The 72,089-nt window shown below is 42.3% G+C and overlaps 4 protein-coding genes across 11 annotated transcripts in view; 2 read left to right on the top strand and 2 right to left on the bottom strand.

Annotated features, from left to right (window-relative positions):
* The window catches only part of pax7a (paired box 7a), a 71,258-nt gene extending 52,836 nt beyond the window's left edge, over window positions 1-18,422 (bottom strand). For 2 of the 8 annotated variants that reach the window (XM_031567679.2, XM_031567683.2), the window contains exons 1-4: window positions 17,826-18,422; window positions 16,301-16,560; window positions 14,443-14,572; window positions 13,956-14,084 (exon numbers count right to left, since the gene is read on the bottom strand). In XM_031567679.2, coding sequence (XP_031423539.1) covers window positions 13,956-14,084; window positions 14,443-14,572; window positions 16,301-16,560; window positions 17,826-17,910 — 604 coding nt within the window. In that variant the 5' untranslated portion in view covers window positions 17,911-18,422. Of the gene's footprint in view, window positions 1-13,955; window positions 14,085-14,427; window positions 14,573-16,300; window positions 16,561-17,825 lie in introns of all 8 variants that reach the window. The other 6 variants (XM_031567680.2, XM_012835859.3, XM_031567682.2 and 3 more) reach the window with 3 other exon arrangements.
* An 11,829-nt stretch (window positions 18,423-30,251) lies between these two features.
* mrps16 (mitochondrial ribosomal protein S16) lies at window positions 30,252-33,440 on the top strand. The gene is made up of 4 exons (XM_012836054.3): window positions 30,252-30,406; window positions 30,723-30,776; window positions 31,567-31,827; window positions 32,945-33,440. Exons 2-4 carry the CDS (start codon window positions 30,764-30,766, stop codon window positions 33,085-33,087), a joined length of 417 nt encoding a protein of 138 aa, XP_012691508.1. The 5' UTR covers window positions 30,252-30,406; window positions 30,723-30,763; the 3' UTR covers window positions 33,088-33,440.
* Window positions 33,441-47,128: 13,688 nt separating this feature from the next.
* On the top strand, window positions 47,129-55,181 carry LOC105909854 (mucin-19). The gene is made up of 10 exons (XM_031567158.2): window positions 47,129-51,118; window positions 51,569-52,481; window positions 52,600-52,709; window positions 52,837-52,901; window positions 53,024-53,226; window positions 53,339-53,504; window positions 53,824-53,991; window positions 54,160-54,227; window positions 54,382-54,518; window positions 54,801-55,181. Exons 1-10 carry the CDS (start codon window positions 47,129-47,131, stop codon window positions 54,840-54,842), a joined length of 5,862 nt encoding a protein of 1,953 aa, XP_031423018.2. The 3' UTR covers window positions 54,843-55,181.
* Window positions 55,182-57,919: 2,738 nt separating this feature from the next.
* Window positions 57,920-66,783, bottom strand: errfi1a (ERBB receptor feedback inhibitor 1a). Its single transcript, XM_012838574.3, has 4 exons — window positions 66,581-66,783; window positions 62,493-62,693; window positions 62,060-62,130; window positions 57,920-61,479 (listed from the first exon to the last, which is right to left on the bottom strand). The coding sequence occupies exons 2-4, from the start codon at window positions 62,642-62,644 to the stop codon at window positions 60,242-60,244; spliced, it is 1,461 nt and encodes a 486-aa protein (XP_012694028.2). The 5' UTR covers window positions 62,645-62,693; window positions 66,581-66,783; the 3' UTR covers window positions 57,920-60,241.
* Window positions 66,784-72,089: the final 5,306 nt, after the last annotated feature.

Below are 72,089 nucleotides of genomic sequence, written 5' to 3'. Positions count from 1 at the left end.
AGTGTGCGTGTGAGTGTGAGTGTGTGTGTGAGTGTGAGTGTGAGTGTGTGTGTGAGTGTGTGAGTGTGAGTGTGAGTGTGAGTGTGTGAGTGTGTGAGTGTGAGTGTGTGTGAAGATGGGGGAAGAGTTGGCAGTAAAAGGGAGGGGGTGGGGGAGGTGGAGGGCAGGTTTCCTTTTTCTTTTTTTACACCAGCTCTCCCTTCCTTTTTCCGTCAAATGGGATTTCATTTCCTGGGGTTGGGTTCCTGCTAATTAAGGTCGCAGCTTAAGTAATGAAATTAAGAAAGGGGCAGCAAACTCAGGGTGAAGCCCGAAGGGGTCCATGCCAGCTCGGGCCACGGTGGAGAAAAGCAGCCCCCCCCACCCCCCCCCCCGACTGACTGGGCTGTCCTGGGGCTCCCTGCACAGAGCCTATGCAGGAAATCAAACACTAATGCTAGGCTTTACCTGAATGTCTACAAAACGGCAAAATCTGTTTGTTTTCTCTCTCTCTCTGTCTCTCAAGGTCTGTAGAGATTGTGGAAAAAGCACGGAAGCACTGTCTGACTGCTTGGTGCTGCATGTACATTAATTACTCACTCTAGATATGGCTGCCTTTTAAATTATATTAGCTGTAAGTTGCCATTTTCAACATGATACCATTCTGTAATGTCTTCAGATACATTGAGAAGGGTCCAAGCAAGAGAGAAGTTGTCCAGTTGTTCACCCTGTGAGGATGTTGTGAAAAGTTCCATAAAGTTTTCCTGGCAATGCTTGTTCCTTGTCATGAGAAGAAAACAGACGTTGATATAAACAAGACAGGAAAAAAAGTTGAGAGTTTTACTCTGTTTTTTCAGCCAGTGTCTGACTTCTGAGAAGATCACAACAATGTCAGAAGCATTAAGATACAGACATTAATTTAATGTGACTTCAAACCGATGGGAAAACATTCAGAGGAAGTCATTCTTGTCATGCTCCGTCCCTGCCCATCAGTGAATACAGCACTTGTGCATTACCGCAAAAAAGATCATAAAAACTTCGGTTACAACTATTCTTGAGCTGTGCGTGGCAGCGGAGGGCCCCAGGTTTTATTTTTAAAAGAACTCCCAGAGCCATGTGGCTCCATCTCTGTCTTCTTATTCCAGCTCTCCCTCCCTGTCTCCCTGTCTGCCTGCCCGACTGAGATTTGGTGAAAATTCAAATAAAAATGTTTCAAGCGAGCAAGCGCTTCTCCCCGGGATATGGAAGGGGCTCTTTAATATTTCCTGTTTGCCGAGTTACATCAGCCACTCGTCACAGTGCTCCATGTTAATGTCAGAAAATCTGCGCTCTATATTGTGGGTTTAGAATGTACTGGGGGAGAAGAAAAGCGTCTTGAAATGAGAGAGAGCACATTCCCCCTGAGGAGAGAGTGACAGGGGATGCATAAATAAGCCCATTAGTTAAAAATGGGAGTCAAGCCTCTGTTTGAAGTCGGCCGAGTGGCAAGGCTTGCGTGGCGAGCTGCTGTTGCGGCTGCTGCTGCTGCTTGGTCCTGCTGTTGCTTAAGCCTGCGCCGACCACCGCCCATGCATTTCAATTCCGAGTTTAACACAAAAAAGGACACATTTCTGATTCGCAACACTCGCCAAAACATGTTCATCGTCTTGCTATGTGTCGATTATGAAAAAAAAAGGACGACGACAACAACAACAACGACGAAAAACGGACACGTACAGACGAAACAAATGAAGATTCCATTTGCTAGGCTGATCAAAAGCATAAAATGGGCGATGTTATGGCCCTAAGTAGCATGGGCTAATGGTGATTTTTAAACCAGCCGACCATGATGTGAATGTGTCTAATTCATCTCCGAGGGGGGGACTGGGCATCCAGCACTAAACTTAATTAGTGTTGCACATTATGTGGGGCATCCCCTCCATTGTAACAAAATTAGCAAGAAATGCTTGTTGTCCTTTTCAATGCGCCCACCACAGTAACCGGCAGATTGTAATAATCCGCCACGCACAATCCCCCATGCGAGCCAACTGTCAAAGTTTTGACAACTCAGGCAGAGACACTGGGAATCAGAGGAGTCAAAGACGGAGGAGTCTTCTGTTCAACATGTAGGGAAATTACTGAGCTATTTAAACAAAGAGAACAACTGCTTACGGCTGCTCACTCTGACTTTTGACTGTGCTTGTGTGATCTTTTTGTTGAAGAAATAAAGTCTCGCACCCTAAGAGTGTGGGGCTCATTGTTTTTTGCAGCAAAGACATCAACTCTGCACTGAAGCTAAACACAATTGTACAAATACATACAGGCCACACAGATCTTGCAGAAGGTTAAAGCACAAGACGCATTGGCCTAATAAGACAAATGCACTGATATATCTTTCACATATACTCTTTCGTGTAGAAGTGAAGTGAACACAAGGACATGTGGGGGAATGGATAGCTGGAGGGAAGCACCACCAGTGATGCAAGAATATCCTGATCTCTTCAAGACTATAGCCTGAACATCGTATTACAACTCTGGCGTGGCTACACATGTCACCCAATAAATATTACACTTCACTGCTGTCTGTGACCAAAAGCCTGTCTTGGCACGGGGTTTGGGAAAGCATGCTGCGGCTTCATCTAAGGCTATAATAAATTATTGATAGGTTGCCATCACCCGACACCTGGCGACCTACACAGGCTTGTGGTTACATGGAGCAGAGGCTGGCGTTACAGGGACAGGTGCTTTGGCTCTTTCCACATTAAGAAGTGGCACAGCTTGTTATCGGGTGGAAAGGAGGAATCCAACACAGTGTTTTTCGTGCGAAACTCCTGCCAAGCCTCTTTTAGAAGTTTAAAAGCGGGCCGTTAAATCGCTGTTCAGAAACGGCAAACGCGAACAGATTCTCAGGCGGCCCTTTTTAAACGACACAGTGGGCAAGCCTCTTTGTGGGAACATCACCTGTTACCAGCGAGCGGAGCTGGTGCCAAGACTCAGCGGTAATGCCTTCCCATACCGACATCCATCTAACTGAGTGGCTCCTCCGATTTCCACTACACACATTAAACGAAACACAACAGTGTCTCCAATGCTTTCAACTACCTAACCACCCTCTATTGACTTTACAGGTCTCCTCCACATTGTCTGAATGGTCAGGATTATTTTGCTGCAGATCAACGAGCAGGTATCATTGTCTCTCTGGGTCACCAACAAAGCTACAGTGTGCTTGTTTATTGGTGCCATTAAAGTGGGTACGTACGAGTAAAAAAGCTGGCACACTTGCAGGGATTCACAAAGAGCCTTCCTCAGTGGTGCTGAAGTGAATACTAGGTTTCACTGCTCATTTGGGTGATAGAGACAAAGGAGAAGACTGATGAGACCGAACAACTGCCTCTTTAAACCTCTTAGGGATCAAGCTTACTGAAAGTATGCGCTAAGAGTCAGCAGCAACTCGTGACGAATAGGAAAGAGGGTTAAGCAGCTATAGCCACACATTGTTTGGAATACTAGAAAGTGGAGAGCACACTAAAAGCTCAAAGTAAAGAGGCTCCCTCGATCTGATCTGATTTTCAGACATCTCCTTAAGAAAATGGCACAAATCAAGTAATTAAAACAGAGCTTTTTTTGCATTGGTGCGAGTGTGTTTTCATTTTTTTTTTTTTAAACCAACCTCCTGGATATAATGCAAACTCCCAAAACATGAGACTACACATATTGATGTGTGGCTTGGTACAAAAAAAAAAACAGTTCAGGATTTACCACAACAGTCTTTGGAAGATAGTCTTTTTTTCTCATTACTGAATACACCTAGACAAGGGTATCAACCATCAATGTGTTCTGTTCTGTCATTCTATTTTCCAATCTCTTTCCCTCTGTTCTTGATAATATCTGTGTGCAATGAAAGTAAATAGTCTGTACTCCCCAAGGGGCACACCAGGCACCCTCAACTCTATTGTTGTGTTCTTCTCACCAGAATCCCAAATTTGCTAAGCACTGACACTGACTAAAGGCCTGCTACTGTGAGTCAACCCAAGCCATGCCTCATTAATAAACCATTGGCTGAATAAAGAAATGTACCTGCTATGACTGCAATCTAAATTGGATTGCCAATACGAAGCACAAACATCTTAACAAGGACTCACATAAAATAGGCAAGAAATAGAGAAGAAAAAAAATCCTCCAGAGCCATCATCATGCTGCCTCGTAAACCTGACACATTATTGATTTTTCTCAGTCGTCTCTCTCCTTTTCTCATTTTTTCAGTTGTTTGTTTAGAAAAGCTTCATCCCTGCTAATAGCTGTCTCAGAGTGTAATCCCTCTCCTGTCCCATTTATGACCCACCCCCCCCCTCGACACACAAACACCCACACACACCAGCTCTCAGCCACAACCCCCCCCCCCCTCAAAACACACACCCTAACTACCACCGTCACCCCCCTCCCTGATTCAACTTGCCTCACATAGTTTAAGTTAACCACCTCTCAGGGGCTGGAAGAGAAGGAGGAGGAGGAGGAGGAGGAGGTGATTGTGTTGCTAATGGTGACACCTGCCAGAGCCGGGTCCAGGGCAGTGGGTGCCCCTGTGGCAGTGTGTGGGGAGCTGAGATCGCCTCTCGGACGGTCCCCCTCTTTAGGAAGATTAAGTGCGGGTTACCAGGGTCACAAATCACAGAACTCCTGTGATGTGCTGTGGCAGAAAGCCAGAGCAAAAGAAAAAAAGAGGGGGGGATAGCGAGAGAGAGAGAGAAAGATGGGGAGAGGAAGAAAGAGGGAAAGTGAGGGGCCAGAAAAAGAGAAAAGAGAGACAGAAAGAAAGAAAGAAATGAAGAAAGGATAAAGGAAAGAAGGGAACTATGGTATTCTAGGTTTAGTCAAAATGAGAACACAGGAGACAAAAGGAGTAGGGTAAATGTGCAGATATTTCTTCAGTTTTTTAGATAGTGGGAATGATCATTGTTCTGTGCCCAATTATCATTTTTTGATGGGGAAAAAATCAACTAGTGTGAAAGCCATATTTCAGATACTATACCATGTTCAACAGCCAACATGAATGCATATCTCATCGAAACGTAGATTATATAATGATCAAAATCACATGAGTCAAAGCCAGAACAATATACCCACACATCTAATTCAAACACAATAAACAACAACAAAATACTCCCAAAACTTTTTACAAAGTGCAGCATCCAGCATCTAAAAAAACAGGTTGCCGATTGTAGTTACTTAGGAGGAGACATTTCTGTTCCCATGGCCATGACCATCCACTGGGCTTGGCTTGTGCCTCTGCTCCTGCAAGATGAACATTAATGCAGAGGGAGACAGATCCTCTCTCCGCGCCTCGCCACAAGAAGTCCCCTTAGCATGCTGCTGTCCAGCCCCATCGTGTCAGTTTGAAGGTCCCTTTCAGGGCCACTCAAGCATCTGCCTCGGGGACACAATACCCGCTAGTTTATAAACTGTCTGCCCGCTCGCCCACAGGCTTTAGTTCCCATTGTTTTGCTCCCCTTAATAAACTTTTCCGAGGAGTTCATCAACTTGCCTTGAATGGACTAGTGCGGCGAGCCTCGAGACCCAAAATAACAGAAGGTTCTTTCTCTCTCCTCCCTCCCCTATTCTTTCTGTCTTCCCTTTTAAGACGCAGTTCATCTGACAATGGAGAGAGCAGCCTGTCACACATCTGAAGGGTCTTAGGCCCAACACACACCAGAGAAAAAAAGCTGCATTCAATTAAAGGAACAAAATGCCTCCAAATAAAGGGAAGGGAGACAATTGAATTTTATTCTATGCTGAAAGAGAGAAGATGATTCAAGGTCTAAGATATCTTATTCAATAGAAAGTATAAATACACACACACACACACACACAGTCTTGTACAAAGACATGTTTTCAATGCTGGGTAAACAAATGAGGTTAAAAATGAACTCTCAATGTGACAATTGCATTTAGTCTTTCCATTTGAAGAGGATGCACAAAAGATAGGGCTTTATTTCTGAAAGTTTCATCAAAATGTTGCATTACTGTTTATAATGAAAAAACATAAGCTGCATTGGTGATTCTCTAGTTATTAATTTCAAGATTTTTCTTCTGACATCCGTTTGGCAGGCAGCACAAATTATTAGGATGCAATCAATTTTAATATTGGCTATAAGCCATTAATCCACTGTTATACCTTTAAAGTCTGTGAAAAAATTAGCCAAACTTTAAAGACCTTAATGAATGTCTATTCTAATTAATTTCATACCCAATTAGAACGAGCCGCCAGAGTCCACGCTTGGTCTGTCCTAGTTTGCCCACAGGGCAAGGCAGACAGAATTGACAAACTAGCAAACAGCGCAAACGCCCCTCCAGTGCTAGTCCAAACCCCACTGTGCGTAACATTGCGCTACCTTCCCTCGTCTGGACCATAACAAAACAAGTTCGTGTGGACTGCCCTATCCCACCGCCTACTGTTTCTGGCCAAAACGCGTTTCCAGCACCCTAATTAGATCTGACAAGTTCAGCGCCTCGTTTTCATGAGAGGAAAGACCAGTCAAATTATGATTTCCGAGTCAGGGTCTGGGGAGATCCCTGGATAGCGTCCCCCTGTCAACTCCAGTTTACCGAGTTCAACACCAAGATGTCACAACAGTGTGTGTGTGTGGGGGCGGGGGGGCTGCAGTGGATGTCTTCGATCCATTTGCGATTGAATTAAAGTAGTTTAATCTCTCCTCAATAACAATTATTAATAGACAATCGTTTTCATTACAAAAAAAAAATGTTTTTACAGCCCTTTTCAAACCCATCCTTGATTTAGCAGTACCGACACAAAAAAAACGTATTCGTCCACTTATTCATAACTGGCTGTAAAATATGGATGGTTATTAGAAAATTCAGTTCGCTGCCCAATTTCGCCCCGACAAGGGACTCCATATTGTTCCTTGGAATAATATGCCCTAGTGTTAATCTTTCAAATATTGGCTGGATGGAACGGGACAATTACATCCACTTACAGTTTAAAGCGAGGCAGGCCTATTATCAAATCAGCAGGAGAAAAGTGGCGTGAGAATTGAGAACTAACAAGACAACTGGCAGGGTACACAAAATCAGGATAACTAATATGGTAATAGGTGTTGCGAAGAAGTTTTCCCTACTTTTTAGCATTAACCATTGAGCAATCAATTTCATGGAACAATTTCAAAATGAAACTGACGTCATAATTATTTTAGAAATGTAAACCATTATGTTCTCAACATGCTAGGACCTGGTGGTCTTTAAGGAAGAGCAACGTGCACTCTACGCCAAGATCGTCCAAATATGCGTTGGGTTTTGATTAAGGCCAAGTGATCTTCCTCGACCAGGGTGCATATCCTCAACTAGCCTGTTCATAAGGTTCAGGCGTCAATGTGTGCCTGAACAAACCCCCATCCCAACCTACTTCACCCTCTAATATGCGCGTCCATTAAACCTTCGCTTCATGATGGATGGTTTTATTGTGGAAAATAGTTGCTATGCCTGAAAGCAATACAATTTATGTTTCACTTTATCCCATTTATATATTACACAAAACACTTAACTAGGCCTATGCAAAAGCCTACCATAAGATTATAATGGCCTCAAATCAACCACGATCAAACAAAATTACATTTTGTTTATATTTATGTGGGCTCGTAATATACCTAACCAAACCCTGATTGTTAAAGAAAACAATTCCCAAGACAGCATAACTGTTTAGGTGTCTGTCTACATTGCGCTGCTGCAGAACTAAAAAAAATTGGCACAAGGGGTTTAAAAGCCTTCTCTCGCTACCTGCTGTCGTCTCTCCGGGCTGGACCCGGATGAATTATGCCCATACACGCAACGAAATCAGTTGGCTTTAAATGGCGGCTTCAGTTCTCCAATCCCAGACATAGTAAAATAGGTGAGTGAACCGTCGAAATTAAAAGATTTCTCAACACACCACATAAGGGCGCTGTGTGGCTTATCCTCCATTCTTTTTCAATTATGTCTGCTTCATTGTGAATTGTGGACAACGCTATAAGTCTCTCAAAATTATCCAGCACAATTACTTTTATTCAGTTTGGATCATTTTACACCCCTTTATTCTTAATATTTTTGTTTGAAGGCCAATTTGATTACATTCATCTAGCACACACAAATGGGCTACGCAGCGGGTTATGGCACAAATTATCATCCCTGCATTTATCTGCCTTTATTTTTGCGCTTTCATTCAAAGAAACGTGGAAAGTGAATTGTTAGATTATTTTACAACTCAGTGAGATTTTAGCATGTTGTATTCATCTAAATAATGTGGGCAACTACAGTTAAAAATGTAATGCAGCATGCAGACGGTTAACTCCCAATATATTGAATGCTGTTAAATACGGTCAAATGCTGCCCCGTGTCAAATCTTGACTATTCACATTTTTACCAGGGGAGGCTTTCATGAAAAACCAAACTGTAACACGAACATGCGCTACATTGTGGGGTCATGAAAAGTTCCTCCGATGGAGCTGAAAACCAAATTAAACCACAGAGAGCGATACTGGCGCACTCCGCCATCAAAAACACTTATGTTACACGATAGGAAGCCCTCGGGGCAATACTTCTCCCTTAATTTGTGTCAGCAGGAATTCCCTCGTCGTGTGTTCGCTTTGTTCCAAGAATCTACCAAAGCGCCTCTTCCACCGCCTCTCTCTGACAGATACAGCCTACCGCCGGTCAGTGCTTCACAGAATTACCAGAGCGTGTTCAATAGCCTATGGGTCGGGAGTCCAGAATAGACGGAAAAATATAAAATAAATCCCGGTGAACGTAGTCGATGGATCAGTTTTTTAAATGTACATAGCAAAAGGGATTTTCTGTCATGTAATTCATGCCAGAGAGGGGATAAGTTGTTCATTAAAAAAAAAACTACAAAATGAATGCGCAAACAATATGGTATGATACTTTCGGTGTAGTTACAGGTTCACCTTGAGTTTTATAGCTGACACCCAATGCCAGAAACGTTCAGTCCTTCAAACGAGAGGAGAAATTGAATCCTTTAAAGTTATTAAGAGGGGTGGGGATTATGAAGCCGCCATTATATATGAAGTAGAAATCCCCATGTCTTCTTCTGTACACTTTAGAATTTCCCCTAAGCAGTCGGAAAAGAGAAGATTGTGTCTTTTTAAGAACCCCCACAAGAGATCCCAGTGCCACTTTCCTAAGTACCCTACTGGGCTGAGTGTGTATAGATAGCGATAGCATGTCCCACATGGCAAGTCTCGTTTTAATTAACAGGCAGGGAGAGTCGGAAACGACACTGTCAGTCTGTAATATGATGAACTCCCATTGTGTTTGTGTCACTGAAAATGTTTCTGATAGGCTATGCAAAAAAAGCAACACAGGATCAAAGTGGGTAGGCCTCTCATTTTCCTCCAGCCGCCTCTCTCGTCGCACCTACTCAATACAGGCCACTCGGGTATTTAGCCTACACATTTTTTTAAACTCTGAAACATACACCCAAATCCCCTTCGTGACAAATTCAGGGCCCGCCTTAAGTTCATAGGTCAGCAGAACCGCTGTCTATAATTACACTTTAATATTCCTCGGGACTTATAAAGACCTCTTCTGCAATTTCAAAGGCTGTGCCTGTAAATTGGTATCAGTTGACGTGTCATTACGTTAACGACTTAACACGTTATGTTACAGGTCCACCGGTTGTCACGCGCAGTTATCGCAGTGGATAACGGTGTGGCTACAATTGCGAAAATGTTATCAAAATAGACCATATCAATTCCAGCACCTTTAGACTATTTTGTGGGGCATATATTTCTTGTAATAATACATTATATAATAAAAATATATATATAATAAATAAGTAGCCTACTACAACACTAAGGTCCACAGGTTTCATTAAAACAAATCGGAACCATTCATTTCGTCAATTAAAAGCAATTCCACTCAATTCCACAAGTGTTCCCCCCCACAACATGTTACCACTTTTTTAATGAATTGGGGATATGCTACAAACATGCCGTTTACATACATATGTTCATAGTACATACTATTATATTTACTATATTATTATTATTAGTAGTATTGGATTATTATTATTATTATTATTATTATTATTATTATCAGCATTATTATTATTATATAAGGGACGAGGATTCACGCTTACTCTGTGTATTCTTTCTATTCTTTAAGAAAAGCCTCGGATGTGGGTGCCACAGAAACGTGGTGAGAGAGAGTGGCAGGAAAGGGGAGGTTAATCCTAGTTTAATGCAGTGATGCGCAGCGCATGGTCCGCGCTGTGATGCCAGTGTTATCTCTGCCCAACATTGGGTCTCCCTCAATTTCAACCCAGCCAAATAGCTGCGAGAAAGTGCAGATGGAGTGAGTCTCGATGCCTGAGGAAAAATGTTATTAATAGCTAAATAACTTCCCCATACTTTCACTAAATCTCTCTCCTGCGCGCACACTATTCCAGATGGATTTGTTTGAAGTGGTCTCGCGCTTCATTCCCCTGTCCCTCTCATTCAGCCTGGCTTTAGACGGCAAAATATTCGTTTTATTTCGAAATAAATATAGGCCATGGTAAAGAGGGAGAGAGAGACAGAGAGAGGGAATGTTCGTGGACATGTCTAAACTCCTTAACGTGTTAGGGTGTTAAGCGAAATACATGAACATTTCTCGTGGACAGATGTCCATAGTTGTCAACACCAAGACAACTTCAAGATGTCGCCCTCCTTCCTTCTGAGTGATGGACATAGTCAGTCTCATTCCTTTTTCAGTTTTATTCTTTAAGTCTTTATGCGGTTGGTAAATAAAAGAATAAGAGATTCAGTAACCATTTCTTTCCGTTTGCTTTTTTGTCACTATTTTACATTCCATTTAGCGATAGGCTGTAACACTTTATGAAATCTCTCATTACTGTAGGATTCCTTTGTTTCCTTTGCTTTTTGTAAAACATATCCCTGGGTTCTTCAGCGGGCCCTCGGTCTTTTAATTGAATATGCACAGTGAAAGCGAGCCCCAAGCCTTGGACTGTCTGACACCCCACTATCTCTCTACTGGCCCCTATTATTATCCCCTCACAACACCCACAAATCCCGTCTGGCCTCTGTTTGATTAGATTGAGAACCTCAGGTAATCCTCCGATTTGCTGAAGTGTCCGTCGCCTCCCTCTCCCCAACACGTTACTTACAGAAGCCAGCCGCTTGTTGGTTTAGTTATTGCAGATGGTTCGCGATAAATGGTTTTGGTTGTGAGTGTGTTGGGGGGGAGCGGGGCTTGGGGGAGGGGGAGTGGGGCACAAACAATAGCCTCACCAGGTGAGCTGAAAACGCGCGCTTCATGCATTGCCACATACCTCATCGCATGCGCTGCACATAATTAAACGTGGCATGTTCCGCGAGTCTGTTCATGTCGTTCATAATTTGGTCGCGCGTTAATGAGGATGGCAGGTGTAATGTCGCTAAGCTGTAGCCTAATTGCGCCGCGCCCACGTGAGAACAAGCCATCAGGTGCACAGAAATCTACACATTTCTTTAAGAGGGGTGTTAAATAATGTGATAAAATGCTAAATTTAGTATTTTGTTATTTCATCTGGGAAATTAAGACAGCTGCCTTGGTACTCGCTACTTAAATTGTTTACAATTTGTGTAAAATCATATATTTTTTATTTATTACATTTATAATGCCTCCTCTGATTTGAGAGCATATGGACGCTGAAAGATAGCAACACAAAGGGGACTGTAAATATATAAAATAAATAAATAAATAATGTAAAATAAACCAAAAATCTCATGAATTTGTGCCCAGGGCGAGGCAGAGTGAGCCGTTTAGAGATGAAAGTGAAAAGAAATAAAGGGCTCAATTTAATCGGGTTTAAAACCCTTCAACATAGCGTTTGTGCTGGAAACCCAGAGAGCGAGGGCTGATTGGGGATAAATGCATTTCTTACCATGCCTGCGAGCTATTACAGCCCTCTCCAACACAACCGCCCATTCAGCAGACAGCGTTTTCATTACGAACTCTAATAAGTCTTAACATTATTAAATGCCAGCCGGATGGTAAACTGCAACTGCGGAAAATACGAGTCTTCTCAAGAATTAAAAAGCACATTTAGTACTTCGGTTTAAACACGAGGTCATTAAAGAGAGATTTGCAGGAATAATTAACATTGGCGGTTTGCTAAAAATTCTGCCGAGACGCTGGCATAACATTCCTAACTTCAGACGCGCGCAAATTTACTAACGGATCCAATAAACAAATCACATGATAAGACCGATTAGACACTAAGGCAACTTGACTCATCACAAGATTAATAAGACTGACACTTGCGCGTTGATATCGACGGCCGACATTGTTAAAAAAAAGATTTGTTTGACATATTAAAAATATTATTTGGACAAAAAAATATTTTTAATTCAGAGATCTAGGCCTACATTGATTCAGAAGAGGCCTAGTATTAATCTGAATTAAACTGAAAATAAAGAGGTATCCCTTCAGGGAAAAAAATGATCGTATTAAAAATATTGCTTTAAAGTAATCGGCATAACATATTTAACCATTTCAAAATCCAGCCCATGAACATTTAAATTTCCCTTTTTAATGTTTGCATCCGGAGTAGCTTTTTGGCTGTCCAAAATCCAAACGCTTGAATACACACAACAGGCAAATAACGCGCACAATAGCCCAATTTCAGAATGAGCACAAACCATTTTCAGACAAAAAGAAACGTTTTGCGCCGTCCAGTGTTTGGTCTATTCCAACAGCCGATTCCTTAATATTACAAAACTATCTAACAGCGGGGTGTACTGAATTATTCATCTGCCTTTATTTTCCCCTTGCTCTTTTGTCCAAACTTTTCTGGCCTCCCTTTGGAGTTTTTGAATGAGAAAGGACAGTCCCCCATAACCCTTTTCGCTGCCATGCTTTCGAGGATTTGCTTTTGTGCCGCAGAGGCCTCGCTTTGGAGGAGCTTAAATGGCGACGGGGTTTTCCCTCAAGTTCATCTTCAAGTTTGAAAAAAAGACAGGGCCGCTTAGAGCTTTTTGTCAACACCTTTTCACAATCTTTTATTGTCCAATGGACAACTTTTGTGGGTGTCAGGGAGCGATTGTGTTGGTATGACAGTGAGAGAGGACGTTCTTGATGGAGTAGCCTACCATCTATGTATTTAAATATGTGTATGTGTGTGTGTGTGTATTTTTGAAAACTTTTACACCCAATGCTCTACACTTAAATGGATTAAAGGATAGGACATATAGGGAATGTATATATTTTCCTTAACAGGTAGGCCTATACACACAGGTTTTCTACTCCCCCCAACCCCCCCCCCCCCCCCCCCCCCCCCCCCCCCCCCCCCCCCACACACACACACACACACACACACACACACGTGTCAGTTTAGACACCACATAGTTTCCTGACAGTTATTTTTCAGTGTTCAGGGCCGAAATGTTTTCTATGCAGTCACTTGACAAAAAAAAGTCCAACAGAGCAATTCCATCTTCTCCATTCATATTAGTCAAACTGACAAGTGCTAAGTTGCGTAAACTGACATTGATTGTCAAATGGGTCATCTGTCAGCTGTCGTTTAGACGGGTCGTTAAATGGAGCCGCCGAGGAATCTGTTACACAAATTAATTTAGTGGGGCTAAATACTTTCCGTCAGAGCCCATATAAATAATTGAGTGAGGACTGGATGGAGGATCTAACAGCATGAGTAATCACTGCGATTTGCCAGAGAGCTGTTTCCTATTTGCCGAAGAGGTGCACGCATTCCCTAGATGATATTAACCCTGTAGGAATGTAGTGGTTCTGAGGGTTTAACTACCCAAATAGCGATTAAACAGCTAAATTACACCACATAAAACTACTTTGATATAGATATGTAGTCTGCAGGCCTAATCTATGACAACAACATAAACAACAACACCAATAGGATAATAATAATAATAATAATAATAATAATAAAACATTCCCCTTAAAGTAACCAACTACTAAATAAAATATAACCGAATTACCTTTATCCCCAAGTATCCCATCGATGCTATGTTTGGTTTTCTTCTCCCCGTCTTCATCCTTTTTATCACAATCATCATCGTCATCTTTCTTCCCAAAGCGTGCGCGCAATACCCGGCTAATAGAGCTCACTAAAGATAAAGACATGAGAATCAAGCTTTAAGATAGGCTTGCATGTTAAAGGGATTTTTCTCTTACTTAGATAATTTTTATGTCCGTTAGTACAATACTTTATCATCGAACAATGTTGTGACTAATCGAATAGGCTTTAGTCATCTGGGTTAAATAAGTACCCTATGAATGAACAAAGGCTAACTAAATAAATGATTCCTTTGACACTTGCGTTAAAAAAAGATGGTATGAAAATGTAAATACTCAAGCTTAACACACACAAATGACCTTTAGGTCCAGCTGGCAGCGCAAGATATCACACAAAGTTGATGAAGTTGACGGTAGAAAGGAAACGGTGCTTACCGGATGAGGCCTCACCTGAAGGAACCGTACTTCTGTCGCACACCCCGTCCTTCAGGAGTTTGTCTCTTATCTCCCAGCTAAACATCCCCGGGTTTTCGCGTTTGTACTCCTCAATCCTCTTTTCCACGTCCGGCGTTGCCACCTGCTTTAGGTTCCAAATCGTGCGCCAGGGAACACAATGTCGAGGAGAGATCGGGGAAAGCAGACTATTTCAATTAATCTGACATTGTTTTAAATCAATAGAGCAATCAGCACATTTATCCTTAAAACACACAATTTTCTCGAAAGACTTTGATGCATACCTCCACTTGAATTTACTGAATTCACAGTTTAGTGTAATTTTTCTATTATTGGATACTTGGGTCTATAACTTTCATTCACTATTACGGGCCTACTCCTACTACTAATAGTCTACCAAACTTCTCATTTTGGACAACTTAAAGGCCTACAGTAACTACAACCTAAGACGCCCATGTTACAAGGCTTTCGATGCTTTACATGCGTGACTGTTAGGCTAACAGACTTTGCATGATAAACTGTGGTACCCATAATTACTGTAACTAGCACTGTCATTATCGTAATCACTGTAATTTACCATTAGCAACATTAGGATAACCAGATTGTGCTGCTGTTAAAGAGAAAACATCCAGCAGGCTTCTCTAGAACTATGTCTTTCCTAGTGTTGGGGAAGCTGCTTTGAAAGCAGAGCTGTGCAAGCCACCAATAACTTCCCATTTGAAGAAGTTGAACTAGAGCAAAGCTATGGAGAAATATACTTTGGCTAACTGAAGCTACTTTGAAAAAGTAAAAAAAAAACCATCAAATTGTGATACGGAATGATAACTATAATTATAAATATAATACAAAAAAGCCACATGCCACTCAATTGAATGTAATTGGGAAAGTGCAAGGAATGTTGGCTTTAGTTTTGTAAACAACGTCCATTAGTCAGACACCTGCCTTCCAGAAACTAGATTCCAGGTGAGGATTTTGCACCAAGCAGAATCACTCAGTTAGCCAGGCAACTTCTAAAATAGAATGCAACAACTTCTCTGTTAAAATATAGCAATAGTCAATACCTATGACTAATTGACACCTAATATATTGAATAGATTCAAAACATTAAGAACTACAGCCAAATACACTCAGTTGCCAGTTTATGAGGGACACCTAGCAAAAACTAAGACAACAGTCCTTCTTCATCTTTTTTTTTTATGATGTTCAGTTTATTTTGAAACAGTTTAAGAGAGGTGGCGATTTAACTGTATGATCAGTTTGGAGGATGTAGTTTATGGTGCTGTTAAACTGTAGAATTTGAAACAAAAATGTTTTTCTGTTATTTAGCCTAGCTCTCTGATTGAAATGGGGTGGTCAAGATGATAGACACATATCAGTGCAACGCAATACAATTCAACAGCACCGTAAACCGCAGCCTCCTAAATAAACACACATGAGTCAACAGCTGTCTGAATTATTTCAGATAAATGCTAAATATTATAACCTTCGTGAAGCTAACATTTATTGCAGGACTGATGTAGACTACATTAGTTTTAGCGCAATGTTCCTGATACACTGACAACTGAGTGCATTTTTCACAGATGAGCTGACAATCCATACTCCAATGAACTGAGAACAAGGGAGCAGGGCTGGTCAAAGGGGGTTCAATAACAGTAGACATGCAAAGGTAAAATGAAAACCGAAAATCAATCCTTGCCTTTTATGGCCCCAAATGGTTTGTAGTTTCATTAGTTAACTGCATAATACATGTAAATGTGAATGTAGCTGAACAACCAGCAAGCTACTGCAACATGTAGTTAAACTACTCGTTTAATTACATGTAGTTCACTACTCCCCAACACTGGCCTTTACTCACCCTGGGTTTGCTTCCACCTATTGCCCCAGGACGAATCGAGCCCGTCTCCTGGTACCGACAGAGGATTTTGGACACACAGCCGTGGGAGACTCGCAGCTGTCGCGAGATTACGCAGGGCCGGATGCCGTGGTGAGCCATCTCTACTATCTTGTGTCGGATATGATTTGGCAGAGGCCTTCCATTGATGAAAACTCCACCGAGTTGATTCACTCGACCTTGGCCCAGTGGTGTTGATACTGTTCCATAACAAACATATTTATCTGAGTAATGAGGGAATAAAATGTATTCATGTTTTTTGTTTACATATGTAATGATATCCAGATTATTTCACACATTGTACAATAGGATTGTAAATTGTCGTTTATCACTTGCCTTAACTCGACTCAAAAATTAAACACATGAGTACATTACACGAAACTTCCACATGAGAAAGTCATAGGTGATAAAAACATTTTAAAACTTTAAACACATGCTTTTTTGTTGAACACACTGTATCACCCTTCAGAGTTTAAACCTAATAATTTAAACATATTACTGAATATTATTTGAACGCTTTTCTTGAGTTTTATCTACATTGAAGGGATTTTCAAAATAAGAGCACCGCCAGATAATTCACAGCCATGTTGTCCACACAGGCTGTGAATGACATTGGATGCAAACAGCACTCCCATGTCCAATTTAGCATTCAAGAGGCACTAAAGATTGTACCACTTTTCACCTTGATTATTCCTAGTCATGCTGTACAAATATTGGCGTGATCCTTTGAGCCATCTCTTAGCTGTGTGTTTTTTTCCTATTTGCAGCACTGGGACACTTCAATAAATCCTGCAGCTTCAGTAACCTGCGAAAATCGTGGCTAGTGCAGTTTGGTAAAAAGCACTTGAGCACGCACTGTCTGTGGCTGGGAACAGCTCCCGCACAAGACGGGCTCGGCCATGCAAATAAAAAACACACACACACACACACACCTTCCAGCACGTCTGGATATTTAGTATGAGAGGATAATTTTTGACCGCTGGTATTATGACTGGTGAGCCATTTTGATGAATTGTACTACAATTGGTGCTGTGTGTCTATTCTTGTGGCTAACTATGCAAAATTAAATAAATGAATAACACAAAGTCTAGCAGAAAGGGCAAAGTACTTTGAGTAATTACAATTTCACTTTTAAAGAGATATTTAAAATAAACTGTTTGATACCATGCTTTTATGGAAAGCTTTTTGAGATGACTCAATGGACCTCCTGCTCATCCCACAGGGAGTGATTTGTAGGCACCCGACCGGCTCTTCCTGACAGTGTTAATTACTGAACAAATTGTCGCCTATTAACAACATTTGCTCTACTTTAGAGAAAGTTCACGTTGTATCGAACAAGTAAACTACATAATTTTACAGAGAGATAGGCCCACGCCAAACATATATTTTGTGTCAAGAAAAGTCCCAAGCAAACACGTTAATGTGCATGCTCAGGCCATCTGTAGATGTGTATCCCTGTTATTACGAGCATCCTCTGCCATCCGCATACCTTCCAAAGGGAATCCGGTTCGGGGATAGTTCTGGCCTGGGGCTGGACGCATCATTCGTGGTACTGTTCCTGGTAAAGTAGCCATTCCAGCTACTTCTGAAAAATCGGGAAACTTACAAAGCCAAAGAAATCAGTCACGCCAACAGGTCCACAATTAATCTTTGACGAATTGTCTACTCTTCTGAAAAGTACACAGAGCGCAAACCAATGACTTCGAAACTCCAAGCAGAAAATCCGACGCACTACACCCCATCAAAAATAGAAGTAAAAAGTCAAAAGAGGTGGTCAAGTGCCTTGCGGCGTGTCTCCGCGAAAAGAAGGAAAAGAACCCTCGCTGCAAGGTGCAATGCACGGAAGTGTGTTGAGGAAGTCGGGCGTCTTGCTCTCAAAGTCGGCTTGAGCAAAGGTTATTTTATTCTTTGTCGTGGTACTGTTGGAGGTCTGCTAGTTTTGATAACAACGTCTGCTGGCTGGATGGGGGTAGTTTAAGTGGCTAACTTTGGAGCACGTTGTAGGAGGAGGCAGCCGAGCGCGCCGATAGGCTCCGTGGCCTTTCTTTTATTCATGATTGAGAGAGAGGGTAAAGCTAAGGACCGGCCGACCAATAGCAGCTGGCTTGGGGGGACGCAAAGTCACATTCCGCTTTGAAACCGTTGCGTCACTATCTCTCAGCCAAACGCGAATTCATAAAACTACACAAATGGGTCCTTTTTTGTTAATTTCACTACGAAGAAGAATAATGATTGGTGAGTGCACTAGCCTCATCCAGGGCAAGTATAATTGAAAACACAGTATGAAAAACACTGAAGGTTGGTGCTTGGATAATTTTCATTTTCATTGAAAATGCATGAAATATGTTACTGAAGTCATACATCTGTTTACCTGTTTTCCCACCCTTTCCACCTGAGATCTATTTGTGCATTCCCGGAGTATAACATCTCATCGTTCCTAATTATGTTCTGTGTAAATCAATTCTATAATCGGATGACTTCAATTTCTGTTCAGAAGAATGTGGATAGATTCCAAAGGCTACAGTCCGGGCTATTTAAATTAAATATCAATATTTACATATGATGAACGTATAATACACTTTTCCACGCAGGCCCATCACAATGACATGTATGACCTGTCATCTGAACTTGACATCGAGGTCAAAGTCCATATGAGCTAATTAACTACATGGAGTAATTCCATTACATATGGTGATGGAATAGAAGACACAATTATGTAAATCAACGTGGAGGGTGTGTAATGGCATTTTATGTCTGTAATCTATATTCTTAATCTTTCCTAAACTCGCTTAAAAAAGGAAAAAAGGGGAAAAAAGTGAAATATTAATACATAAACAGCAAATATGAGGACCGTACTGACATCTTACATTGACAATGCAATATATACTATAAATCAACTAATCTTATTTATTTTTTGGTGTGGTATGTATTTGAGGATTATAGATAATTTTTAAAAATAGAAATTGTATTTAGCATACGGCCTAGCTGTCTAATGAATCATGCGACATTTATCAGACTATTCTATAGATGAAAATTCCAATGAAGCATGCATAGCTATAGCAAAGATTGAGAACTTCAACCGCTGTATCGAGGGGGTTATCCAATTCAATTGACTGACTCACTAGCAGACCTGGTAACAGATACGTGGTGTGAAACGTGTGGTGGAACCCCCCCCCCCCCCTCACATTAAACATTACATACAAACTGTAGCAAGAGTACATGATTCAGCTTTATCGTGGAATGAGAAGAGTCACATATATTGAATGGACGGGGCCCATGTGTCAACTCTGTGGGACTGCCGCGCAGAGAAAATTGTGTGACAATTGCCGTGGAAAACACTCCTGGAGGAAGGCAATTTCACAAATAATTTTTACAACAATTAGGGAGTGTGGAGGGGTGAAATGGCGATTTCACATGCAGATGCACTGGTGGGGAGGAACTGGTACCCACCCGTAGTACTCTGACCCTCTCCCGCTTTGGTTGCTTCACATGGGCTGGGGAAGCACAAAGAGCCGGGCTCAACCTCCTGGGAGGACTCGCCAAACCTTGGATTAAGTCGAGCATCAATCAAGTGAAGGCAAACAAAAGCGTTTTCCAGAAAAACGGGCAGCTTTGATGAAAAACTCGCTGCTCTCCACAGGTTTTTGAAAAACCGTCAAAGCTACATTATCAGACCCTCTGCTCAACCAGCCCTCATTCTCTTCACTGTCTCTCCAACGCACACACACACACACACACACCACACACACACACACACACACACACACACACACACACACACACAGCATCTCTGACCACCTATCTGTTCAACTAGACGTCATAATGCTACAGAGAACGAATTAAGTAGCTCCTGATGCTTCTTTGAATAACGCATTTGTTTACTAAAGGCTAAACTAATAAAAATAAAACCATATATTCATGTAAGGTAATATGATTAAAAAGATACACTATCAGCGCACGACACCAATATTTTGTTGCAAGACTTGTGTTTAGCAAGCCTATTCTTTTAGTAGCGAGTTCACAGGTCTCACATTTTAAGATTCTGAAGAGGATAGGCGCAAGTAGCGTGCAACAACCTGCTGAATGCCGAACACAGCGGGAACACGAGCACTCCCGGAGCGTGAACTCACGGCTCTCAGCTTTTTGTGAAATTACTGACGGTTGATGAATGATTCGCATGCCTTCGAAGCAGCGGAGTCCTGTCCGACTTCCAGTTGTCACACAGTACATGCCAAAACTGCCTAGGAAATAAAATGTGCAGCTTCAAAAACCCATTAAAATATTAAGATATTCGAAAGTATTTCCAAAAATGGACCACCTACACTCATAGGCCCATTTGTTGCAAAATGTTTGGAAAAGTGCAGTTGCATAAAAGACGGTATTTGGAAAAGCGCTACTCGATATGGACTTAGAGGGGTGCAGAACAGAATAGAAACATCAGGAAAAGGCACCCCTCTATTATTGTTATTTCTTGAAACACACCACATGAAGCGATATGGTTAATGTTATGAAAACAAGACGTGTTGGATTCAATATCCGGAAGAGTTAGCTGAGAATTGGCCAACTGAAAAGAGTCCTAGGAGTTCCCACATATAGGCTACAAGATGATTCTCTTAGAAATGACATATTCACTTTTAACATTAATATCCAGCGGGGTATTCTGATACTGACGTTGTATTCAAGATCAGTTGTAACGCTCAACATGTTATGTGTACATTGATCATCGCTGAGTCGGTCTTGTTCATTTTCACTGCAGCTCACAGGTGTCAATCAATCACCACACAATCACAAGGCCAGAAATGCAAGCTGGTCGAGAACCGGGAAATTCAGAAGAAACGCTCTTCACATCTAAACCACATCTGGAGCGATTTACGTGTGAGGTGATGATCATTTTTCAAGACAAGAGACGGTCGGTGGAAAAAAACTCCTCTGTAGGTTGCACCGAAACATAATATAACACATAACAAGAAGGTGAACATTTAAATCTACAGTTATGAAATGTTTGGCATTATTTATGCAGCAATACTGCGAGGATTATAGGTAATTTAAACCGCATAGAAAGCAGTCTCTTTCACGTAGTAAAACGCGCAGGCATGCGTAAAAATATCACAGGCCTTGGATCATAAAAATACAAAATAATTAATCAAAAACCCAAGAACATGTAGGATATAATTGACTAATTGTAACTACTTTAAAATAACTACATTTAATAGCATCGCGGTAAGAAACGTGTTGCCAGAACCTCAGTAGTGGACAAGAGCTCGTCCACACAGATAATGTAAGGGTGATATATAATGCCCGCTAGTTGGCGTTTCAACATAAGACAACGATCTCATTTTCATATTTCTTAATTTGTTGTCATAATATTTAATACTGAAAAAAGTAATCTGACGTTTTTTTCTACAGTAAACAGGTTACACTAAGCACACACTGGGTAGAGAGAGAGAGAGAGAGATTGTTTGCATAGACCTTGCCTGTAAAATGTACTGCTTTTGCTGGTGAAAATGCCAAAGTGACTGATACCACTCTACCCTACAGGAACAGGGCTTTGATAGACCACAAATTGCTTAAAGGTACGCTCTAGCTCTTAACCCCTTTATGTCTGATTTCTACACACTTGTGCTTTCTTCCGAACTTCTAAAGCGATCCTTCTCTCTTCAGATGCTGCCTGAAATCTTATCTTGATCAGAGGCTCCTTCTTCAAACACTTTCTTGCATAGCCTCACAATATTTGTGACATGGCAATTACCAAGGTCCTATTCTGCTCTTAGGTGAATGCAATCATTTCTCTGCAAAGCAGGCTATCTGGTTTTTGAATCAAAGTGGTGTCTTTCTGATGTTTTGCCGTTCATGTTTGAGTACACAAAAGACACATTATTATCATGGGGGACTAAAGAGAGATTAAATGTAGATCTTTTTCAATCGTGAAGAAAAAAAGAGAGATTAAATGAATCTTTTTTCAGCCCATTATAGCAGACATACTGTCTGCACTAGTTTGCGGGAATTAATGCATGACAAATTATGATGTTTTCTTCCATAGTTCCACACACCATATTTCCAGTTACATTTGTGTGTGTTTGTTTGTGTGGTGACAGAGAGAGTGAGAGAGAGAGAAAGTGAGAGAATGAATGCAAATACAAACACACGCTCATAGAGAAAGAGAGAGAGAGAGAGAGAGAGAGAAAGTGCGAGAAAGAATGCAAATACAAACACACATACACGCACGCACACAAAGAGAGAGAGCGAGTGAGAGAGGACAAGGATGTGCCACACTCTCTTGACACTCTTGAATACTTACCTTTTACAGCTGGTAAGCTCCATTGAGTACAACATCAAGTAACAATGACAAAAATGTTTAAAACATTGAGACTGGCGCTCAGCACACTTTCAGCATTCAAAGACAACACAAGGCTTTTCACAGTTAAATAAGGGCACTCATTTATTATCTGCGAAACTCGAAAACACACGCACACATTCACACACACACACACACACACACACACACATGCACGTGTCCCTACCAGCGCTCACGACTGAACCTTGTTAGCTTGCAGAAACCCTGTGTTCTTCACATCTGCTGGGAATTATCTCAATGTGTTATTGCTTCCTTGTGGGAATTATTTGATCGGGACACAGGGCGCAAGCGTATATAAAATATCTTGTAAGAGGAAAGGGCCGCTGCTTACTTTACCTTCCACTCACATTAAACACGAAGAGTGCGTCAGAGAGATGCGTATCTGACGGCGGCGTGAGGGGATGCAGTGGTATATGCTAACGTGGAGGAGGAGACTCACAGGTGTCTGCTGGCTCACAAACGTGTGGAAGAGCTCCACTGTTGAGGATCTGCATTTGCAGTTTGTTGTCAACCAGAAGCAACAGGTGGCATGGAAGGCCCTGTGGAGAAGGAGAGGGCAGTGTGTGTGAGAGCTTTTCAGCAGAGGCCAAGGGAACTTATGTCGTATCTTTTTTTTTTCCATTGTATAAAGCGCTACACACACATCTAATTGCAACACAATTTAGCAATACGATTTATTGAAGATAATTGGTGTGGTTTATTTTGAGTGGATTGTTAAAAACATTACATCAATTGGGTTGTTTTTATTAAAACAATTATTTCATGTTGGATTCCCATAATATGTCATACAATAACAAATAATAGTCTGTCTTTTAAAACTGGTGTTGGCGACAATTCCTTGGAATGCTTAAAGTGCTAAATTGTAGTTTGCATGCATGACCAATTAAAAAGAGTAGAAAGACTTCTTCAGGGGTTAAGTATTGCAGAAGTTTAGCAAAAATGCCTAACATCATTGACAATGGCTTTGTACACATTACATATGGCAGCTAGAGGTCAGCCAACCAGCAGAGTAGAGAGAGTAGCTACTTGGGTAGGAGGTTCTCTGTTGAGTCTAACTGTGCTCTACAACATGATGACAGCAGCATATATGAGAACCAAGCTGGCCCTAATCTGGAACAGGTCTGTTGGGTGGGCCAGAGATCACATCAGGGCCACTCAGGAGATAGCAAATGATAAAACAATCTTGGTGATATTCTCCCACCGAAGTTGCTAATGACAGGAGTCAAACTTAGTCATTCTTAGTTCAAAAACTTCAAATGACATTCACTACACACTTAAAGCAATACTCAAAGACATGAAGTCAGGGGAGCAAAGATCTGTCTTCCCTCATCTGTATTCTGCCATATCTTACGTGGGGAGGACATACACAGTCTCCATCAGTGCTCGACAGTGCTTGTCTTTATGAGGTATAAACGACTCTCTAGAGAAGGTGTACTGGTTGTACTAATGAAACAGCACATTTTCAAAATGAAGATATACAACCGCTTAAATAAGTAAGTGGGCTGTATTGATTTCAACACGCAGACGATACTGAGGCAAATGAGAGGGTATACTGCACTTATAGAACCACAGGGACAAACAAGCGGGTCTCCATCCCTGCCAAGAGAACTCTTATCACCCAGCGGCAGACCTCACCTGTTCTCTCCACTTTAAAGCACTGAAAGACAAAGACAAACAAACTACAGTCTATTGAAACTGCGAGACACAGATAAACCCTCCTGCTCTGCTCTGCTCTGTGAACTCACTGATGCCTCCGGGGCTGAGGACTTTGATGAGGTCACGTCTGCCCTTCAAAATTTGGCACAGGAAAACAGGGCGACGGGGCGACTGACTGTTTCCGGCATTTTCTTTATCAGTCTCACGTACTAAAACTTAACTTGTCACCACATGACATACATGTACCCAGCCACCTAGATGAGGCAACAGTCACAAATAATTTAAAGACAAAAGTTTATCAATCCAATTACGAGACTGTTAAGGGTTTAACTCAGACATGTGTGACTGAGAGATACTGACCTCTGCCCCTCTCAACTAAATTACACGACATTAAAGTGCTATTTCATTATCCCCATTTCATAGTGGCCCTCGTTTAACGCCGACCCACTGTGTCTCTGTGATTTCACACTTATGTCTGGTTCTATTCAAAGTGAGTTCATGAAAGTTACATTACCTCGAAAAAATATGACTACGGATCAGAGCGAGTGTATTTCTTCATTTCAACGTGGGCACGAATATCTCACTGCTATGTCTGTGACTAATCAAAGTGGGGAATCATGAAATCCTATCTTACAATTTTTTTTTTTCAGTTTAACTAATCATACATCTAGCTTCTTCCCTCTGAATATTAATCTTTAATGTTTTGCGATTTAAAGCGAAGGACATTAGCTGCCTGATTATAATACAATAGGAACCTCATTAATTACAAGTTACATAGAGTATACGGCTTCTGTTTCAGTAAATATTTTTCGTATTTCACATATAATATTTATTTATCCCCTAAAATGAGGAGCACCTACCGGTATGTTTTTTTTCCCCACAAAGCAAGGACAGATTTGAAGAGGACTTGGCAGCCTTTCTAAAAATAAGCAATTATTCTGGCTGGCACAGCAAGAGAAATGTAATTTATATCAAAATCCATTGACCTGAATTAAAAGCCTGCTGGGTTTCTAATTACAACTTTGAAATCCCTGGGGAGCCTTGAAAGGTATTTGACTTGAATTAATAAATAAAATTATAAGAAATCTACACAGGAGAAAGCCAGTGCTTTATGGGGTAAAAGAAACTTATCAAATCATCTAAGAATATCACATCAGAATGGACCAAGCTGTGAAAAATATATTTGATGAAATGTTTTTTCAGAGGTGAAAGAGGTTCCTCATAACTACTATTTATGATAGAGGACACTGCAACAAAAAAAACTTTCATCAGAAATTTCAAAGTAGAACCTTAAAGTACCAGACTGTGACAACAACCCAAAAGCCTTGACAGCAGAGAGTTTCATTGTTGATATGACTGAATCTGACCAAAACAACCTCTGATCATTATGTACAACTTAGAAACAACCTCTGATCATTATATATAACTTAGAAACAACCTCTGATCATTATATATAACTTAGACGTTCTATTCTTCCTCCTCCCTTTCTCCCGCTTGTCTGTTGTGTAGCACACAATCTTATCAAAAGTAACTTAGCATTGCAAAAAGATATTCCTAACTAACTTATGACCATGGAGTTGATATGGTATCATATAGTCTTATCACTTATGAAACAGGATCTTCCACACAACTCAACACAATTGAGGACCAGATACAGTCTCCCCTCTCCACACTGGAGAAGAAGAAAATCCTTTCTTTGCCTTGCAGTTGGACGAGGCAGCATGTGATGGGGTCATGATCCAGATACCAGGACACAGTAAATTATAAATCGCCCTTAAACACAGAGAGGGGCACGACTCTTATCTTTAACGAACTGTGACTATCCCGACCCGGTCTTTGTGCGGCCTGGCCCACCATAGGAACAGAACCAAGACTGTCCAAAGAGCTCACTCAGACCCTCCCTCTCAAAGAGCGCCTTTTCTTCAAGGGTGTCATTTCTTTCCCTGTCCTCCTCCAAGACAGGCTTCCCCCCCCCCACCCACCGAGCTTATGCTTGTTAACTTCTTTTCCACTGATTCCACTCTCTGATGAAGTAGAGGGTGAGTCCGAGACGCTGGTAAAAAAAGTGCAGTACTGGTGTCTGATGTGTATATATGAACTGAAATGCATACATGCTACAATCTGACTTACAGGTGAGTTCTGAGGAATTGGTGATGAGGACTAGGCCTATATGTTTTCATAGTTTTCATAGGAGTTCAAATTCATTTTGGGGATTTTTCATTTTGCCCCACGAAGAGCCTCCTCTTGTGACATCCCTCTGTGAGACATGTGACGGACTGCTTGTGTTCTGCTTTAATCAATTAAGACATTTTTTTGCTGAAAAGAGTGCTGTGTTTGAATGGGGATAAAAGTCGCTGGTCTCACGCTGCCCACATTAGTCCCACTTAATCAATCGATAGAGTCATTCCATGACAAGAGATGGATCACGTGATCCCAAACATTCCTTCGGCTCATGACACAATGTGAGTGGCCTCAAATGGCAAAAATGACAGCAGAAAGGCCAAAGTACCTTAAAAAAGTATTTTGTGTATTTAACTCTTTTGATTCTCTTGAATGTCTGAACAATAAACATTGAACAATTTAACATCAACAAAATGTAAAAAATGTAAAAAGAAAGAAGTTTCATTCAGTTTCAGTTTATATGCACTGAAAAAAATCGACTGACCTATTATTTTATGTAACCATTATTCAATGAAAAGCTGAAACAGCAGGTGTAATAAAAAACATGATCTCTTTCAGTTTTTTTTATGCTGTCTCAACTCATTATTTCTATTGCTGTATTCACAAATTGCCCAACTTCTACACTAAGCCTACCAAGCTGAGGCTTACCGTCTTATATCAGCAGTTGTTCATTTGGAAAGGCCTGTTTAATCATAAAATCACACAGGAGAGTTGTTCATAAAATGGTTACGATAATTCTTCACTCTATGAGACAGAATCCTTTTAAAGCACTTGAACCTCTTTAAGCACTCTGTGTAATTCAACCGAGTTACCCATATAAGGTGTGAACTCTGGCAAACTGCATCCAGTGCACATCTACTCCAGTCCATCCCACCGAGGACATCGTGGAGGTTTCACTGGAAACACAAATATTAGTCCGACAGATAATCAAATTGCGGGTCGGTGAGAAACAGCTGTGGCCAGCGCTGGTTATCATATTAGAGATGGACGTCATGGGAGAGAGGGTGAGCTTTTTTGGGGGGCTTCGCCGATTCTCGTTCTCTCTCTCTCTTTTAGTAATGTGACGCATAAATGGGCATTTGGTACAGAAATGGTGGATAAAACGTTTTCCCTTCCAAACACGCTGTGTAAATGAAACACTAGCCTCAGTCTGAACCTCATTAATGTTTTCACAGCACCTCTCTTTCCTCTGTGTGGGCAGCTGGTGGTTGGCGGTTGGCATCTCTGCCCAAAACACCAGTCGGACAGCAGACGAGTCTACTCTGCACTACACCCAGATGTTCACCCACACCATGCCTTTGTGGATTGGTTCAGCATATCTTCAGTTCCACTACAGTTTATGTAATGTTTATTGCTGTCATATCTAAACAAGACCATTTCTATGTACGGCCAGTATATACGTTTTTGAATAGAAATACATATGTATTTTAATGAACACATTTTCAGAGGGGGTACTAGTCTACGTTTAAACAGCTGATGTCAGCACATACAGCATCTTCTAACAAGGGCCTATGCTTGACATGGAGTTTTCTCCTCTCTGGTGCATGATCTGGTGATCTGAGCATCACTAACTGGCTGTCACAGACAATTACGGCCAGCACAACGTGCGTTGGTGTCTGGAGGACCATGGGGCCTCCACGAGAACCCAAGCGTTGGTTGGAATCAATGAGAGTTTTTCAGTTGATCATGCAGGGCCGATTCACCATGTAAGATGCATTTGGTGTGCTGTGCCACTGTGTGAAGTGTCTATTCATTTCGCCAGGTCGTTACAGTGGTGGTCAGGGAAGCAATGACGTGTTTCCTGACATGAGCATTCTGGGGCAGGCCATGGCTGTGGAGATCATGGAAGGAACAGCGTAGTTTGGGGCTCGTGATTTACTTGTGGCTCAAATGGAAAAACTTGAGTTTGAGGAATGAGGACATGACAAAGGTATAGTATAAATATAACAAAAATGCAAAAAAGAACTATAGAAATGTCTTGTTTATTTTCAGTTCATATGGCAGCCAATTGATTGCAAATCTGGCGTTCATTCCACTACCACTTTATCTATTGGGACTTATTGTTTTCTGTGGGCAACAACAAATGCAGTGTAATTGCGGATTTGTTCCCACTCACTGTTTTCCACTGACATTAATGTGCCAACAAGTAAATGAATGACATATTTCACTCTCATTCAAGGGAAAAAAACTGATCATAAAGAAAATGATCATGATTAGCACTATGCATATATCAAACAATTGAGGCATTTGTCAAAAACGTTCACAAATTTTAAATTACATTGACTGAAACAGAGGTGGTCCTGGCTTACTGCGTGCCCAGGGGAAGCAGGACACACATAATAGATTGTTAACATGATACAAACGAATACCAATATTTAATTGAAAACATTTTTGAAAGCATGTAACAAAGATCACAGACATGCTTATATAGTCATGTTAGTCGTGTGCAGTGCAGTGCTCAGATAAAGAGGCTGCATACAGACTTGTATGACTCTTGAACTCTTTATAGACAAGGGTGTGTGTGTGTGTTGTACATCGTCAGACACCTAACAGCCAATCCACACGTATGGTCATGATGACCCATTCCATGATAGGAAATCTATAAAAATCTGCTATAACATAAACTGTATACTCGTATAGTATTGCAACTGATCTAAGCTCCCAAGCAAAAGGGAACTATGATCACAAATTAACTGCTTTTTTCCTGTCACAGGAAATAAGCTTTGACGAAGAATCCTTGATCTTCCTTAGTGGTTCACTAAAATCAGTACAACAGTGACTAACCAGTAGGCATGAGATCATATTGAGGAGGTGACTATGGTATAAATACATGACAATTAACACAACTTCCTGTTTTAGCTACTGGTGGATCTTCAAAAAGTAGACCTACATTTCTACGTAGCCTACACATAGGCTACCTCTGAATACTGATGTTACCGTCTCCTGAAAAGGGTGGAACGCCATATGCTTCTTGGTATGAGGCCTGCAGTTTGGAAATCTGGACCGTCTCAGTCCTGTTCAACGAGATCAGATGGAGTCTCATATTCCCAGGCCTTGAAATACACAACATGAAACGGATGACCTTCCAATGAAGTAATTGGCGTCAGGTTATTTTTAATACACCAGTGCCACCTGGTGGATGGTGTCCAAAAAGTCTTTGGATGAGCTACGGGCTTTTATCAGACTTTAAATTGTGAGGGCTGATGCATTTTCACCATTCGTACTCCACCATTGATCTCTGAGACGTGAAAGTTGATCATGAGATCAGTTGACCTAACTTAGCTTATTGTAGTACCGTGCACATCAATTTGTATTTTCAAGTCTGCCATTGCATCCACAAATAAGGTAGCCTACTAGTTGTTTGAAGATAGTATAACTGCGGAAACAAGCCTGCACTGTTTATACCTGAGTAAAGTTAAAATGTACTGAGAAAACGTGGAAATACATATTTCACTGAGAAGGCGTAGAAATACATATTCCACCTGAACAGTATGCCAAGACAAGGTTGACGTGGCCTTCTGAATCAGATTCAACATAATGCCATTATTTGTTAGAATTAGTTAGCAAAGTGCGTCTCTCTCGCAAAGTGCTCAGTGTGCAATGCCATTCGTGATCTTCGAAAAATAAAAATAAAAACCTCGAGCACGCAATTAAACTTTCCTACACTCCTAATGGGTAGATGGCGCTATTGTGCTATGTTGTCGATTTCCCACAGAAAAACGTGTTGAATACGTCATCAACCTTAGACCGTTCCTTGATCATGAATGTCACATTGGGTCTGTCGTCCACCAGGGAATTTTAAATGTCTATTTGTCGCAGGTTTATCCAGCAATTGTGTATACGAGAAGTTAATCCAGTTTAGAGTCCCTATAACTCAGGTATTTTTGTTTCACTTTTATGATGCATGATCTAGTAATCCAGGAAGCTGCATTAATTGAAATAGCTAGCTAAGTCAGGTAACGCTAGCTATGCAGCTAATTGTTTTGATGTTCTTTATCCCAGGCTTAACCTACCACATGGCTATCTATTTATACATGAAAAATACGTGTTTGTTTGTTTTTTAGTTATAGTCGTCTTGTGTTTATTTGCGGGTATGGGGTAGTGGAATGGCTGGTCTAAATGTTGCCGCAGCTCATTTACAGCCCTGTGGAAAAAGACACTTGATTTAAGTGTTTCTTATTTTGCCCTTTCTAGATCTCTACTACTTTTCTTGCATGAAGACGTGAGGAATAACCATGGTTCATCTCTGTAAGTGTTCGCTCGTATACGTGTTAGTACCACTTCTGCCCTTCCTTTTAGTTGGAGTTGTGCAAAGCATGCACTTGGTCCTCCATTAACCCACAAACCTCATTGAGTGTGTGAAGTTGTATGTAAATAAGCCTAGGAATCTCATGTAAAGGTCAGTGTATATGCTGAAGTCCTCTTGGTGTACAGAATATAAGACTTTTTTTCTGTATCATTGTTGTAGATTTTGTTTTTGTTAGATTTGTGTTGTTGTACCCCAGGTCTCTGTTAACATAATTCTTTCTCTGCCCAGACCAGTAGTAAGTTATACAGCAGCTTTATGAATGGGAGTGTTCCTCTGTATCACAGTCTGAAGTGTGCACTGCACTTCACTGTTCGGTGGTAGGTTTAGCCTACAGATCAAGCCATGACACACAAAGAACAAGCATAATGAGTTACAAGTTAAGTTAAATGAGTTACACAATTGTAATAATACTTCATTAAAAAGCTTTATATATGTAGCAAGTGTGTACTACAGTGTAAACAAACTGCAGAAGTTAATTGTAGAAATGAATAGCCTAATAGTAGAGAGAGGAAATATAAAAAAAAATGAGGGGGGGGGGGGGGGGAATACAATGAAGGATGGTAAAACAAAGTATGAGAGGCATACAATGCTAAATTTAAAAAGTATTGGTGGGATTTAGGTTTATTCATTTTAAAAGCTTCTAATTTGTACTTTTATGATGCCTTGATGTGACGCTGTGCGTGTGAGGAGAGGAAAATTCTAAATGCATATTTTATTGTCATCTCACAGCATCCCTGCTGTTGAAGACGTACCACGGGGGACATGTGGTCATCAGAATGTCTCTGGGCGGCGCAACCAACCGACCATTTTATCGCATTGTGGCCGCATACAACAAGAGAGCTCGGGACAGCAAATACATAGAGCAGTTAGGATCGTACGATCCTCTGCCCAATATTCACAATGAGAAGTTGGTCAGTTTCAATTACGACCGGATTAAGTATTGGATTGGCTGTGGGGCACATCCAACCAAGCCTGTGGCCAAACTTTTAGGTGAGTATACGAAGAAGCACAATGCACACATTATGTTATTTCTTTTTAATATATTTATGTGTGAGTGAGTGGGTGGATGCAAGCATGCTTTAATGTGCTTTAGTGTGGTTGAAGTGTATATGTGGATGTGAGCATTGGTTTCTTTTAGTGGTTGTACAAGCGAATTTCGTTGTGTGTATCTACTGCACAATGACAATTCAACTCTATTCTTATTTCACAAAGGTTTATCTTTTTAACACTGTTAGTCTCATGGGCTAATTATTTCTTAGTTATGTTTTGTTCATCGTCAGTCTCTACTCCTTATCTGTCTGGTGGCCTTGAAACCCCTTCTGTCTTTATTGCCTTGCATACAGTCACAAAAAAGGGCGCAAGACCTTCTCTTGCGTCACAGTGTAAATCGGAAATGAAGTCAGAGTTGAGAACAAATGTACCGCACCAAGATGGTTGCAGAGACTTATAGTATTCAAAACATAATTTATGGGGGAAAATGAATCACAATGTATTACAGAATACGTGCTGTATTGTAAAATGTAAAGAATTGCAAGAATATTGAATCAAAGGCAAAATATTGTGATAGTATGTGATAGCCCAACCCTGTGACAATACCCAACCCTGTTATCTTCTGATGCCTCAACCTTCATCAAAGATTAGACATGGTATGTTGACTTGGGATGGGATCGCTAGACCTCAGATTCCAGAGTATTTCCGATTCATGAGTCACAATAAGATAAAATTGTGATTCATAATTTGGGAGAAAAAATACAAGCTGAAACACTATCCTTTTATAACTAAACTCTATGATTAGTAATTTCCCTCTCTTTGTACTGGTGACAGTTTTTTGAACATGCTGTTAGTGCGGCGTAATTGACAGCCATCTCTTCCAAAAATGATTAACTCCTCAGCCAACTTTGGAATGTTGGAGTTTGTCTGGCCAGTGTGTGGTAGCTTTCAGTGCGTTTTACTTTATAGTGTAGTTGTCTTATTACTCCCAACATCCTAAACCCACCAGCCAGCCTTACAATACAGAGAACGTTGTTGAGCCCTTAGTACGTCTCATTTCATGAGGAATCTTGAGTGACGCCTCTTCGGTCTCCTCTCTTTCCCCCTCTGTTTTCAGGGCTGGCAGGATTTTTCCCTCTCCACCCCATGACGGTGACGGAGGCGGAGAGGCGAATGACGAAAGCTGAGCTAGAGGCTGCCGCTGGCGCCGCCGCCGCCGAGAACCTAGAGGAGGCCACAGAGCATCGGCCGGAGCAGTAGGCCGTCGCTGTCCGCCGTGCTCCAGAATGGCCACGGGCCATCAGAAAGACTGTGTGTTTCCTGGAGCACACTCCTGTAAGACGGAGGTTTCCTGCTCTCTCTGAGGTGTATGTTGAGCATATTTAGTTGTCCCGCCACCTTGCACTTGTTTATTTTTTTTTTCCTGATTTAGCCGTTTTGAAAAGAGACGCTCATTACACACAATGGATGTCATTCAATAACTTTCAGCAATGTGAAATCATAGTCTTTTCTAGAAACTCACAGTTGGCAGCGTTATGTTATGATCCCCAGTGTTAGTTTGCTTCTTTTTTTATTTTGTATGAAAAGGTAGTATTAAAAGGAAGTGAACTGTATCAATCTGTATATCTCGATCACTTTTTGAGTTTTGCTCAAGAGCAAAGTATATTTCCAGGGAGACAAAAGGCATGGTCTCTTTGATAAAAGATCTTTGATCAATTAAGGAAATATGTGGTGGAGTTGCAGAAAGGTAGATACTTAAATGTTACGAAAGCATAGCAACAGTTCAGTTCAGTTCACAAGTCAAGAGAGTCTCAATGTGCACAGATATTTTTCTTCCTTGTTGGCCCATTGTGAGTTCAGGAAACAATTTTGAGGAAACAACCAGTCTAAATTAAGGTGTGTTACTCAAATATCTGGAACAATAATAATGATAATATTAGTGTTGATATGACATGATGATAAATATACTTTTCAGATATTCACCTTAGGCTAATGCTCAAGCAAATACCGTAAGTGTCAAGGTTTTTCCCCTCCATTTTGAGCGCGAAATAACTTCCGTGTTACTTCTCTTTCTAGAGATGTAGGCCTATTCTATACAGCTTCTCTATACAGTTTATTCTCCTACTCAGTCATGTGATCTTATATTAGGATGAATATGATTAATTTATTACAGTGCGACCAATTTCAACCAACAAGCACAAGAAAGTCATATTGAACTGTTAAGGTGCAGGAATGTACTTGATTGACAAATATACAAACACTAGACTAGGGGTAGTGAGACATATAGAGAGAGCAAACCACTAGTACAATCAGATCAATCAATCAATCAATCAATCAATCAATTTGTTTATTTGATAAAGAGGGACAGTGTACATTCATGAACATTAAAATGTAAAATAGTACAGGATGAAGTATGTCATTAGGGCATCAGAAAAACAAGAGGTATTATCCTACAATTTATGTAGTTTGTATGTGAGTATGGTCCTGGGAGGTTTTCCACTTCAGTTGACATAGTCTAATAGATAAGTAATGGAAAAGGTTGTTTAATTTTCATTTCAGTAATTAGACTCAATCTGTGCTCTAAAGTATGCAATTTTATGTACTTGTAGGTTGTGAAACGTCATGGAGATTTCATTACAGGCAAAGTCATGGAACATTTTTGAAATGTTGAAAAGCTGAGATGCCGAGATGCTTGGGATGTTTGATTTCCATTTACAGAGCCAGTACCGTGTACGGGCACTGGGGTTAATTTTTTTAGTGCAAACACTGAGCAGACAGCTAGAGAAGAACAGTGAGGAGCAATTCCCTGAATTTGACAGATTGGTGGATTGCACCTTTAAGGGTTTTATGGGCATACACTTGGCAACATTGCCTACTGATTGAGATTTTATCTTGTAACTACAACAAATAGAAACTGAGAAGTGATTCGCTACTGTCAAAGTAAACTGCTCCAATAAATGCATGCCAGCATCAGAGAGGTAACCCAAGCTGTAAACGAGACTAGCCCAACAAGTGGAAAAGCTGATGGGTAACATAATATTTGCGTAACATAAGTTATAACATGAACGTAAGGGGGTAAGTGACAGAATTACTGGCCTTAAATCTCAGCACCATTGTCTTCATGAAGGGTCTGCGCCCTAAACTTTGTCTGTGTTAGGAAGTGGTATTTAGCAAAATAGAAACAGTGTAATCTCAATGTAGTTGCATACCATTACATAAACCGTGTGCAGTGGTGTACAGCCTCATTTGTCTCTCCAAACCTATCCTTCAGCATATTTTGATCGAGTAACATTGTGCTTGGATGACTCATACTCGAGGTCATGGTTTGATTTGTTTTCCGTGCCTTGCCTCATGGTATTGGTTGTTTTGGACGTGCAGAGCAGAAGGCTTTTTCAACCACACCTGTGCTGATCAACACTGTGATTGACTTTTTCTCTTTTTTTATTTTTTTGCTGGGGATAGCCTGATCTGAAATAGAGAACTAGGTTGTTACACAAAGGCGTGGGTTCTTATGTGAATGTCAAGAGCCTCCGTCACTGTAGTTCAAGTGATCACTGTCAAGGCCGTTCCTATTTATAGCAATACTTTCTGTAAAAGTGTCGCCCTGATCTTGCACAACATCAACAGAGACTGTCAATCTAGAACCGTCCCACCCTCATGACTGGGTAGGGAAACTGTATATAGATTAACAGAACTGCCGTCACAAGCCACTTGACCAGGGGTGCAGCGAGAGGTCTTGGGCTTCCCAGCACAACATCGACCCCACCACAAACGGTTTACAGTTGTTGCCTCTAAGAAATGACTTGCATGTTTAACAGCCCCCTCTCCCCCTTCCCTCTTTCCTTACCCAACATTCAGAACGTACAGCTCCACGTTAAGGGTCAAGTTGTTAGAATGAGTATTGTCTCAATGCATTTAACACCAACCATGACCTTACCTCTACAACAGCAACCTCAAGGCAGCAGTAGCTAAAGAAAAACTCCCATTCGTTGGGTGGGGGGAGAGGGCAGAGTGGGCATCGGCCTGTGGCGGTACCATAGTCAGGACCCAGTAAGAAGCCGGTTCTGGCCCTGATCTGCGCTCTCTTACACAACTATGGCACCGGAGGGAGTACCTGCTTTAGGTTATAAAACAATTGTTATACATTTGGCAAGAGAGTATAAAGTCAATAGAAACGGACAGAAAATGAACAACGAAATGTCAACAGAGCTGCGAGAGGGCAGAGCATGGTAATCAGTTTACACATCTGCTGATAATATGGATGTAATAAACATACCATTAACATGTCTGAAAGTGTTTTGCACTGCCCTTAACTATATACCTGTTTAGGATCCTAGTCGGGATTCAGGGTGGAATTATTTTCTGGAAAGGGGTAAACGTGTTTCTGAGCTACACACAGCTTTTGATATTACGCCGTCAAACAGATCTATAAAATGCTGTGTGCTTGTTTCGGTGGCTCGACTAGTGCTCCTATTTGACTAGAGCAAGGAACTAAAAAACAACAAGTTAATGGTTTGATACCCAGGGAGCACATCCTGATGAAATCTTACGTCTGCTGTATGCTTAATGTTATGTCAGTTATGCAACTCTCTTTGACTTCTGAGGTATAATGTTATCACTTTATTGTTGACAAGTTTGATTGGTCATAAACGTTATCAGGGCACAAGCTGCACACCTAAATTCACTCTAATCAATGATTCAAGTATGTGGCATGGGCACCTAATAGTCAATAGTCAATAGTGTAGTCAAATACGTTTCAGTGTGACACCACATCTCACCAAAAAAGAAAACAAAATAAACATTGGAGGCCTTTTGAAGGAAGTAGCTGAACAATTGTGATCCACATTGTGTTATAGTATTTCAGAAACAATAGGCAAAATGGTGATTACTTTTTTTTAATGAAAGGAAAATAACTTTAACATTAATGATGACAAAAACAATGAAAATTGTGGACCTTAACGTCAGGGGTAAGCAAGGTTCCTTAATACCATATGGTAAGGTACTTAATAATGTGCCTACCTTGAGCTGTCCAATCATGTCTGTAATAAATACAGTGTATATATTATCACTATACAAAGAACCCCAATGCAGACGCACTCAAATGGTTGGACCAAAGTTGGACCAACCCCCTGACTTATGTGATTGAGTTGTGTCAATCCTGTAATGATCTTAAGAGGTTAAGAGTTGTTTAATGCTCAGACCTGTACGTTCGTGTCCATGATTTCAGTGTCTCCCTCATTGGCATTCTGTATGTGAGCAGCGTGGCTGTCCATTCCTATGCGCAACCCACATGCTATTAACAGCGACGTACTGTAGATGGTAATTGAATGGCAAAAAGAAGGGATCAAAGTGCAGTGTGTGACAGGAGAGAAACCGCACGCCTCTCGTTAAATGATGCGTTAAATGGGGGTCCCACCCTCTCCCCGGACTGAACCAGCGAAGAACCCCTGCCCTCCACACACACCAGTTTGGGGACCTTTATTCTGGGGTCTATAAACAATGCCACGACCCTTCCCCATATTTGGCCCAAAGCCGCCACATTTTAGAGGTTATTGTCCAATGCCTTCACAACATGTTAGTGTTGGGCATCACCGAGGGACTCATGTTTGCAGCTTTAGAAGGGTTCTGTTTCTCCTGCCCCTCCCTGCTCTATGCTGCTCTTGCCATTGAAACTTTTTTGTATGTAATAGTGATAAATGTCATTATATTCAGGAGAAGTATTTGTTAATGTTTCATTATTTAGCAGATGACTCTTCGCCAAAGCATCATACAACATAATACAGTGCCCTCCACAATTATTGGCACCCTTAGTGAATATGAGCAAAACAGGCTAAGAAAAAAAATATGTCTTTGCTGTTTATCTTCTTGGTCTTTCACTCAAAATATTCACAAAAATCATACCTTTTCATTGAAGTGAAAGTATTGAAAGAAATAATAAATAAATTAATTAAATAAATATTTTTCTCCAAAACATGTGTGCCACAATTATTGGCACCCCTAGAAAATCTTCTAATTAAAATCTAACTGAAATATATTTCAAATCATGTTTCACATTTTTAAGTTCACCTGTTTGATTAGAGAATCTTAAGTGGTCAACCATGACTTCCTGTTTCACTGGGGTATAAATATGAGTGTCACACAGGCCAAATTCCCTTAGTCACTCATCACTATGGGAAAGACCCAAGGACACAGTGACAATGTGCGACGAGAAGTTGTTGAGCTGCACAAATCAGGAAATGGATAAAAGAAAACCTCTAAACAGTTGAAAATACCCATTTCCACTATCATGACAATAAGTAAAAAAGTTTAAAGCGACAGGAGATGTAAGGAATCAGCCTGGAAGAGGATCTGTCTGTAAATTGACCCCACGCACCGTGAGGAGGATGGTTTGACTGGCAAAAGAATCTCCAAGGATCACAGCTGGAGAATTGCAGAGGTTAGTTGAGTCTCGGGGTCAGAAAGTCTCCAAAACTACCATCAGATGCCACCTACATCACCACATGTTGTTTTTGAGGGTTGCCAGAAAAAAGCCTCTGCTGTCAATCAACAACAACCTAAAGCGCCTACAGTTTGCCAAATGTAAGCCAGACTTTCAATGGGACCGAGTTAAAAGATAAGATAAGATAAGATAAACTTTTATTAACCCCGTGAGGGAAATTCAGTTGTCATAGCAGCAAGGTAGTAGGAATAGGAATCAAGTATCTATATACATAACATCATAAATAAATACAAATTTGAATAAGAATAAAATAAATAGATAAAATAAATAGACAACATAGCACAACTCCGCTGGCGTACATTACATAAAACCTATGTTCGGTTGTGTTGGTTGTCGAGTCTGATGGCTACTGGCACAAAGGACTGGCCAAGGCGCTTTGTGGTGTGCCGAGGAGGGATCAGTCTGTGGCTGAACGTGCTCCCCTTCTGCTGTAGCTCGTCATAGAGGGGATGGGAGGGGTTCCTCAGGATAGCATCCAGCTTCCTCCTCGTCCTCTCCTCCGCAACTGCCTCCAGGTTGTCCAGTTTGATTCCCACCACGGAGCCAGCCTTCTGTACCAGCTTGTTTATCTTGTTTGCATCCCTTGTGTTGATGTTACCCCCCCAACACACCACGCCAAAGAAGAGGACACTGGCTACTACAGACTGGTAGAACATCTGCAGCAGCCTATTGCATACTTTAAAGGACCTGAGACGCCTCAGGAAGTACAAGTTGCTCTGCCCCTTCCTGTAAAGGGCCTCAGTGTTGTCAGTCCAGTCCAATTTGTTGTTAATATGTACACCCAGGAACTTGTACTTGTCCACCGCTTCCACCTCCTGCCCTCGGATGGTGATAGGGGTCGGGGCCCTCTTCTTGCTCCGCCGGTAGTCCACCACCAGCTCTTTGGTCTTTCTAATGTTGAGCTGAAGGTGATTGGTGTCACACCACCCTACATCCTCAGATGAGACCAAATAAAGCTTTTTGGCAACAAACATCAAACCTGGGTTTGGCGTAGACAGAAAGATAGCCATACAGAAAAGCACCTCATACTCACTGTAAAGTATGGTGGCGGATCTTTGATGTTATGGGGCTGTTTTTCTTCCAAAGGCCCTGGACATCTTGTTAGGATACATGGTATCTTGTACTCCATCAAATACCAGCAGATATTAAATGAAAACCTAACAGCCCCCTCCAGTAAGCTTAAAATGGGCCGTGGTTGGACCTTCCAGCAGGACAATGATCTGAAGCACACCTCAAAATCAACACAAAAATGGTTCACCGACCGCAGAATAAAGGTTTTGCCATGGCCATCACAGTCCCCCGACCTAAACCCCATAGAAAATCTGTGGGATGAGCTGAAGCCGAGTCTACAAACGTTGACCTCAGAATCTGAAGGATCTGGAGAGATACTGTATGTAGGAATGGTCTCAGATCCCGTACCATGTGTTCACCAACCTCATCACGCATTATAGGAGAAGACTCAGAGCTGTTATCTTGGCAAAAGGAGGCTGCACAAAACATTAAATTAAGGGGTGCCAATAATTGTGGCACACATGTTTTGGGGAAAAATATTTATTTAATGTCAACAGTTTTTTTCTCTTTCAATAATTTTACTTCAATGAATAGGTAAGATTTTTGTGAATAATTAGAGTGAAAGACCAAGAGGATAAACAGCAAAGACATATTTTTTCATAGTCTGTACGTCTGTTTTGCTCATATTCACTAAGGGTGCCAATAATTGTGGAGGGCACTGTATATAACTGAGGATATAACAACAACAGTAATAACATTAGTCTAGTTTTTGTCTATGAGGGCATATGAGTTAGTTATCTCAGGAGAGGTGTGATTTTTCAAGTATATTTACATAGGTTATATTCAGAACTGTTAACCTGTATAAACGTTGATTTGATTGAAATGTACATATCTTTTGACTTGTGCATGCCTTTGTATGTCTTTTAAATTGTTTCCAAGTACTGTGAAATGGTTTGCACAGTGGTGAGTAATCATTCGCAATCGTTCCTACCTGACTAACAGGGAGTTTTTTCTTGCCTGTGTTGCCATTGTGCTTGCACTAAGGGGGTTTCAGGCTCTGGGCTCTGTAAAGCGCCTAGAGACAATTGTATTGTTATGGCGCTATATAAATAAAATTGAATTTAATTGAATTCATCGTTTTGATTAATTGGATTATGCCAAGGCAGTCCTTAAGTGTGCCCTTAAGTGTGTGTAAGTGCACCTACAATAGCAGAGAGGAAATACAGGTGGAAGTTATAGTGATTGAAGTCTAACTTTTTTATTAATACCCAACATAGACTTTGAAGGGTTATTGTTTTATTGACTGCACCGATTCAGGCACTGTTGATTTTAGGTTGAACATTAAAGAGTATTTATTTGATTAATGAGTATTTGATATATGAGTATGATATTAGACAACACAATGCAAGTTTATATTCATGCCACGTTTCCTTAAAGGAAGTGCAAATAATGCATTGGAGGCACAAACATAATACATGAATGGAGTTATTTAGTATTAAAATATAAATGTAAGGATAAAAGTAAGTGAATGAAAAGTAAAGAAAAATAGATTTCATTAGATTTCAATAGAAGTAGGCCACTTGAGAATGAGAGCTCAAACAGCAAGTTTTTAAAGCGGAGTAACTATTGTAATGGAAGGTGTACTTTAAATCCCCCCCTCCACCCTGCTACATGTGTCCAATGAGAAGATACTTTGGACAATTAAGGTGTGTATGTCTGCTTGTGTGTGTGTGTGTGTGTGTGTGTGTGTGTCTGCACGTGTGTGTGTGTGTATATGTGTGTGAAGGGGGGGGGGGGGGGGGGGGGGCGGTTCTACCGATCTGCCAGGCATGTAAGTGGGTGTTGCCTGCTTTGATCTTTCACCTCACGCAGCCCTTGAGAAGATGGCCATTTACAGTTGTTCATGTTTACTGCTATCAGTGCTATCATCTCTTTAAGTGGAAAATTATTCTGCTGAAGGGAGTTCTGCTGAAGGGAGTGCAAATAGCTTTCCTCTTCAGAGGGCCGCTGTAGAGAGGACTGCCCCTAATGTGTTCATTCCGATGGCAAGTTTGCTCAGGGTGTGAGCGACAGTACATCAACTCCCCGATCATCGGCATTCTTACTTTGACCACACACGACTAAGGGATTAAGTGTGTGAAGCGAGTGGATGTATCAACACTGAAAACAAATAATTAAAAAAAAAATGTGTAGGAGTAGTGACAATGTTATAACTTATTTGGACTTTAATTCATTTTTGGTGTGACTAAACATCTAAAATCATCAATCGATTGTACAAGATTTTAAATCATTAAGTTGTCTCTGGAAGCTTCTGAGGAAGATAAGATGACTGTCACAGAGTTTGGATGGAGAAGAAGCCTCACTCAGTTGACATTATTGATTATAATGATCATGACTTCTGCTGCAACAGATTCAGGTAAGAGGGACAGTGTTTTATATTTCTGTACGCATGAACCGAGAAGGCACTGCTACTCCTTTTGTTATCAGGTGGAGTGCACTTAAAGATTACAGCAACGTAAATATCACATCGAGATATTAAACCAGTGTGTGCGTGTAGTGGTCCTTGAAGAAGACAGGTTAGTGTAGTGGGTAATGACATTAGTAAAATCAAAGGCTGAATTAATTCACTATGGAGTGTTATGCACAAGCAGTAAAGGATGTGAGACTCATGTTGTCCTTTCATCAATTAATGTAGTTTTTTTTGCTTTTGAACATGATCCCTGAAATGATTGAGATTGATTGGATTTCACTCTTGCCTACTCTGCTAAATGAGTAAACCTCTGTCAAACAGTGGCCTGGTTATATGGCACCACAAAGCCTCTCCTAACTAATACAAATTAAGACTATATACCTTCACTATACTGAGAAAGAGTGCAATAATGTTATCCCTTTTTGGAGAACACTGGGAAGCTTACTGCTTCAGTGTTGTGGCACCTCACATTATCAATGTCATATTTTGCTCAAGATCATCCATATTACAATTCTGAGAATTCGGAGCATTCATTTATCTACTTGTATGTTTTAGTCTTTCATTCTCATTTAATCAACACAGATGGCTATAGCATAGCATTATGGCATTTACATTTACATTTACATTTAGTCATTTAGCAGACGCTTTCATCCAAAAAGGAGAGAACAATCAAGCTACGAGCAATAGAGACCTAGTGTAACAATAAATACTATTTTACATAAGAAATAAAAAAAAGTGCAGGAATGTAACTACTGTCAGTGCGAGGTAAGTACTAGTTAGAGGAGATAGCATTAGAGGAAGGATAAGGAGAGGTAGAAAAAGGAAGAGGAAGGGAGAGGAAGTGCAAGTTAGGAAAGAAGGTGCTCTCTGAATTTACTAGTTGGTGGCGCAGGCAGTTATGGCATCGAACACTATCTATAATAACTGTCACGACAAGTACCGAACACTGTTACAGGAAACTGTAATATCATTGGACACTGGCTGTTCTGAGGTCTTATGACAGAATATGCTATTTGTTATTGCATGGTTTTGTCAAACTTATTAGTGCACATATTGCACAAGCTTCAAGTGTCATAATTCCAAAATATCTCATCACGCTGTATTCTAAGATGTCATCATTTTTTTTAAATGAACATGGCTTATTGAAATGCAATAATGTGCCAACAAGGCCTCAGAAAAGGCACTATTCACTTTTTTTGTACGAGATACATTTTACAGACAATGCAAGATAGTAAACTTTCTAGTGCCAATCGAAATGCCTCACAGGTGGCATCAAGGAGCAGTCTGAAAGATTCAGATCCATCTAGTGGTTAAATAGTCTCATTACAGCAAAAGAAATAGTGACGCTGAAAATATTTGTCTCTTTGTAAAAGTGGACTTTGGAATTGAGATGGCCGTTTGTTATATTGTATTTCTCTTGGTTTTGATCATTTCATTTCAAACTCCACTTTTCAGAACAGATATAAAAACGGATTTACTGCCTTCAGATAAGATATCAGTCTAAATGTGAACATAACTTAATGGATCAGTTCAGAAAGATCACAAACACTACTATCGCTTTCATCAGCATTATGTGAGGGATAATGTATAGTCCGGCGGTCATTATCGAAAAATAAATCCTGACGGTATGAACAGGACCCTGAGGCGCAGCTTATTATAGGGTGGCCAAAACCATAGACATACATACTGTCTGTATGTATGTCTATATTTATGTCTATATGTCATATATATGTGTATAGCCTATATGTCTATGGCCAAAACGATTGCTGCGCATCAGGGTCCTGTTCGTTTATTTATTTTTCGATAATGACCGCCGGACTATACATTATCCCGCTTATTAGGCTATACGGTTACTTGCCAAAACGATAGAGGACATTCCTCCAAAATATCTCTTTTTAATGATTTTGTTGCAGTTTCGTGATTTCCGCTAACAAAAAATAGTTATTCACACACAGTGCCGCTGCTAGCCATTTTGGTGCCCTAAGCATAACTCCTTTATGATGCCCCCCCCCCCCCGAGAAAGAAAAAACGAAACGAAAAAGGAAAATCTACTTTGTAAACACAGTTCACAGAACAGCCAAAACATACATACACACAAGTATTGGGATGTGCAAAATCTTCGTAGAAATTAAATAGTCATCCATAAATACAAACTTAAAAGCAGAAGTATACAAGTAAGCAATCTTCTTCAATGAAGCAAAGATTTAGAAGCAGAAAATTCACAGAATTTTACTTTACTTTGTAAACACACTATGTAGAACAGCTAAAACACCTCTTGTCACTACATATCCATAACTTTGCAGCTAAATTTGTGATTCCTGGTTGCTATGGTTATCAAGGTGCTATGCTAGCTAGCTAACTAGCTAAGGAAACTTTTAATAACCTTAAACGATTTAAATGGAAGATTTCCATTTGCAGGAAATGATAGCTAGTTATCTAGCGAATGTTATAGTCTCCTCGATTTAACTTCTACAATTATAATGGGTGCCTGTGACACTTCTTATGAACGAGTTCATATTCATATTCATGAGTTCATATTCACACATATTAACAGCAGTTCATCATTTGTAAAGAATGCTGATATGAAATATGAAAACAACCAGTAGTCAATGTGCAAGCTTCCAATTTAATCGTGATTTAAGATACTTTATTTGAGTTGGGGCAGTCTGTCCTTCAGTCGAGGCATAATGATCTCTCGCTACAAGTTTCACCTGTTCGTGTTGGAGTAACAAATGCTTGTGGAGTCAAGTGCAGTTGAGAGGCGCTTGTCTCCAGGGCACAGATAAAAACTTAACTTTTTTCTCTTTTCACGGATACAAATAAAAAAGGCTGTGATTGGAATACGGGACTGGAGCTGTCCCTGACGGGACAAATACAAATCACCCATAATTCAGGATGTCCCGGACAATTCGGGACGGTTAGCGACCCTACTTGCACCTAAGTTATAACATATTTGAGTGTGCTAACATTAGCAATAACGTCAGCTAGTTTGAGGTGTATGCATAGGCTAACCATTAAATTAGCAGCACATTTCCCGTATTTAACAATGATTAAACATGGACTTACCTGAAAATGATGCACGGGCATCATCTCGCAGTTTCTTTCTCTTTCTTTTTTGTGCCCCTGACTCCTGTTGTCTTTTTGAGGCCATTTTCGAAAAGTTAGCCTGCTGTCAAAGTTCGTCAGGCCACTGAGATAGGAAAGGGCACCCACGGCGAGCTTGGGAAGTTGAGTGAGTATTTGTATTTATTTATTTTATTTGGGGGGGCACCATCGTAACTTTTTTTGAGCAATTAATCAATCTCTTGTTCTGCCTGTTTTGTGATATACATGCCTAAAAGGTGCCTAATATTTCTATACTGAAATAATATCGGCATTATAATTATTATAACTATGATGATTTTTCAGTTGCCTATTTTTTGGTGCCCCCTCAGGACTTGGTGCCCTACGCACAGCGCGTAGTTCGCGTTATGGGAGCGGCGGCACTGTTCACACACAAATAGAACGTTTAAGTTTCAGGTGTTGGGTAGCAACCCATTACTTGCTGAATTCAAGTTACAATGACTTTCAGTTACGTTAAATGACCAGACTACTTGCGGAATGATATGAAAGATTAATTAAATTATTAAAAGCACAAAACCCGTTGCCAATGACAGCGGTCATACATTTTTCGCAGCGGTGAATATAAAGAAATTACAGACCTGCAAACCTTGGGGTGGCCCATTCAAATCAACGGAACTTTTTGGAACATTCTGAAAAGCCGTATAATAAAGGCAACAAAATCATTAAAAGGAGGTATTTTGGAGGAATGTCTTCAATCATTTTGACAAGTAAACGTAAAATAACCTGCGCGTCGGGGTCCCTTTCGTCCTGTCGGGATTTATTTTTCGATAATGACCGCCAGACTATAGGCTACATTATCCCTTACTTAGCAGCATATAGCATTCAACTTTTTAATCTATTCATTAATTGGATTTTAATATTTAAAATAATTTACAATCTAGTAATTGTATACTCATACTGATGAAACAAGACTTTGCAGTAACATGCTGTTCTCCTATGTAAACCTGGACCCCTTCATTTTTATAGGATCTAGAGGCATACAAAAAATTCCACAACAAAAAAACACTGACTGCACCTTTTTGTCTGGTTGTCTATCTGACTAAAATGCAGATGCTATCGATAGGACAGTAATGGGTACCGTCGCTGCTCACGGATTTTCCTTACATACTCTAGCTAGCGATTAGCTTTTCAAACAGTCAGGTTTTGTGGCTGTGTAACAGATACTTTTGTTTCCTAGTTGTCACATCTTAGCAGACATGAATGAGGGTGAAAGGCTAACTTTTTTTAAAGTTTGCTGTCACTAGGCTTGTCAAAGAAGTGTCCCACTGTCTCCCAAAATTGCTTTTTTGTCATTTATCCATTTCTGTTACATTCTGTTACATTTTTATGTTCAATCTTCCACTGCTTCCCAACAGCACACGTCATATTAGCCATATTATGTAATTTCTCTGTGTACCAGTCAGACTGGTGAAACATATATTTTCATATATATTATGGTATGGTTTTTAAGTGAGGTATGTTTTTGTAGGCAACTAGTTTTGGTAACATCTTCAAATTCATTTTCATGGTATATGGTCAGTTTAAGGGAGAAAGGACTATAGGCTCATGGGAATGACACTAGCTGCCCAGGCTACCCCATACCATGAAAATGCAGTAAAATACATTTGCAAGTATACTATATACTATATCAATACATATATATCTATATTGGCAGGAAAGGACATAAGTTAGTATGCAAGAGGTGTGTATATTGTGATTTGATGATGTCTACACAACTAATACACTGAAAGGTAACCTGTGATTTGCTATTCTACTTCTAAACAGGAGTTGAAAATACAGAGCAAAATATAACAAGGCCAAAGACTGTTACACATAAAATGTTGAAAGTAGAAAAAGACAGAGAAGAAATGAGCACTTCTACATTGACCCATGTGCAAACCTCTGATGGAGATGTTCAGTTCGTTGTGCATGGAGAGCATATAAAACAAAATACTTCGACACTGGCAACCACGGACAAGACAACTGACGCAGAACATTTGGGTTCAAATGGAACAAATCAACACTTTCCTTTTCCATCCTACATCAATACATTTTCCACTGAGGACAAAAAAGAAAGATTAGAATCAGTGACAACAAAGATATTTTTTTCAAATACAACTTTCAAACAAAATTTAGTTTTCCAAACTCAGTCAACAAACATTTCATCTGCCACGAACACGACTGACAAGACAACTGCGACCATTGCTTTGGCTGCCACCATGGGGACCACCAGCGTTTCATCTGCGGTAGCAACGACTGGACGCACCTCAGCCCAAGTCACAAAGACGTCAGAGGCAACCACAGTCCAACTGAGCAGTTCATCACGATCAAGCCCTGAGGTTCCCAGCTCTGCTTCGGCTTCCACTACTGGGGGCACCAGTGTTTCATCTGCGGCAACAACGACAGGACGCAAATCAGCCCAAGTCACAAAGAGATCAGAGGCAACCACAGTCCAACAGAGCAGTTCATCCCCATCAAGCCCTGAGGTTACCAGCTCTGCTTCAGCTTCTACTACTGGGGGCACCAGCTTTTCATCTGCGGCAGCAACAACTGGACGCACCTCAGCCCAAGTCACAGAGACGTCAGAGGCAACTACAGTTCAACAGAGCAGTTCATCACCATCAAGCCCTGAGGTTACCAGCTCGGTGCCGGTCAGCACTCAGAGGTCTGGCTCGCCCTCCACCCTGATGACAACTGGCCCGCGAGAGACCACCTCTTCCCCAGTCGCCACGCAGACGACTGGCAAGGCAACTGCAACAACAGGTTTCGTCTCCACAAGTTCAACTTCACAGGTGACCACTGCTTCGGCAGAATCCACGGCGTCCACCAGTGTTGAATCTGTGGCAGCAATAACTGGACGCACCTCAGCCCAAGTCACAGAGACGTCAGTGGCAACCACAGTTCAACTGAACAGTTCATCACCATCAAGCCCTGAGGTTACCAGCTCTGCTTCGGCTTCCACTACTGGGGGCACCAGTGTTTCATCTGCGGCAACAACGACTGGACGCACCTCAGCCCAAGTCACAAAGACGTCAGAGGCAACCACAGTCCAACTGAGCAGTTCATCACCATCAAGCCCTGAGGTTACCAACTCTGCTTCTACTACTGGGGGGACCAGCTTTTCATCTGCGGCAGCAACGACTGGACGCACCTCAGCCCAAGTCACAGAGACGTCAGAGGCAACCACAGTCCAACTGAGCAGTTCATCACCATCAAGCCCTGAGGTTCCCAGCTCTGTTTCGGCTTCCACCACTGGGGGCACCAGTGTTTCATCTGCGGAAACAACGACTGGACGCACCTCAGCCCAAGTCACAAAGACGTCAGAGGCAACCACAGTCCAACTGAGCAGTTCATCACCATCAAGCCCTGAGGTTACCAGCTCTGCTTCAGCTTCTACTACTGGGGGCACCAGCTTTTCATCTGCGGCAGCAACAACTGGACGCACCTCAGCCCAAGTCACAGAGACGTCAGAGGCAACCACAGTTCAACAGAGCAGTTCATCACCATCAAGCCCTGAGGTTACCAGCTCGGTGCCGGTCAGCACTCAGAGCTCCGGCTCGCCCTCCACCCTGATGACAACTGGCCAGCGAGAGACCACCTCTTCCCCAGTCCCCACACAGACGACTGGCAAGGCAACTGCAACAACAGCTTTCGTCTCCACAAGTTCAACATCACAGGTGACCACTTCTTCATCTGCAACCAGGGCGTCCACCAGTGTTGAATCTGCGGCAGCAATAACTGGACGCACCTCAGCCCAAGTCACAGAGACGTCAGAGGCAACCACAGTCCAACTAAGCAGTTCATCACCATCAAGCCCTGAGGTTACCAGCTCTGCTTCAGCTTCTACTACTGGGGGCACCAGCTTTTCATCTGCGGCAGCAACAACTGGACGCACCTCGGCCCAAGTCACAGAGACGTCAGAGGCAACCACAGTTCAACAGAGCAGTTCATCACCATCAAGCCCTGAGGTTACCAGCTCGGTGCCGGTCAGCACTCAGAGCTCCGGCTCGCCCTCCACCCTGATGACAACTGGCCCGCGAGAGACCACCTCTTCCCCAGTCGCCACGCAGACGACTGGCAAGGCAACTGCAACAACAGGTTTCGTCTCCACAAGTTCAACTTCACAGGTGACCACTGCTTCGGCAGAGTCCACGGCGTCCACAGGTGTTTCATCTGCGGCAGCAATAACTGGACGCACCTCAGCCCAAGTCACAGAGACGTCAGAGTCTTCCACAGTCCAACTGAGTAGTTCATCACCATCAAGCCCTGAGGTTCCCAGCTCTGCTTCAGCTTCTACTACTGGGGGCACCAGCGTTTCATCTGCGGCAGGAACGACTGGACGCACCTCAGCCCAAGTCACAGAGACGTCAGAGGCAACCACAGTCCAACTGAACAGTTCATCACCATCAAGCCCTGAGGTTACCAGCTCTGCTTCTGCTTCTACTACTGGGGGAACCAGCTTTTCATCTGCGGCAGCAATGACTGGGCGCACCTCAGCCCAAGTCACAGAGACGTCAGAGGCAACCACAGTCCAACAGAGCAGTTCATCCCCATCAAGTCCTGAGGTTACCAGCTCTGCTTCGGCTTCCACCACTGGGGGCACCGGCGTTACATCTGTGGCAGCAACGACTGGACGCACCTCAGCCCAAGTCACAGAGACGTCAGAGGCAACCACAGTTCAACAGAGCAGTTCATCACCATCAAGCCCTGAGGTTACCAGCTCGGTGCCGGTCAGCACTCAGACCTCTGGCTCGCCCTCCACCCTGATGACAACTGGCCCGCGAGAGACCACCTCTTCCCCAGTCGCCACTCAGACGACTGGCAAGGCAACTACAACAACAGGTTTCGTCTCCACAAGTTCAACTTCACAGGTGACCACTTCTTACTCTGCATCCACGGCGTCCACCAGTGTTGAATCTGCGGCAGCAATGACTGGGCACACCTCAGCCCAAGTCACAAAGACGTCAGAGGCAACCACAGTCCAACTGAGCAGTTCATCACCATCAAGCCCTGAGGTTACCAGCTCTGCTTCAGCTTCTACTACTGGGGGCACCAGCTTTTCATCTGCGGCAGCAACAACTGGACGCACCTCAGCCCAAGTCACAGAGACGTCAGAGGCAACCACTGTTCAACAGAGCAGTTCATCACCATCAAGCCCTGAGGTTACCAGCTCGGTGCCGGTCAGCACTCAGAGCTCTGGCTCGCCCTCCACCCTGATGACAACTGGCCCGCGAGAGACCACCTCTTCCCCAGTCGCCACTCAGACGACTGGCAAGGCAACTGCAACAACAGGTTTCGTCTCCACAAGTTCAACTTCACAGGTGACCACTTCTTCATCTGCATCCACGGCGTCCACCAGTGTTGAATCTGCGGCAGCAATAACTGGACGCACCTCAGCCCAAGTCACAGAGACGTCAGTGGCAACCACAGTCCAACTGAGCAGTTCATCACCATCAAGCCCTGAGGTTACCAGCTCTGCTTCAGCTTCTACTACTGGGGGCACCAGCTTTTCATCTGCGGCAGCAACAACTGGACGCACCTCAGCCCAAGTCACAGAGATGTCAGAGGCAACCACAGTTCAACAGAGCAGTTCATCACCATCAAGCCCTGAGGTTACCAGCTCGGTGCCGGTCAGCACTCAGAGCTCTGGCTCGCCCTCCACCCTGATGACAACTGGCCCGCGAGAGACCACCTCTTCCCCAGTTGCCACGCAGACGACTGGCAAGGCAACTGCAACAACAGGTTTCGTCTCCACAAGTTCAACTTCACAGGTGACCACTTCTTCATCTGCATCCACGGCGTCCACCAGTGTTGAATCTGCGGCAGCAATAACTGGACCCACCTCAGCCCAAGTCACAGAGACGTCAGTGGCAACCACAGTTCAACTGAGCAGTTCATCACCATCAAGCCCTGAGGTTACCAACTCTGCATCTGCTTCTACTACTGGGGGGACCAGCTTTTCATCTGCGGCAGCAACAACTGGACGCACCTCAGCCCAACTCACAGAGACGTCAGAGGCTTCCACAGTCCAACTGAGCAGTTCATCACCATCAAGCCATGAGGTTCCCATCTCTGCTTCGGCTTCCACTACTGGGGGCACCAGTGTTTCATCTGCGGAAACAACGACTGGACGCACCTCAGCCCAAGTCACAAAGACGTCAGAGGCAACCACAGTCCAACTGAGCAGTTCATCACCATCAAGCCCTGAGGTTACCAGCTCGGTGCCGGTCAGCACTCAGAGCTCTGGCTCGCCCTCCACCCTGATGACAACTGGCCCGCGAGAGACCACCTCTTCCCCAGTCGCCACTCAGACGACTGCCAAGGCAACTGCAACAACAGGTTTCGTCTCCACAAGTTCAACTTCACAGGTGACCACTTCTTCATCTGCATCCACGGCGTCCACCAGTGTTGAATCTGCAGCAGCAATAACTGGACGCACCTCAGCCCAAGTCACAAAGAAGTCAGAGGCAACCACAGTCCAACTGAGCAGTTCATCACCATCAAGCCCTGAGGTTCCCAGCTCTGCTTCTGCTTCTACTACTGGGGGCACCAGTGTTTCATCTGCGGCAACAACGACTGGACGCACCTCAGCCCAAGTCACAGAGACGTCAGAGGCTTCCACAGTCCAACTGAGCAGTTCATCACCATCAAGCCCTGAGGTTACCAGCTCTGCTTCAGCTTCTACTACTGGGGGCACCAGCTTTTCATCTGCGGCAGCAACAACTGGACGCACCTCAGCCCAAGTCACAGAGACGTCAGAGGCTTCCACAGTCCAACTGAGCAGTTCATCACCATCAAGCCCTGAGGTTACCAGCTCTGCTTCAGCTTCTACTACTGGGGGCACCAGCTTTTCATCTGCGGCAGCAACAACTGGACGCACCTCAGCCCAAGTCACAGAGACGTCAGAGGCAACCACAGTTCAACAGAGCAGTTCATCACCATCAAGCCCTGAGGTTACCAGCTCGGTGCCGGTCAGCACTCAGACCTCTGGCTCGCCCTTCACCCTGATGACAACTGGCCCGCGAGAGACCACCTCTTCCCCAGTCGCCACGCAGACGACTGTTAAGGCAACTGCAACAACAGGTTTCGTCTCCACAAGTTCAACTTCACAGGTGACCACTGCTTCGGCAGAGTCCACGGCGTCCACAGGTGTTTCATCCGTATCATCAATAACTGGACGCACCTCAGCCCAAGTCACAGAGACGTCAGAGGCCACCACAGTCCAAATGAACAGTTCATCAACATCAAGCCCTGAGGTGCCCAGCTCGGCATCTATTCAGCCATCGTTTTCCAGTTCTGCAACTACTTCCACTGGACAGACCTCCACACAGGCTGCAGAAGTTTCCACTCAAAGTATAACCCCAAGAACTTCACCACCTCAAAGTGCATCTGTCACCTTAACCTCTCCTACATCGGCAACAACTCCTTCATGTCAAGAGGAGGATTGTCAGTGTAATGGTGCACCCTGTTCTTACAATGCCACACTGGGAAGATGCCAGTGTGACTGCAATGAAAATCTCACTTATGGAAACTTTTGTCAGTATGGTTTCAATGAAACCAGTGTTATTTTAGGTGAGTGCTGCTGCCAAACTTTTAATGATCCAAATGCTAATCTAAAAAACATTGTGCGATTTTGTTATTAAAAATGCAATTAATTTTGGCATTATTTCATCCTTTTTTATTTACATAGATAATGATGCCATTCCCCCCCGGAAGGCAAACATCATGCTGAGAATAATGAGGGAGTTTAATTTGACAGCCTCAGAAATAGAGGCCCTTGAGGACATCCTGGAAGAAGAGGTGTGCATTCTTACACTGTCACTGTATTAGACATTACACCAGATGTTCATGGCCAATGTATACAGATACAGTTATTTATGACAATGTGATTTCATGTCATTAATTGTTTTTTTGTTTCTTGTTTAAGCTCACACCTCTTTTCAGACAAGCTGATCCTCTGAGTTTCAAGGACTTCAGAATCTTAAGCTTAAGGTGGGCTGTTATTCCTAATGTCAAATTTAAGCTCTGAAACTCACATGCTCAGATGTAAATCCTCTATTGTATTACGATGTTTTTTCACTGATTTGCCCATTTCATTTCATCTTTGAATCCAGGAGAGGGAGTATTATTGCAGAAGGTGTGGCACAATACAACTATCACAACAGTGAATCGCAAGTAAACTTCCTTAATAACCAGTTGGAACCCATACTACAAAGTATCGTAACTGAACCAGGAGCTTTCAAAAACCTGAGTGAAGCTCTTAAAAATGTGGACATTGAAGATCCAAGAATCACAATGGCAGACATTGTAATAAAGAGTAAGTGAATCAAAAAAGACCTTTTGACAAGTAACTGCTTTATGAATCTGTGCATTCAGTCATGTATAGACTATACTGTATATTTAACAGTTAAATTCCCTTTCCATTGTAGACCTCACTGATCTGAAGCCATACATCACCTGCAGCCTCCGTTTTGGCAACTACTCACCAGAGATCTCCGATGGACGCTGGATGTGTTTGGGACCTTGTCTCACGAATCCCAATTACTGTAATCGACATGGAGACTGTTTAAATGAAAACAGCGGACCAGTTTGCCAGTAAGACACTAAGTTCTTGGTGGTGGTAGGGTGGGGGTCAGGGTTGGTGGGTGTATATGTGTACCTGGTATGTGTAAAGATATTGATTATTAGGTTTATAAAATAAAAGACCAGAAATTATGCATTTTTTGGGGGAAATACTGTCATTACTGTAAAAGATTGGTACGTTTCAGATTCAGAATGAGAGCCTAGAATGAGAGTTTTTTTCCCCCACATATTTAAAATTTCACTGAAAATACAAAAGCTTTGGGCATTTCAGGGAGCCTAGGACACTGAAGATGTCTGACCAAGCGTACTCTTCCCATGTGCACACTGCTAGGTGTTATGAGTCCTTCCTGGAGACGTATTACGGGCCACAGTGTGAGTTCTACCGCAGGGGAGCCGGGTTCTATGCCGTTCTCTTCGGGAGCCTGTCAGCAGTCCTTCTCCTGCTCATCATCATTGTCATAGTGGCTGTGGTTCTACACAGAGGCCGAGGCAGATCATGGTATGTTTGGGCTCAGATTCGAGGCCAGCACTCTTTTATTTATTTATCATAATGGCTACATTCCCATAACAGTAAATACAGTATTGATATTCAACATATCCTAAACATACTCAACCATGAAATAAGAGAATGACACATTTTGACTGTAAAACTGTTTGTGCACCAAAGGTTTACAGACAAGAGACTCACAAGTTTTGAATCCTTCGATGAAGACTCCTTTGATTTTTCAAGTAGAGGTCTGTAGTTTCCTCTCTATGCTTGTATTTATGACCTTTACAATGATTCATCCTAAGAATTACATCTGCGAAAATTGGCCTAATTTTGTTTTATCATTAGTTGTGTACATATGTGTACATTTATGCATTTGTGTGTGTGTGTGTGTTTTTACAGGACATTTTAGAAATTTGGTCCGACTTCCAGGAAGACAAGCCGGAGTGTACAGTATTGACAGCAACATGTCTGTGTCAGATGAAACCAGTCCAGGAATATTTAGACCACAGTTAGATATGGTTGATACAGCACACAGAGTAAGTCTTCGGATACTGGTGCAGTTACTTTCCTCTGCTTAAAAATGTATTCTGTGGCATACGTATATTAGATCTATTGCCACCATCACCACTTAAAATTACACACACGTGTCTGTCTATGTGTGTGTGTTTGTGTGTGTGTGTGTGTGTGTGTGTGTGTGTGTGTGTATGTATATGTTTGCTTGTGGTTGGCTGGATGTATGGATGGATTCGTAGAAATATAGACAGACAGACATACACTACTAGTACAACTAATATTTGTTTGTCTCATATTGCTTCCAGATGAGGATAAAACGACCAGAAGTGATATCAACTATGAATTAAACCTCCAAAAGCCAGCAAGGACATAAAGATCTTTGCCTGAAGCATTTCTGCCTAAGAAACCCCTCTTTCACTTTCATACTATTCTTATTGTTGTTGTTGTTGTTGCAATTGTTAAAAAGGAAAAGTTAATTTTTTTAAATATTTTTAACAATAAATGTTTGTAAAAACCACTGAAAACACATTTACAAAACCACTCTATTACCACAAGATACACAATTGTACACCAATTACACAACGGAAGCCTGAACTCAAAATGCATGATGCTGGTTGCTGGCATGTTTTTTTCTCCTGTTTTCGGTAAATTATAGTATGAGAACAAACTTGTTCACAGTCACTCAAGCTGTCTCTTGTCGTGTTACTCTTTATGCATGTTGATTCATTTCAGAGAAACAATGACGCACCAACACAGTTGTAGGATCAAGTCAGATTGGAACATAGCTGTAGCCAAGCTTCACATTTCGCCGCTAGGGGGAACTAACGGAATATTTTTTCCAGACACATTGGCAGTTGTGATAAACTGCACTCTCAGATAAGCCTAACTACATTCACAGGAGAATGGCTTTCTTTCAAAATCAAGATCTAAGCTGTAGGCATATAGCTGCGCTTCTTCAAACATATTTCACATCAAAGGAAACCATTCATTTTAAACTTATTTAGTGATGACCGAATTAGCACGTTGCCATTCCAGAACGACAGTAGCATTTTCAGATATGACAAGGCCGTAGCGAGTGATAGATGTTTGACAGCGCTGCCCTTCCTTTGGGCTCATGACTGAGTGGATATGACTTTGCCGTAGAGGAAAGGGGATGCACGCACACCAGCTAGTTAGGCTGCTCAGTGTGTGGAGAACACTTTATGGCCTTGCCTCACGGACACAACAGCATGGCCTTTGGGGTAAATCATATGTCTGTGCTGCGCATGTTATGCTCAAAGAAGTAGCGAGAGCAGTACATCGGCGTCAACTGTACAGTGTTTCACCGACTGTGCATTTAGTATTTCACACAAACAGACACAGACACACATATACACATACACACACAGGCACACAGAACATACAACCACAGTGCAGGTTAATGTCATTTTGCAACAAAGAAAATGGGTTATTCAATGGGCTGTCATTTCTCCGAATTCAATGAAGAGTCATAATTGAAACGTTGTGTAAGGCTATGTATCTCACACACAAAAAAATCCTTCTTGGAAACTAGACTGTTTATGTTTGGCTCACCTTGGAAATGGCACTTTTCTTGGTGTTCTAAATGCCTTTCTTTGTCTTTGTTTTTTCGTTTGTGTATCTAGTTGGGTCCAACAGGTTGAAAGACATTTGTGTAGATTTCTATCAAATAATTATTACCACTGATTTAATGCATGCATATTTATTAATTCATATACAAATGAACACTCACACTTATTCCAAGATCACACACAGAACATTGCGTGTGTGTTTCCAGCTCGAGTCAGTCACGTCCCCGCCTGCATAAGGCCCTGCTGGCTGTGCAGGTTGTCTGATTTGTACACACAAACACTTTTGAAGTCAAGCCTTCCGCCATGATACTTTAAATCTGGGTGTTTATCTTATAATCCACCGTCTGGTTGATAAACCTTTTGCTTTGATCAAGTTCTGTAACAAAGCGAAGGGAAGGAGCAAAAGGGAGATCAAACGCCAGATTTTATCCCTGGTAATGACCAGCTTCCAGGTCTAGTGCTCAGCTCCTTTTCAGGTCTGTGTTGGTGGTTACCCCACATCATTGTTCTCTATCAAAAGAGATGTGATCTCTGAGTCCGCTCCAGTGTTTCTGGAGCTCAACTGGTAGAACAAGATGCTAACAACAACAAGGTAATGGATTTAGCTGTATGGTAGCACACACACTGATGAACTACATAATATCTTACTTGGACTGTAAGTCACCTCCAATAAAAGTATCTGCTGAATTAATACACTCAAATTTACCAAATATACGTATAGATTACATACATTATATGGCCATCCCACCTCTGTACATTGTAGTAGGCCTATGCTCCAAAGAGTCTGGCTATGACAAAGAACTCTTAGCAAATAAAAACTGAGCAAGTCAAGTGTATACACGTGTATAGAAATAGAAAAGCCTTTATTGTCATTGTATTCGCATACAACGGAATTTGGAATTTAGAGTGTATGCATACATGTGATTTGTCCTTTTTTATAAAACAACAGCAGCAGCTTTCTGCATGTGTGTAGTTGTGTGTTGCGTTTGTCATTTACTATTCTTCAAACCATCGGAGCAGACAGGCTTTGGTCATAGTTCCCATGGCTGCGGCCACCGTTGTCAGGCAGCAGGTCACCTGAGCAGCTTGTCACACATGGGTTCACAGAGGAGCAACTATTTACTGTCTCTAGCTGTGATTTGATTCTGGGGACATTTCTGTTTAATATATTTGGAGATGGGTGAGGGACAGCATATTTACGTACCTCCTTGGTCATTTATATATTTTAACAGTTTGATGGGAGTCTTATGAAAGGAGACTAAAGGAGATAAGAGAGTTATAGTTCCCAAGAGTAATATGAGAGACATTTGGTAAATCTCACTCTCTCTCTCTCACCTCAACAACGGATCCAAAAAAAACAAAACCCTAAAATCTGTTTCATGTATGCACATCCCAAAAAATCCGACAACTCGCACCGCACAGAGAGAAAAACAAAAAACCTGAGATACCAGATACCTGTCCCCTTTCCAGGACAGACGAGGCCCCTGATTGTAAACGGTTCTGGAACAGATCCGGCCCACACCCATGCTGATCCGGGCCGGTTCTCTGCCGGGTCCACCTCAGAACCATTACCGCCATTCGGAGGGTTGGGTGAGGAAATGAAGCTGAAGCAGCATACTTCAGTAAATAGGAAATTAAGGTGGTAATGGATACTTGTCTGCTGGTGCAACACCCTCACCTGTCCCTTGGACCCAGGCCAATAGCAATGGAGCAGAGCGAGGGCGTGGGCAGTGACAGAACAGGCAAAACAGCAATATTTCTGTGTTTTTCAGAATATGGTGCATCTCTTTCAGAAGGCAAGAAAAACAACAACAACAACAACAGAAGACCAAATCTGATCATCATGAATGATACATAAATAGGTATTTTATTTTTTTCCTCATTTAAAGACTACACTGTACACAGTACTAAATTCATCATGGATAGTAGAATTATGTTAAATACTTTACATTCACACATGCGTGCGTGCACACACACACACAAACATTAAAACATACTGTAATCTCAGTGCATTTTTCTTAGTATTACCACAGTAGAGAATGTCTATAATTCTTGAACTTGCCTTCATTTCATTCAGGTAAGACATGGAAAAAAGCAAAGGCTAAATAACACAATGAGCAATGTAAACATTGTTTAACATGAAAATAAAAAAACAGCATCAGTAAAGTTAGACTTTCTTCTCTTTGCAAGGTGAAAAACCTTATTTACTTTTTGACCTGATCCGACCATGTTGCTTTTTTTTTGCGTTTCACTTTGATGCACTTGCTACATTTACCACATCATAATGACGTCTTTTTAATAACATATAACTATGAAATACACCTTCCGTCACTCGCTGCCAGCAGCGTACGAGTCTAAGCCCACACCCACGGCAGTCATGTCAGACAGGAATGCATGTGCAGAACAGGAAAGACTGTTGTGTATGTGTGGGTTAGTGTTTGTGAGTCTGTCTGTCAGAGTACATGTCTGTATGAGTGCGTGTGTGGGTGTGAGTGTCTGTGCATATGTGTGTGTGTGTGTGTGTGTATGTGTGTGTGTATATGTGTGTGTGTGTGTGTGTGTGTATATATATGTGTGTGTGTGTGTGTGTGTGTGTGCGTGTATAAGTGTCAGGTGAGCCTAACGCATCCGAGTCACACAAAGCCACTGTTCAGATCTCAACATTTGACTGCATTGTTACATTCAGGAAAATAACCATAGTGACAGGAATTATATCAATAATAGCAACCATCTGTTGAAGGATTCACAGAATGGCATCAAGACAAATGTACTTGACTTCTGAATTGTCTGAGAGTTTAAAAAAAAACATGAGAACATATTTCAAGAAGGCTGGTTCATTTTTGATGTTATTATTAGCTGCTTGGTGGTTTATCTGTAACCATATTCATAAACTTGCTACGATGAGGATGTGTGGTCTAAAGCAATAAAGGAGAGGATTATGGGAGGTAGTATGACAGGCAAGATCATTCCATATTTCTATTCACAGCTTGACTGAAAACAGGGGCCTTTTACTTAATCAGCCATTACAAATACAAGCCACATTCACAAGTTTGAAATAAATTGTCTTTTGTGCAACACCAACTACCTTAACATGTACAGAATGCTAAAGTTTAGACAAATTACACCTGACATACAGTATATTATATTTCTAAGTCTGTATTAAGAATGTAAATGGGCATAATGTAGCATAGCTTAATGTATATAGAACATACTATATACTATAGCTATACGTTTTATCTAACTGCCAACAGGTTGTCCTTTCATGCACCAGAAACAATATACAGTACACAGAGGTAATACGCAAGTGTGACAAGATATTCCTCCTTGTAGCATGCACGTAGATATTTAGTGATACTACTGGCTCAAGATGTACATTTTACATGAGACACACACACACACACACACACACACACACACACCATCATCCACACACACACACATCGTTTTGACAAGTTTTGTAGAAAAGAGAAACTAACGAGCAATCTGCTTTTCCTTGCCTGCACCGAATTGCAGGAATTAGGGTGGGGTTCAAGCTGGACGATCCTTCATAAATGCCTTCAACTCTTCAAAGGTCTTTTACTTAGACTTCATTCATTCAGCAAGTGATTACTAATGTTTTACGGATCCTTTGTACTCTTGATTCTCAAAGATACAAAGAAATGCCTTGTTCTCCAAGACGCTGAAGCAACATCCTCAGAGGAACACAACATGTGACTTCAAAATAAGTCATTCTGGTTAGCAAAGCCCAAACACTGACACTGAGGTGTGAGACCAGCTCGCACCAAACAACTGCACCACAGGATTGGCAAGAAGCACTAACATGAAATCACGAATAATATCAAAAATAATCCATCTGATACATACATAATGGATAAGACTGATCTCATCCACAGTCCAGAATGCACAGGGATACTGCACACATCCACGCCACGTTTGCCTTCCTATTGAGAGTTCTTCCAACACGTATACAACAACAGCAACACATCTTCCCAGTAACTGCAATTGGTATGTTACTTACCCTAATGTTATAAATACTAGGGTAAAACTAACCATAGCAACTGCATCGAAGCAGCGGTGAAATGTCTTTAAGGTCCTCAGGCAATATACACCAAGCTATGCTTTTGCATACACCAGTCAGAACGTCGTGTGTCCTGGTGTCACACAAAGTCGATGGGCGCCCTCCGCTTACTCTGGCCTTCCCCGTCTGGCCTCGAGACCTCCTCCTCCTCCTCCTCGTCTCGGCCGGCTGGGGAGTCGGTCAGAAACTTCTTCAGTTTGTCCAGGTAGGCGGGCCTCTGGGGGAGCAGGAAGTAGTGTGTGTTGCTGGCCTTGTGGCCGTTCTCCATGACGGGCAGGATGCAGGGCGAGCCCTCGCTGTTCTGACGCTGCAGGCCACGGCTCACGTACTTTGGGTCGGGAGCAAAGCTCTGCGTTGGCGGCATGATGCCATGGAGGTATGTGGGGAGGGATTTGGGGCTGGGGGTTCGGGCGCCGGTGCTCGTGCTGGACAGAGGTTCTCGTGGCGGAACCTTCGGGGGCCGGTCCTCGTCACTGTACACCCCCGAGGAGACCTCGGCAGACCAGCGGCGGTAGTCGGCGGTTTTGGCAGGCCGGGGCGGGATTGGCGCTCGGGGAGGTATCTCAGGTTTGTCCATGTCCTGGCCGTTGTTGGTGTTCCGGTGGTGACAGGACACGCGCAACGACGTGGGCTTATTGAAGGAGCCAGCGGGCCCTGAGTGAGAGCGACGCAGCTTACGGGTGCGATCCTGTGGCTGTTGGTGATGATGTTGATGCTGATCCTGTGGCTGTTGGTGATGATGATGTGGATGCTGATCCTGTGGCTGTTGGTGATGATGATGTGGATGCTGATGTTGAGTCTGATGCTGCTGTTCAGGTACATCCTTGTCTTGCCGCCTCTGCTGGTGTTGGTGTTGGTGCTGGTGCTGCGACTGTGACTGTGGCTGAGGTTGCCTCTGTTGGACTGATGGTCCTTCGTGGTACGCATAGTTAATCATCCCACGACCCCTGAAACTCCTCCGGCTGGGCGTGCCATAGCGGAAGGCCGAGGGTTTGGCATACGGCTCGGGCACAAGGCTACAGCTGTCATCGACGAAGAACCCCACCTCGCTGTCCATAGCCTGGTCCGATGAGGACAAGTCCACTGAGCCAGGCAGAGGAGGCAGGGGCTTGGCAACGCGGCTGGGCGTGTGCGGTGGACTGACGCGGTCGCAGACCGACAGGCGTTGGAAGGAGGGCACTACCTGGTCATCCTCCACAGGGCTGGGTGTGAGGGGTTCGCTGCTGGAGGACAAGGTGAGCTGCGAGGGCCGGGACTTCTTCGGGTGCAGCCTCTGAACTGCCGGACTGTTCCGGGACAGGAGCAGTGATCGCGATTCTGGTTGAGATAAAAAAAATTATTAATTTAAAGCAAAAGCAGTATTATACAATATAAATGTCAAACAACATGTTAGTGCAGTTTTGTTTTAACAGCTGAACTTAGCAAACAGGTTCAAATCGCAGAAAGTACATTGATAAAAACATGTGTTTGCGCAACTGGAGGTCTTTACTGTTAAAAGGATCTGTTAAAGAGATTTAAATGTAAATCATTTCAATTGAGAATCAAAGAAGTCACGGCTAGCAGGAGAGAAAAGTCACTTTGCTAAGGGTCAGTGACCACGCCTTGTTCTCTGGTGGGCTAAAGACTAACCTCCCACTGTTTTGCAAAACATTCCCCAAGCTAAAATTAGCGCTGCTCAGAAGCCAAGTCTCTGCCTGACAGATCACACAGAACCCTATGAAAATTTCCCTTGAGGATGATCAAGTAGCGGCGGGGATATATCACATGACATCTATATATCCCCCAGTATACCTCCGAGTCATAAAGACCGAATAATACAATTCAAAATACAGTATTTCTCTCGTGCTATAATCCAAATCCAAAGACAGAGAGAGTGTCAGAGACGTTGGCTACTCACTGTCTACAGATGACGAGGGGACCTGCTGTTGTGACTGTAGCTTGTAATCCCCGTCAAAGCTGAAATAATGACTGAAAATGGACATACAGATTAACTAGTGTCCAACATCTTCCGTATGGCCTGACATAGTTTATCCTAAGGCAACGCTAATACAGTGTTTTTTTAGTGATTATTTTACAGGAATGCAGACAGGAGAATTTTGCTAAATCATTTCACAGACATTAACTACTGAGGACAAAATAGTAATTTTACTTTTACTTTTTTACTTTTATTTTTGTAAAATTCTCCTTCTCTTTTCAGTGATGCTATGATGCTTCAGTATGACTGACACGCACACACACGCACACGCACACGCACACGCACACGCACACGCACACGCACACACACGCACACAAACACAAACACACAAACGCCGAGTCTGCATGGCACTCACTTGTCAAAATCATGAGGGTGATTCCAGGAAGGCTTGGTTCCGGCCATGCTGTGACAATGGCTGCCCCGCAGGAAGAGCGCTTGCGAGGGTAAACAGACTTCCTGGGCAGTCAAGCCTGCAGTGGACATACTCCAGCTGCAATCGGGTCGCATCAAAGCCAGGAAACGGTTGGGTTCGCCAAGCTGGCAGCCACAAATGTACCTGCAAAACAGCCACAGGGCAGAAGAGGCATGAATGGCCTGACAATGAAACAGCAATGATTACTGGTCTCTGTTACTTTTCTCGGCGTGCATGAGTGGTCCGATCCATGTATTTTCCCTAGAAGCTTCTAGTCCAGTGAGCAGAGGAAGTAAGCTGACCATGGAGATGGACATACACCCGGGTTCAAAGTTACTTTTATCAGTCAATTAAAGGCATAAATAGTCCACAGAATCACTTGTTTTCAACCCAGCACCATCAAAAGACAGAGTGGATGTGTGCAGACTGCACATCAAGTGAATAAATGTGCCAGGGCCATAATATCCAACACCAAAGTAGTCCCTCCATCTTTCTTTTCTTCTTAGTTAATAACAAAACACTAATGAAAGGTTTTAAAGTCAGCTTTTTTCGGGCTGAATTTGACTTATTACTTTAAAAGAGAAGAGCACTGGGCAATTTCCTGACATGTTCCACAGGCTGTGGATTGACAAACGTTCCCTCTGACGTGACGTAATGACATTTGTGCCCCCACAAGATATGGGCACAAAACAGCTCAGAGGAAAATCAATACACACTGTAGGCTGCCATAACCACCACACATGCGGGGGAAAATGTAGGTTATGTAAAGAAAACTCAGCCACACATTATGACATTGTTTTTCTTGAGTGATCTCAAGGTGCACCGTGTACTTAAGCATGTAATAAATAATCCGGTGTACCTTTCATGTAAATAAACATTATTACAACAACTAACCTTATCACTAAATCTTGTGCTGGCCTCAACCCCCTCTTGTAACAACATGTACTAGTGTAGAAAGTACATTGTGTTTATCGATTAAGTGTACACTGATTCAGTACATTGTCCCTAGGGACAGTTAATATGCAATTTTGTACAACAACAGTACAACACACTGAAGAGAAAAATTTCAACATTACTTGGATGGATGCTAATTATTATTATCTTCTATCTGACCATTCAGTGATTTTACAATATTTAGGCACCCTGTGAAGTGTTCACCCTGGTTCACACCACCTGTGAAGTGTTCACCCTAGGTTCACACCACCTGTGAAGTGTTCACCCTAGGTTCACACCACCTGTGCAGATTTCCATGGACTACTACTTTAAAAAAAATAAAAAATTCTTGTAAATCCTCTCCTAAATACATTCAGTAGCAGTTCATTAGTATTACGGCATCTACTCATTGGTTCAAATCACATTTGTAATACAGAACCTTTACAGGTCTCTCAGCTATGACAATACCTGCCCCCAAGAAGCTGTATACTCCATACTGTTTATCTGGTGTCATGAAGCTGTATACTTCATACTGTTTATCTGGTGTCATGCGGGAAGGATTACAGTCTTCAGTGTCAAATTTGCTCTGCACTTCTCAGCTTCTCTGAGCATTTGCATACGTTCTGGAAACTCGACCCCGATGTGGTAACAATATAGAATGCAAATACATACGAGGAACATCAGATAACGTCTTCTCAAGGCTAAGTAAGACGGGCCATTTTGGTAACAAGAGAACTGAATGATGGTGCAAGCGCCTCCATCACACAAACGCACAACCCCCACCACCCCTGCTGCAGTTCTGAGTCAACCAGATTGATCTCATCATGACACACACTTGGCCGCCTCCTTCACACAAGCCTTTGACAAGATATAGTCAGAGCTTGCGAAAGCAGCGTTTCATTCTGAAGTAGGCAAACTGAAGTTGCAAAAAAAAAAAAAAAGCCAATCTGTTTGGGAATGAACTTTCGACTGGCTTAAATGTTTTCAACCTGTTAGTGGACACAGGTTATTTCTGAAGGGTGGGCATGGTCTTAGTGTGGGAAATGCTTTCGCAGGGATGCACAAAGTCTAGTCAAGGGGTTAACGCCACAAGACGCATTATTACTGCCTGAGAGTTACTCTATGCTGAATTCTTCCACATGAGATCTAAGAACAAAAGCAGGTTTGCTCTGTTATGCAAGCACAGTCACTTAAAACTAAGTGCCCCACAGAAACGTCCATTGGGTTAACTGACCGAGTTGACAGACTAGCTTATATGAATGTAAACGGTTGATTTTTGTTTTGAAATGCATAAACAAACTAAAAGAAGCTTTTACAGTATATCAAATTATCCTGTTTGAGGCACCTTTCCACAGTCATGTCAACTTGCACATCTCTGCAGTTTGCAATCACACAGCCTGCCTGATGGTAGATCTGGGGGCAACTATGAACATGCACATCTTCAGTATTTGTCAGGTTATACATTTTAAGTAATTTCTATTTAAAATATTCTGCTGACAGATAATATTAATGGTTAAGCAAATTAGAATGCCAGCTACCTTAGTAGGTGATTTCCTTTCTGCAACATGTTCACTGGGGAATCATCCTAAGCTTTTACACTGTTGTTCTCAGTAGAGTAAGAAACATATAGCCAACAGAAAGACTCATTCAAACAATTCCTCGACCTTATTTATTGTTTGGGATGCTAAAGTTATGACCACACTGACGTATCATGCAGGTTAAACAACAAAAGTGCAAAAACATTGCGATCTTAAAACCATGACGGACTGACAGATTTAAAAAAAAAAAAAACGGTCTGTCCATTTCAGTTTTAGCTTTAGCTCTCGGACTTTCAGAGGGACATACAAACCAACCACAAAGTCGCTAACAAGTGAGAGGAAACGCGTGTCATCCAGGCATGTTTCATGACCTCGCAAACAGAGCTTCCTATGAGTTGGGTATGTCCTTAGAGCTCCAAACTCTGGACAGCCTTAGAGCTGGGGGCAGGGGAGAGTGCCGCGGAGGGTTGCAAAGGGGTGCAACGTGATCCGCGATAATGAATCCCATGAGACTGGCGCTTCCTCTAGCAACAGGTGCAAAAAGGAACCGTATTGGCGGCGCTCTAGCGCTTTCTCTGTGCGTTCGAGGGAGACCCTATAGCGAAACGGCGCAAATTTCAATTACATGTTGTCCATACTTGAAGGTTAAGGTAAAGGCTTGTTAGTTGGAATCAGGGGAGAGTGCAAGTCACCATCCCACTAATGTAAAGAACGCAACTTGTCAGGCTATGTGTTGCACAGTGTTCAAACTACTCAATAAGCTTCGTTACTATGCCTTGAATAGAGTTAATTGAGGTTACTGAAGACATTGACAGAAACAATCTGGACACCAACATGATCTTCAACTCAAAATGGCCAGAATAAAAGTTTTACCACACGGCGTTCACACCCCGGTCTTGACACATTTACAGTGGTTTCCGAGCAACCATACCCGCTCTACCTGTGCGGCAAGCACCAAGCACACACACACCCCCTAAATCGGGACGAACAGTGCAGGAGCTTCCGCAAAGTCGCTATGAGTCATTCTAAGGTAACACATGTAATTTAACTGCCTATTAGCCTATTAGTCTGATGAAACACGAACCCCTTATTTCTTCACAATATGTAGAACTGCTTCCTCATCAGTGCTTCGTCTACTCTGAGACTGTGACAGCAGTCATACGGGCGTAATGGACAGTTCATGAGCAGTAAACCTCACCACGTTTTAATGCTTTAAATACATATTTGATCATTGCACAACCCAAGAACAAGAGGAGAAGTAATATATGCCCAACTTTAGATAGAAGTCCAAACCTAGGCTACGTCTGGTGGTTTTTTCGTCTTGTTGCGAACAGGACTGTATAAATAATTCAATGTAGTGTAGACCTATCTCTCATCAGACGTCCAAACCCGTCACAGACACTGATAACATCGTACTCGCTGCTGTCGTCATCAATACACACAGAGCCAACACACCCGCTCACTCGCACGCACGCCCGCACCCATTCGCGGGCGCTCGTCGCGCACACCAACATACAAAAGACTCAATAATAACTTTACAAATCACAGTTTGATGCTCACCTTAGTAATCTCGGAGTTTTCAATAAGCGCACACTATTTCCAAGTTATGTGCAGACTTGCATGCTGTGGTTTCGTCTTTAACTGGTGAAATACTGTGTCTACAGGCTTCAGTTAGATCTCTGGTTACAACACTGAGATAAGCTAATGCATTCATTACTATGCGGCGCTACTTGGAGAGACTCGTTAACAACGCCGTCTCTGTGTGCAATGCTCTTTTTAAGCCCCTGGCTCCGCCCAAAACTCTGCTTAAAGACACCGTACACTTTTTTTCAGGCAGAACCACAGTCTCACACCGATCATTCAGTGTAATGTTGTCTTGTGTTTTTCCACGTATTTTGTTACTGGCACATTTGGTAACAAATCCTATTTCCTCTGAAGTCTTTTTGCATCCCATATCTATGACAAATTAGGTTTTCATTGCGCAACACACAATAGTAGGCTAACTGTTCAAATCTCATCTATCCTGAACACTGTTTGATTATTATATATATATTTTCATACAAAATCATCTGTTCCTATTTTCACTGTCCACTCTACATTATGAAGACTTATGTAGTGCCACCAGTAGAAAATACGGCTAACGCCTCTGCCAAGTCAGAAATGTGTTTACAGATTCTGCATGGTGTGGGTGAACCTGCCTGTCTAAACAGAGAGATGGGCCCTGGAGGGTCAGTTGATGTGTGTGAGTGTGTGTGTGTGTGTGTGTGGAGGACAGATAAAGAAGGCAGGAACAGTCCGTCTATTTATCGCCCTTGTATATTTCTCAGGTTGGCTCGACGGAGACCATATTATCGGCCATGTGTTTATCAGATATGTGTGTGGGCAATGTAGCTGTTTACCTGAGATCACTCCTAGGTTGCTGTGCCACACACACACACACCACACACACGCACACACACACACACACACACACACACACACACACACACACACACACACACACACACACACACACACACACACACACACACACACACACACACACACACACACACACACACATTTCATACACATCTCAGGCACACTGGACAGGATGTGTGTGTGCTCTGTTGTGCTGTCGTGCATTGCCTCTAAGCACACGCCTAAGCAGAGGGCAGTGAAAACATTGGCAAGACGTCAGAAACAACACTTTCACATTGTGTCTGAGTCTGAAAAGTGAGCTGTTTGATCAAGGGATTTATATATACATTTGTCTCTTTGTACAAGTAGATTTGAGCGGTTAGTGAAGTCTTTCAGGTAGATACAATACCAGTGAGGTAAATGCTGAAACGGTTGCAGGTGTGAAAAAGGTGTAGAGTTCAAATAATTCCTGAAAGAAGTAACCCCTGAAATAAACTCTATGAGACAAATAGTGTCTTTACTCCCCACATTAAGATTGTTCGTACCGATCGTTGTATTTTAGCTGACTACCCTCTTTGCAAAAGGTGTTCTTACATTTCATTTTAGAGGCAGGTTGTTTTGAAGATTAATCTTTTTCAGCGTTGCACAAAGATAGAGACAATGCCGGCAAAGAAACACTGGAGCGCTAAACAAACAGAGGTTGAAGCAAGAGGCATGTAGAGAGAACAAAATGTACTTGTGTGTGTTACAGTTAGCAAATCCTCTGTTGCTGGCCTTGGCCCCCGAACCTAACAAGCTTATCATTAGATATTTGGCCATGGATGGGCCAGGCTCGTACTAATCCCCTTTCATAATTTCAAGCACATTCTTCACATTCCACCCCGCCAGTTGTGGCCAGCCCGGGAATGGTGGGCTCTGTGGGAACGAACATTCCAGATGGACCTGTAGGTGAAATGTGTGTGTGTATGCATGCATTGTGTATGCATTTTGCACAACACCTCTGCTGTTCTTGTTAGACACAGATATAATACTAGGTTTAAAAACAAAAACAAATCAGCTGACATGAATACTCGCTATATGGGTGGCTAGTATAGGGTTGCACAGCATATGAAAAAATCCAGTACACAGTCGACCTGGTGGCCATTAGTAAGACTAGTTTGGAGACTTGTGTGTCTAATCGCTCCTTAACGCTTATTAGATGACCTGGTGCATTTACAACGTGCTTGAGCAGAGAGCGTGAATGGTCGGTCCGAGCAGAGATTGCCTAGTGCCGATAGGAAACCCGGCCATGAACTTTCATCCCCTGCACACGTTCCCTCCCTCCCTTCCTCCCTCCTCTTCCCCTTTTTTTTCCTTGTCTCCCGCCTACAGCCCGCACCGCACAGCTGACGTGATGTCACCACAGGCAGGAAGTGCCTTATAAAGGCAGGCAGACGGCAGGCATTCTGAATGGAAGGGCCGGGGCAGGCAGCCCAGGCTGGGACACCACCTGCCTGAAATAGTGAAGCGACCACAAAACGCAGCACTGACAGGGAACAGTCTGGAACAGATCAATCGAGTGAGTGAGTGAGTGCCACAGAGTGGCAAAGAGAGAGGTGGTGGTGGGAGACATCCGATGCTGATTGTTGTTCTTTGTCATAGATATGTAGTCATTCACTCTTTTTCACACAGGCATGAAAACACAGACAGGGATACAGACACACACACACACACACACACACACACACACACACATACACACACACACATGAAGGCCCTTTTTTAAACACTCACACACACACACATTTAAAACGTTTTTTTCTCTGTACCTGCACACACATCCAGACACACACAGAGACACACTCGTGAGACTCCATAAAACAGACAGGTGTAATCCTCCAGCTCCTCGTAATTCCCCCGGATCTCTATGCAACCCACAGGATATCACATCACTCTTGTTTCACATAGAACTGAAAGGAATTCCCCCCTTCCTTCTTAGCAAGAAGATCTATGACCAATTTCCCTGCCACTCTACTATGGATTTCTATCAGCAAGGGTGTGGCCGTAGTAAGTGAAAACACAAAAGCATCACTACGAACTCGGAACACATTGGTTTTATGACCTCGGCCTGTTGATGTCATCTCAAACACCACAGGCATTTCTCAAAGCCATGGGATCAAAGTTCAAGCTGTCAAGATAAGAGTGAAGCAGCGTGAGTGAAAAGGTGTTTACCTCAGTGTTGAAGGGGCAAGGGAGAAGGAAGGAGCTCTCCTCGTTTTCACACACAGGTTCCCCTCACGCCACACACACGCTACTCGTCAATCAAGTCATGGACACTCCTCTGAGGTCTCACACACACACACACACACACACACACACACACACACACACACACACACACACACACACACACACACACACACACACACACGCCTCTCACCACGTACACTGTGTCAAGCTGTCCATTACAGGTGACTCAGTGGAATGGACATATGGGGGATTTAGTGTAAAGGGTGGAAATATGTACATACTTGACATCGATTGTCAATTCTTAATGCAGGGAGAAAAATATTAGGTCAGGTATGAGCTATTGGCTTGGCGTGAAGTAAAGAAAAGAAAAAAATCTCTCTAAGCAATATACCTACTATTCAGTGCTAATATTTGTATGATTTAAAAGAAGGGGACGGAACATCGAAAGCAGGACATGAATAAGTCATTATAAAGTCATTTAAAAGAAGGCATACAGTGTGTTGACAAATATTGTTCAATAAAAAAAGTATTTGACACGTCCTCAGGACAATGTGAGAACACAATGGAACATACTTTACTACCATATGGGAACAGCAAATTAAACACATTACAATTGTGTGTTTGGGGTACGCACAACTGAAATTAAACAAAATTCCCTGGGTGGAAGTGTGTAATATTAAAGCAATCACACACTCACATCCAATGATGGGCAAGAGCAGTAACTATGGATGATGAACAAAACAAAACGGTCTGTATATGTCATACAAAAAAAGGCATGTGTATGTTGTGTATGATCTCTAATTGTAATCAGAACACTGTGAAACAACACAATGGAATATAATGTATTTTCATGGGATCAATTAGGGCTAAAGAAACACTATAACAATATAACACTATAATTTTTAATAACTGAAACTGAAAACCGCACGCTAAATAGAACACATTAAACAGAACAAGTCTGAGCAGGAAGCTTCATTCAAATTGTATGTACTTGGGGTGACTGCATGACTGAAATACAAATTCCCAGGAAGTGTGTAATATTAAAAGGAAGACACACTCATATCCATTGATGTGGATGAGAGCGGTAACTACCAATGACGAACCAGACCACTGCAGTCCAATCTGGTTCATATTTGTGTGCCTCGTCACTGCAGGTCAGATCATTTACAGATGGCACAAGCCAAGACTCTCTCAAACAAATCCTCAAATACTAATTTTGTCCTGGATACATAACACAGATCCAACAAAAACAGACCCAGGCCTTTTTATGACAAATGTAAATACAACCTTATTCGGCACTTCATGCTATTACAGAAACCTCTCGCCCACTGTGGCTGCCCGCATGCTTCATATATTAATCACTTCCTAAATCTTTACTGATGAAAGTATGTCCTGGAAACCAAGCGATTTCAAATAAGGCCTCTTGACTTCAGCATTAACACACAGAAAAAACAAACTTGGCTACCCTTTTCTGTACAGGCTTGTGTTGAACTTTACGTGGTTTGCCGCTGCCTGATGCTAGATAGTAAAGGGGCGGTTCACTCATGCCTGCATGGAGGGTGTGTTCAGTCTTTGGAACATAGTCTTAAGGCTGTCTGACGGAGTGACTGGAAGTTGAGTCACATGATTATCACATTATATAAGGACCAAGCACTGGAGCTCACCTGGATGTGAGTTGGTAATTACAGGTCGACTACTGGTGCTGTAAAATGAACTATGGGTAATAAAGAGGTGTGTGTGTGTGTGCATGTGTGTGTACATTGTGGTGCACACTTGATCTGTACGCATTGAGCTTTGGTCTATAAATGTGTGTGTGTGTGTGTGTGTGTGTGTGTGTGTGTGTGTGTGTGTGTGTGTGTGTGTGTCTGTGCAAGCGCATTCTCTTGGTATGAAATGCTATATAAATGAAGTTTGAATTGATTTGATTTGTGTGTGTGCATGTGTGTACGTGCATGTGTGTGTGTGTGTGTGTGTGTCAGTGCATGCAAATAGGTTAGGTGTTCAGAGCTGACAGTCATAATGACTTAAAACCTCAATTTGATCTCAGTTCCCTTATCCACACCTCACCACACTCAGCCCACCCACCTAATTAACCCCTCGTCGCTGACATCCCTGGCCAGGAGGGGCGACTGCACCTCCTCTCTGTCCTTTCACAAGGGCCTCGGCGTCTGCCAGATGTAAGCACAGCTCATCTATCCTGTCTGCCCCCAGTCAGCCTAAGACGCTATAAAACCCAAGCACTGTGGTTAAATCAGGAATGCCTCTCGGGATTCTTTCTCTCTCGTACAGATGGGCCTGGGCCAAATCCAGCTTACACAAAGAGTATCAAGACTAAACTCTGTGCAACGAAGAGGACCTATAAAACACATATGGTGGTGTGTTGAAGACTAGGAGACCCTTGTCCCAGAGAGTAACAGGTGTGTGCTGCTGAGAGGAGGAA

This window comes from Clupea harengus, chromosome 5 (assembly GCF_900700415.2).
Source record: "Clupea harengus chromosome 5, Ch_v2.0.2, whole genome shotgun sequence".
In the NCBI taxonomy this organism is placed as follows: Eukaryota; Metazoa; Chordata; class Actinopteri; order Clupeiformes; family Clupeidae; genus Clupea; species Clupea harengus.
The sequence above is the reverse complement of the archived record's forward strand: the minus strand, read 5'-3'. Positions and strand labels throughout refer to the sequence as shown.

Excerpts from the sequence above, each read along its gene's own strand:
- mrps16 (XM_012836054.3), top strand. Across the intron at positions 31,828-32,944 it reads GCCTGTGGCCAAACTTTTAG|GGCTGGCAGGATTTTTCCCT; the intron begins GTGAGTATACGA and ends CTCTGTTTTCAG.
- LOC105909854 (XM_031567158.2), top strand. The coding sequence starts at position 47,129 with ATGGGGACCACCAGCGTTTCATCTGCGGTAGCAACGACTGGACGCACC. Across the intron at positions 53,227-53,338 it reads GGCAGACATTGTAATAAAGA|ACCTCACTGATCTGAAGCCA; the intron begins GTAAGTGAATCA and ends TTTCCATTGTAG. Across the intron at positions 53,505-53,823 it reads AACAGCGGACCAGTTTGCCA|GTGTTATGAGTCCTTCCTGG; the intron begins GTAAGACACTAA and ends GCACACTGCTAG.
- errfi1a (XM_012838574.3), bottom strand. The coding sequence starts at position 62,644 with ATGCGACCCGATTGCAGCTGGAGTATGTCCACTGCAGGCTTGACTGCC. Across the intron at positions 62,131-62,492 it reads CACCCTCATGATTTTGACAA|TCATTATTTCAGCTTTGACG; the intron begins GTGAGTGCCATG and ends GTCCATTTTCAG. Across the intron at positions 61,480-62,059 it reads CCCCTCGTCATCTGTAGACA|AATCGCGATCACTGCTCCTG; the intron begins GTGAGTAGCCAA and ends TATCTCAACCAG.